The sequence below is a fragment of the Mytilus californianus genome, unplaced genomic scaffold (genome assembly GCF_021869535.1).
Source record: "Mytilus californianus isolate M0D057914Y unplaced genomic scaffold, xbMytCali1.0.p SCAF_5, whole genome shotgun sequence".
NCBI classification, from domain to species: Eukaryota; Metazoa; Mollusca; class Bivalvia; order Mytilida; family Mytilidae; genus Mytilus; species Mytilus californianus.
Genome location: NW_026262701.1, coordinates 88035885 through 88107973, shown reverse-complemented (window position 1 = coordinate 88107973; position 72089 = coordinate 88035885). Strand labels below are relative to the sequence as shown.

Genomic DNA, 72089 nt, shown 5'->3' with positions numbered 1-72089 from the left:
TCAGTGACTATGGAAACGAAGATTCGACACATACGTAAGTTCATACAAAATGTCCAAACCCCGCAGTCCCGTCATATTGAATCACATACTACAACTCACACGTTAAATCCAGAAACTATACCGTTTGTTCCAACGCACAACATAACCAACCCACACAACGCACAGTCGTTTGAAAACCCGTCTGTACAAGCCAGTCACACATTTAACACGCAACAAAGTACATTTTCGTCAACTAGTAATCAGAGTCACCGCCTACCAAAACTTTCGCTTCCAACCTTCTCAGGCAACATTTTAGAATGGCAAACTTTCTGGGACTCATATGAGTCGGCCGTACATCTTAATCTGTCACTTACAAATGTACAAAAATTTAATTACTTGAAAGCACAGCTAGAACATGAAGCACTAGGATCAATAGCAGGTTTCGCACTAACAAATGTAAACTACGATGAAGCCGTAAATTTGTTAAAAGAGAGGTTCGGTCAACAAGATAAAATCATAAATGCATACATGCAGGCATTATTAGAAATTCCTTCGCCTAGAAATCAGTTAACAAGCTTACGAAGTTTTTACGATAAAATGGAAGGTTACGTCAGGGGATTAGAAGCTTTGGGTCAAACACAGGAAACATACGGCACGTTACTTGTTCCCATTATTATGAACAAATTACCCGGGGAAGTCAGAAAACATCTCGCGCGAGAACACAGAACAAAAACTTGGGTATTACGGGACCTCCGTAAAAGCATATTAGACGAGATAGATATAATGGACGCAGGACAAGAGATAGAGTCAACACACAATTTGCCCACAACATCGTCTTTCTTTGCCGGAGCGAAATTGCCGAAGTCCAAATCTTACAAGAATATTGAGACTAGACCTTGCGTTTTCTGTCACGAAATACACGCACCTACCCATTGCAGTAAAATAACCGACACAGAATCCCGTATGAACATAGTAAAACGTGATAAGTTATGCTTTAATTGCCTTGGTAAACACAGACTAAACGAATGTAAATCTAAACACACATGTAGACATTGTAATAAGAAACACCATACAAGCTTGTGTAATGTACGTCTAACAAACAGCATAAAACCAGTCCATGAGGTAAGCCATAGAAACGGGGGTAGTAACTCAGCACATACGAATTTCCGCGCGAAAGATAATCAGAGCAGCAACCCGCAAAACCCACCATCTTCAAATTCGACAAACGTTCACCTCGTAAATGAAAGTCATACAACGGATCAAGATACTACCATTTTGTATTCACAATCGACAGAATCGCGATCAAATGTACTTTTGAAAACCGCCGTAGCACAAGTAGGGTCGAATCAGCTCTACACCGAGACAAACATTCTTTTTGACGAAGGAGCGCAAAGATCGTTTTTAACGCAGAACTTAGCGAATAAACTCAACTTACAGATAGAGGGAACAGAGATAATACATTTATCGGCATTTGGAGGTGAAGAGAAAAACGCGAGACACCTAGAAAAGACAACAATCTATCTGAAAACCGATGCAGGACACGTATTGCCAATCAAAGTACTGATAGTACCGATGATAGCCATGCCTCTACAGAATCACATACGTAATATTGATACACAAAATGGTTATTTGCGTGGTTTAAAGTTAGCGCACACGATGACACAGCAAGATTCATTCGATATATCGTTGTTAGTAGGCGCAGATCACTATTGGGACATTGTAGAAGACCATATTGTACGGGGAAACGGTCCGACCGCCGTGAAATCCAAGATCGGATATTTGCTTTCGGGACCTACATACGGTAAGAAAACTAACACGTCGAAAACTAGCATGTTTAATGTTCTAATATCACACAAAGTTGAAGAATACAATCTAGAGAGATTTTGGAATTTAGAATCAATAGGCATAAATAGTAAGGAGGTAGACGAAGACGGTGATGCATATATTAAAGCCTATCAGGACAGATCAATTGAGTTCCGAGAAAATAAATATTTCGCTAGGTTACCATGGAAACAGGATCATGATGAATTGCCTACAAATTTAGCAGTCACGAAGAGAAGGACAGAAAACGTCATTAAAAGACTTACTCAAAACCCAGATATGTTAAAGAAGTACGGGAACATCATACAAGAACAGGAACGTAGGGGATTCATAGAGAAGGTGGATGAAACAGCAGAAACTTCAGAAAAACTACACTACATTCCTCATCATCCAGTACAGAAGGAATCAAGCACTACGCCTATCAGAATTGTTTACGACTGCAGTTGTCGCCAGTCGCCTAATTCGCAAAGCTTGAATGACTGCCTCTTGGATACACCGCCGAAGCTAAACGACCTGACAAAAATTCTGATGAGATTTAGAGCCAACCCTGTCGCCATAACAACGGATATTGAGAAAGCCTTTTTACATGTAGGATTAAACGAGGATGACCGAGACGCTACGCGTTTCTTGTGGCTAAGTAACCCATCCGACCCAACAAGTTATTTACAGACTTACAGGTTCAAATCCGTCCTTTTTGGAGCGACTTGTTCACCGTTTATACTAAACGCCACAATACTGAAACATTTACAACGTTACAACAGTAAAACAGCTACATTGGTGGAAAGAGACTTGTACGTGGACAACATTCTGACAAGTTTACAGAACGAGGATGAGGCTGATACGTATTATAAAGAAGCGAGAACAATGATGAAAGACGCCGGATTCAACCTACGATCGTGGACGTCAAACAGTGAGAATATACGCAAGCTAGCCAAGACGGAAAATGTACTAGATATGGACAAAAACACAAAAGTACTTGGTATGTTATGGAATAGCAAATCCGATGATCTGATGTACCAGAAATGTGATATTCCAATACGAGATATTGAAACAAAAAGGGAGATTTTGAAACATTCGTCGAAAATATACGATCCACTTGGAATACTCAGCCCGGTAACAATAAGAGCAAAGACACTAATACAGGATCTATGGAAAAGTAGACTGGATTGGGATGAACAAGTTCCGGAAAACTTTAAGGCTACTTGGATTAATGTAGCAAGCGACTTAGAGAAAGCGACACAAATCGTCTTTCCGAGATATTATTTCTCCGGTAATTCTACTTCGGAACAACTTGAACTACACGTATTTTGCGATGCCAGTCCAAAGGCGTATGGAGCGACCGCATATCTGAACAACGGAACCGAAACTGCGTTACTGATGGCAAAAAGCAGAGTAGCGCCAGTGAAAAACCTAACATTACCGCAACTAGAACTTATGGCCGCAGTTATTGGAACTAGACTAGCGTCACATGTACAATCGACTTTCGAATGTAAAAACGTGGTTTTCTGGTCGGATAGCTTCATAGTATTGCACTGGTTAAAATCAGTGAAACCGTTAAAACGATTTATTGCGAATCGAGTGAGAGAAATAACGGAATCTACAAATCAACATGAATGGAGATATTGTCCAACAGAATGCAATCCAGCCGATCTCTTAACACGAGGAATTAACGCCGATCAATACATCGATAGTGTCATTTGGAAAAAAGGACCAAATTGGTTAACGGATCGCACAAAATGGCCAGAAATAACTCCCACAAGTAAAATGGTAATGACAATTACAGGAGAAAACGACGAAGAGGAATTTCTAAACAATGAAGTTCATACTGATCACTATGGTATTAGTAACGTTATAGACATTTCGAAATATGGGACTTTCAGGAAATTGATTCGAGTAACTGCTTACGTTCAGCGGTTCATATCTAACTGCCTATATACCAAACATCGGAGAAAAGGTGGAATTTTGACGACATATGATATAAATACCGCGGTGCGTTCATGGATATTAGATTGCCAAGAATCTTCATATTCAGCCGAAATAAAAAGTTTAAAGGACACACGAAATAAAAACACAATGAAATTTCCAAGAATAAGACAATTAGGACTCTTCATAGATGACGATGGTCTTGTGAGATGCAATGGAAGAATTCACAATGCACCGATTTCAGAGAATACCAAATTTCCGTACCTTATACCTGCGAATCATCCACTTACCAAACTGATTGTGATAGACGCACACGAACGTTCACTCCATTCTGGACTTAATGCTACGCTGACTTTTGTACGACAATCGTATTGGGTACCGACACTTCGACAATTTATTAAGAAGTTATTGAATAAGTGTGTAACTTGCCGCAAAGTTATGGGAAAATCTTACAGCAAACCGGATCCGCCACCGCTTCCGAAAATAAGAGTACAGGAAGCCTCGCCATTTACCGTCACAGGGGTCGATTATACAGGCGCTTTATACGTAAGGGATCAAGAAGGAACTTTAAAGAAAGCGTATATATGCTTATTTACGTGCGCATCGACTAGAGCAGTTCATCTCGAAGTAGTTCCAAACATGAGCGAACATTCATTTATTCAGGCATTTCGACGCTTTGTTAGCCGTAAATCTCTGCCTAAAATTCTAGTATCTGACAATGCATCTACATTCATTGCAGGATCTGAGGAAATAAAAAGATTATGTGAATCGGATATAGTAAAAGATACTTTATCAACACACGGTGTAGAGTGGAGATTCATACCGAAACGTGCACCATGGTATGGTGGATTCTGGGAGCGCTTGATTGCTCTTACGAAGACAAGTTTGAAAAAAGTGCTTGGACGATCGCAAGTTAACATGGAAACATTACAAACAATTGTTGCGGAAATAGAAACTATCTTAAACGACAGACCGCTTACTTATCCATCGTCCGATATCAAAGACTGTGAAGCTTTAACACCGTCTCATCTACTATACGGAAGGCGCATTTCAACATTACCGTACCCACAACCAGAAATCGATAACATCACCGACCCGACTTACATGGGACATTACGATCTTAATAAAAGTGTACAAAGACAAACGCAATTGATTCAACATTTCTGGAAAAGATGGAAATCCGAATACCTTACGTCGTTACGTGAATTTCATAGGACTACCGGAAAAAATGAACAATTAATAAATACAGGAGACATCGTGCAAATTCACACCGAATCTCCGCGTATAAACTGGAAAATTGGGATCGTAACCGAACTGGCGAGAGGTAACGACGGACTTATAAGATCTGCACGAATAAGGACCAACAATGGGGAAACAACTAGACCGATCGCAAAACTATATCCATTAGAAGTTACACAAACGATGACAAACAATTCTAACGTTCCAATAGATGATCAGCAGGAAAATATGGAGAACAGACCGAGACGAAAAGCAAGTCTTAAAGCCCGTGAGACCATACGGAAGTGGATACACCAATGATGTGAAAGACGACCATTAGTGATGTAATTGATAGACAATTACGCGTTTTAGTGCAAAGTTGAATTTTATTCTTATTTCATGAGTGACATTAATTGAATTTAATTGCTAAATGTAATTTCCGTTTTAAATGATTTCATGTACTCAGTATTTCAAAGAAAAACACAACGCGAGAGACAATTTCAAAGTATTATTATTTATTGATGGACAGTAATTTATCAGTGAAACGATTGATCAATGGATAATTGAGATTATTTAGAAAATTGTGATATTTTTTACTTTTTGCGGCCCCAGTATGTTGAGATTGTCGCGGGAACATAACGTCCGTACTATTGTACTTGTCCATTGTCGACGTCGTATTGTCAGTGACGTCGCCTTGGGCGGAAATACGTTAGTTGTATATAAAATGTAATGGCTGAATAGTTGTCTTTATACACATTGCCTAACTATCATCTATAATAGACCATGTTATATTCCCCTTAAAACTGTTCTGACATTTGTCTCACCGGCTACAATGAGGTTAGATATAGACCATGTAATATACTTCTTAATACTGTCCTGACATATGTCTCACCGGCTACAATGAGGTCAGATATAGACCATGAATATACGTCTTAAAACTGTCCTGACATTTGTCTCACTAGCTACAATGAGGTCAGATATAGACCATGTTATATACCTCTATAGACTGTACTGACAAATTCCTCACCAGCTACAATGAGGTTTAATATAGACCATGTTATATACCTCTAAAAACTACTGACATTTGTCTCACCGGTTACAATGAGGTCAGATAAATACCATGTTATATACCTCTTGAGACTGTACTGACAGCTGTCTCACCGGCTACAATGAGGTCAGATATATACCATGTTATATACCTCTTAAGACTGTTCTGACATTTGTCTCACATGCTACAATGAGGTTAAGTATAGACCCCTTAAGACTGTACTGACATATGTCTCACTGGCTAGAATGAAGTCAGATATAGGCCATATTTTTTATACCTCTTGAGACTGTACTGACAATTGTCTCACCGGCTACAATGAGGTCAGATATAGACCATGTTATATTCCCCTTAAAACTGTCCTAACATTTGTCTCACCAACTACAATGAGGTCAGATATATACCATGTTATATACCTCTTGAGATTGTACTGACAATTGTCTCAAAGGCTACAATGAGGTCTGAGATAGACCATGTTATATTCCCCTTTAAGACTGTACTGACATATGTCTCACCGTCTACAATGAGGTCAGATACAGACCATGTTATATACCTCTATAGACTGTACTGACATTTGTCTCACCAGCTACAATGAGGTCAGATATAGACCATGTTATATACCTCTATAGACTGTACTGACAAATTCCTCACCAGCTACAATGAGGTTTAATATAGACCATGTTATATACCTTTAAAAACTGTACTGACATTTGTCTCACCGGTTACAATAAGGTCAGTTATAGACCATGTTATATACCTCTTGAGACTGTACTGACAATTGTCTCACCGGCTACAATGAGGTCAGATAAAGACCATGTAATATTCCCAATAAAACTGTCCTGACATTTGTCTCACCAGCTACAATGAGGTCGTATATAGATCATGTTATATACCTTTATAGACTGTACTGACAAATTCCTCACCAGCTTCAATAAGGTTTAATATAGACCATGTTATATACCTCTAAAAACTGCACTGACATTTGTCTCACCGGTTACAATGAGGTCAGATATAAACCATGTTATATACCTCTTGAGATTGTACTGACAGTTGTTTCACCGACTACAATGAGGTCAGATATATACCATGTTATGTACCTCTTAAAACTGTCCTGAAATATGTCTCACCGGCTACAATGAGGTTAAGTATAGACCTCTTAAGACTGTACTGACATATGTCTCACCGGCTACAATGAGGTCAGATATAGACTATGTTATATACCCCTTAAGACTGTACTGACATATGTCTCACCGGCTAGATTGATTTAAGATATAGACCATGTTATATACCTCTTGAGACTATACTGACAATTGTTTCACCGGCTACAATGAGGTCAGATATAGACCATGTTATATTCACCTTAAAACTGTCCTGACATTTGTCTCACCAGCTACAATGAGGTCAGATATAGACCATGTTATATACCTCTATAGACTGTACTGACAAATTCTTCACCAGCTACAATGAGGTTTAATATAGACCATGTTATATACCTCTAAAAACTGTACTGACATTTGTCTCACCGGTTACAATGAGGTCAGATATAAACCATGTTATATACCCCTTGAGACTGTACTGACAGTTGTTTTACCGGCTACAAAGAGGTCAGATATATACCATGTTATATACCTCTTAAGACTGTCCTGACATATGTCTCACATGCTACAATGAGGTTAAGTATAGACCTCTTAAGACTGTACTGACATATGTCTCACTGGCTACAATGAGGTCAGATATAGACTATGTTATATACCCCTTAAGACTGTACTGACATATGTCTCACCGGCTAGAATGAGGTAAGATATAGACCATGTTATATACCTCTTGAGACTGTACTGACAATTGTCTCACCGGCTGCAATGAGGTCAGATATAGACCATGTTATATTCCCCTTAAAAGTGTTCTGACATTTGTCTCACCGTCTACAATGAGGTTAGATATAGACCATGTAATATACTTCTTAATACTGTCCTGACATATGTCTCACCGGCTACAATGAGGTCAGATATAGACCATGAATATACGTCTTAAAACTGTCCTGACATTTGTCTCACCGGCTACAATGAGGTTAGATATAGACCATGTTATATAATTCTTAAGACTGTACTGACATATGTCTCACCAGCTACAATGAGGTCAGAAACAGACCTTGTTATATACTTCTGTAGAGTTAATAACAAATTTCTCATTCGCTCCACACATTATACACCATACTCCATAAACTATCCACCCTACTCTACACCACATACAGAACAAACTTTTCATCAAACTCAATAAACTATTCATAATACTCAACATCCCATACACCATACTCCATAAACTATTCATTATACTCCACACCCCATACATCATAACTTATTTATCATACTCCAAACTCCATAGACTATTCATCATACTCCACACCCCACACATCTTCAATTATTCATCATACTCCAAACTCTATAAACTATTCATCATACTCCAAACTTCATACTCCATAAACTATTCATTATACTCTACATCCCATACATCATAAACAATATATAAAACTCCACACCCCATACACCATAAACTATTCATCATAATCCACACCAAATAAACCATACTCCATAACCTTTCTATTGGTATTACTGTATACGCTATTCACTATAATCCATACACTTTACATCATAGGCCTTTCTTCATTATCCATTGAACAGGAAGCTTACTCTATACAAATACCTCTGTTCGAAAGATCACATCCAAATTTGATCGAGTAATGTAAAATGTCAGTTTAAAATTTCTGATCACTTAAAAGTTGTTTTTCTGTTTTTTCAGCTTCCTACATTCTGTTGTGATATTCGTGTCAGTTGCTTGGCACAATTCATTTGTCATGTCATAGCTTGAATTATGTGTGGCAATATAAATCATTACTATCATTTCCTTGACCAGTACATGGATAAGATATTGAGGAGCCAATCTGGAAAGAAAGTTCTTTCATTATTTTTTAACTTTTGAAGTTAAAAATTAGAGAACAAAGTTCATTACTTCCTTTTAGTTATGATAGGCATGTTGACAATCATAATAAGCTATACACAATATGGTGAAGGTATTTGTTTTAATATCCCCATTTGAAAAGCAATACAAGAAATGACTCAAATATTTTTCAATTCTGTATGAACTATATTTTTGCAAGGTATTCAGGCATGCAGGAATTGATAACACAAAATTTGTTTTAAAGTAACAAAATCCAAATGGAAGAACTATTGAATAATTTATATTTGTGAATTTAAGTAATCCTTAAAACAAACAAAAAAGTAACAAAAACTGGATTTATAAAATACTTCTATTAGGTTAGTATGTTATGTTTTACCTGTACACTTTAAATCTTTTTTCTAATTGGTCATTCGTCATCCCAAATATCATCTCAGTTCCTCGATTTGTGTATGGATGTCTACATAAAAAAAATCTGTGCTTGATTAAGATGAATTTCCTTGTAATTGCCAATTTACAAAGTAAATATTTTGTTAATTAAAAAAATATTAATTTGTTGGTAACAGGTTATCAATCTGGATTATATGAACCTGCTACATTTATCTTAAAGTTTAAACATTATTCAAATGTATCTTTGGTAGTTTTTTGAAAAACACTTCATACCTTGAAAACGTAAAATCTAAAATTTATTCAGATCAAAAGGGACAGTGAGTCAAAAGATATAAAAAATTCACTAAAGTTTCATTCAAGTTGATTTAATAGTTTTTGAGTTATTGTCTAATATGTTGATGATGGATGGATAGATGGATGGACGGACAGATATATTGACAACAGTATGCCATAATATGTCCTATAAACTAGTGCATCCTATAAACTAATGTATTTAATTAGATAAACTCGACATAGATAAAAGACAGTTACTATAAAAGAACCATCACAAACCCAAAATGTCTGTTGTGTCTACAATCTATTAGAAGTCAAAGAAATATATATATCTTGAATAGAAGTTTCTTTCGATTATTTAACTTACTTTGGATCCCGTCCTGTAATGTATAAGAGATCTGCAGACAACTTTTTATGCACAAACTCCATCGCCTAGATAATACAAACAGCATATGATTAAACATATAGGATGGGTTTAAAATTTAATTAAGCAAAGTAATAATGCAAGTGTTCTGAGTTGTATACTTGGAATGAAAAATAAGTTCATTACTATAACATTTAATACTTATTTGTTTTATGTGTAGAGCAATAAATCAAAAGTAAATATTAACCAAAAGAAAGTCAAGGAGCAAAATGAAGACTTTTCATGATGAAATTGTAAACATAAGAGTATTTAGATAAGACATTAAGTTTCTCTTGCAGTCAGTTTGTATGCCTTATTTGATCATTTTTACTCATAATGGTTCTATACATGTATATCATAACATCCTGCCATTTATATCTATTTCTGTAGTAAGTGTACAATCAAAATGTATAAAAATAATGTACAGAATACCATAGTTCATAACGTAAAATTTCACAAACCTTAAGCTTTATCACATTCATTCCAAATCCAACTGTCACTCTTTCCCTGTTGTGCACTTTCAGTGGATTTGCAATAAACTCGTGGTGTCTTACATGTCACTAAAAGAAAAGAAATAGTGCATGTATTGAAAGATATCACTACCATAAATCCCAAGACTGTTCCATGAAGCACAGCTTGCTACAAATGCAACATGTATAACCTAAAAGAAAAGGACAATTGTTTACTCTTAAAGAAAAATATTGGTATGTACGTTCTCCTGGCTGTTGACAATTGATGTTAATTTTATACATAAAGAATAATGTCATTTTTGTTTTTGATACTGACTACATCAGAAAGAATATCAATTGGGACTTCTATGTCATCTCAATAGAATTATTGAAGATCTCAAATGACGAAAACAAAACTGATAAATAAGGTTCATAAAGTAAACATATATATTGGGATATTGGAAACACAGAAGACTTGAAATAAACCTACATGTCATTTGAGAAAATGATGCCAATAATGATCTTGAAAAAGTATATATATTTTGAATACTTTTAATTGTGGTTGAAACTGAATGAAATTATGCAACAAATTCCATGGATTTTTTCATCATGCATCAACCCTGGCTAAATTGGTTTATATACATATAATTGTAGACATGAAATAAAAGTTTTAACTTACCATGTGGTTTCTTGACAGTTAACTATTTCATACAGTTTTTCTTTACAAGCCAAGTACTGAAAACAAACATTATATCCAATATGAATTATCTTTAAAAACATTCTTTAAAATACAACGAGAGCCTTCTAAGGTGCCCAAATTCCTCACCTGGTATCGAGACTGCATTTTCTTTGTTTTATAATTTTCAAAATATATGTTAAAGATGCCCTTTTAGTGACATTAAATCCAATTAAATTGCAATTGAAAGTTTTACTCTATCTCTTTTGATTAAAGACAATGATAAGCACCATGTGACGACAGTTGCTCACTTGAGCCTTAGGTCAGGTGTGCTGGAAAGTTTATTTATCATCTTTTAAAAAGCTAATGTCATATACTAGTAAACTGGGTCAATCCGTATAAAACATAGTATTATATACTATGTACCAAGGGCTGGTCAATTGATATTTTTCTTCACAAGGAACATCTGCAATATTGTCAATTGTACATAATTTGTTGACAAAAACTACATACATGAACCTGACATGACTCCACTGACATCTTTATATCATCTAGTATGTCATCTACATAGTGACCATCTAACACATCATCGTTATCATTATGTTGAGATGGACCTACTTCTTGTGTTATTGCCACCTCTTGCATGTTATCTACAGTAAAATAATACAGATACTAAACTCAAACACACAAAACATGTTATTAATCAAAGAATGATAAATCTATGTCATTAACCCACTACATTTGTTGTTTTAATTGAATTAAATTAATTTCCATATAGAGCCATGGACAGTACAAAAACTGACGTTTCAAAAGAGGTTTCCTTGAAAATGAGTTTAGAATTACTTAGCTTCAATAAACTAAAATAAGAAATTAACCTTTCAAGATTAATGCAGGTTTAAAAAATTAATCTACTGCAGACAACACTAATTCATCTGACCCTTACCACTGCATTCAACTAGGTATTGGCCTATCTCTATCCGCAAAGTCTTCAGTTGTTTCTTTGTTGAGTTGAAGCGGAAGTCCTCTACCCCTTTCAGTATCAGCTCTGCAAACTGAGAATTACTTTTTTCATATAGTGATGGTTAATGGACAATAATTTTGCCTGCTCATACTACTTTGCAATTTAAATAACATAGTCATAGCTAGTACAATCATAATGCAGAACATATAACTGAACAATACAGAATGATATGAAAAAGGATTTGACATTAAACTTTAATACATCATACCACATTTCCACAATTTGTCATATCATATATGGTAACCATGCTTTCGTAAAAGATCCTGCAAATTGTCTTTGACTGGCATTTACTTTCATACTGGTTAACATATATTTTTTTATTGATATAAACATTTTTGAAGTAAGGGCCAGATTGGGTAAAAAGGAAAAATTCGACAACACTAATTTATACCTTTAATACAAAAACTCCACAAGAGTTGGAGTCCATCTGTTTGTGGTGTCGTTTTGATGTGATGGTCCATTCTTCACTGATAGAGGTGCCGATTCCTTTGATGTATCTGTCACTCAAAAATTGTCTATATAATATGAAATAAAAATAAATAAAAAAAAAATATGCAATTTTGACTGGAATTCTTTTTATACATTTCTCAATAGAAAGGATTATGGAAATATTGTGATTATTTATAGTTTTATTTGTGATTATTTTTAATTTTTCAGTGTATATTTGATGAACAGTAATACTTACAACCACTTTTGCAAATAAATGTCTTCTATTTCTCTGCATTCACCCATAGGATTGAGGTAAATCAGTTCTAATTTGTTTGGAAAGATGACCATTAGAGACCAATGACATCCTGCCTCATGTAAAGCTCCAATTATGATGTCATATTCCTCAATGTCAATCTGCAATACACAGAAGTAATTTAAGGGAATACATTAGCTCAGGATAAAATAAGCATGTGTGGGGACAATGCTCAAAATATAACATTCCTCTTAATAATCATACATGTCTAATTAATTATTGAATGTGACTGAGGACAATTAACAGCTTCTTTCTCTAACCCAAGAACCAAACTAGGCTGTATCCTATGAAGTCGAAGTCAAAAAGTTTAAAAAATTGTTTTACCCACCAATGTAATCCTGTATTAGTTGTTTACATGGCATAGCCAGTGATGTAAGAAAATAAAACTTCCTGGCAATAGTTCCACAGAAAAATCCACAATTAGTAACCATTCATTTTATGTTTGGTTTGTGTATTGGTTGAAGAAGACAGATCAACCCAGAGAATTTGATTAGAAATTATCCATTACTAAGAATTAAAATCATTATTGGTTTACACTAAATGCAAGTATGTGGATGACTCATGCATTTGAGAAATAATTGACAATATACCACATATTGGTAATATGCTTACCCCTTGGAGAAAACAGTGCAACGGAAATGGATCATCTAGATTAAAACCACAAAATATTGATGTCATTACTTCACAAGACAGGAAATGTACAGGTCTATTCTAAAAATAGAAAATAAAAAACTATTTAAACCATAAACAAGAAAATTTATAAAACATTAACCCAAATTTTGTAGACAGGAGAAACCAAGATAAATGATTTTCTGATATCTTGATGGATTTATGAATTCTATTCTATATTTCAATTAAATCATTTTAGAATTAGGGTTTCAAACAGTAAACAAAAGTCTAAAGTCTAATAAAATGCTTCGCTGGGGCGCAGCTTGATACGACCGCAGAGGTCGAACCCTGAACAGTTGGGGCAAGTATGGACACAACATTCAAGCTTGATACAGCTCTGAATTTGGATTGTTATTAAATATTTGACACAGCATAGGTTTCTGACACAGAAAGAATGTGGTCTAAGAACTTGATTTTTTTTAATTTACCTATTATGGTCCAGTATCCAAAATCAAAATACATGGTTAGATTCAGCATATCAAAGAACACCATATAATCAATTTTTGTTAAAATCAAACAAAGTTTAATTTTGGACCCCAACTTGGACAAACTTGAAAACTGGGCCCATAATCAAAAATCTAAACACATGTTTAGATTCAGCATATCAAAGAACCCCAAGAATTCAATTTTTGCTAAAATCAAACTAAGTTTAATTTTGGACCCTTTGGACCTTAATATAGACCAATTTAAAAAAACGGGACTTAAAATTAAAAATCTAAATACACGGTTAGATTTGGAATATCAAAGAACCCCAATAATTCAATTTTTGATGAAATCAAACAAAGTTTAATTTTGGACCCCAACTTGGACCAACTTGAAAACTGGGCTCATAATCAAAAATCTAAACACATGTTTAGATTCAGCATATCAAAGAACCCAAAGAATTCAATTTTTGTATATTAAAATCAAACTAAGTTTAATTTTGGACCCTTTGGACCTCAATGAAGACCAATTTAAAAAAACGGGACCCAAATTAAACATCTAAAAACACGGTTAGATTTGGCATATCAAAGAACCCCAATAATTCAATTTTTGATGAAATCAAACAAAGTTTAATTTTGGACCCTTTTGACCTCAATATGAACCAATTTGATAGCGGGGCCTACAATTAAAAAATCTAAATACATGGTTAGATTCAGCATATCAAAAAACCTCATATATTCAAGTTTTGTTGAAATCAAACAAAGTTTAAATACTGGACCCTATCTTGGACCAACTTGAAAACTGGGCCCATAATCAAAAATCTAAACACATGTTTAGATTCAGCATATCAAAGAACCCCAAGAATTCAATTTTTGTTAAAATCAAACTAAGTTTAATTTTGGATTCTTTGGACCTTAATGTAGACCAATTTAAAAAACAGGACCCAAAATTAAAAATCTAAATACACGGTTAGATTTGGAATATCAAAGAGCCCCAATAATTCAATTTTAGATGAAATCAAACAAAGTTTAATTATGGACCCTTTTGACCTCAATATGAACCGATTTGATAACGGGGTCCACAAATAAAAAATCTAAATACATGGTTAGATTCAGCATATCAAAGAACCCCATATATTCAATTTTTGTTAAAATCAAACAAAGTTTAATTTTGGACCCCAATTTGGACCAACTTGAAAACTGGGCCAAAAATCAAAAATCTAAATACATATTTAGATTCAGCATATCAAAGAACCTCATATATTCAATTTTTGCTAAAATCAAACAAAGTTTAATTTTGGACCCTTTGGACCTTAATGTAGACCATTTTGAAAACTGGACCCAAAATTAAAAATCTAAATACACTGTTAGATTCGGCATAACAAATAAATAAATTTGATCAAAGATTTTACAAATCTAATGCGCCATACTGTGCAATTAAAGATTATTTCTTGAAATTTTTCAATATTTAAAATTTGAAAAAAAAATAATATTTGAAGAATAATTCTTTTTAATTTCTGAAATCTGAAATGAGAAAAAATTGACCCCCAACAATTTCTTTTTATCCCCCCCCCTTTTTTTCCCCCAAAAAATTCTTTCCCTCAAGATATGGTCATAATCTCAATTCAAATTTCCAATGGAGTTGGCAACCATAATTACCCATTTAAATTTACCATAGTGCCAACTTAATCTATTTTATAATAGAATTAAAAATATAGTGTCAAATCTTTCATATGGATTTTTTTGTAAAAAAAAAATGATGCAACATTTGCAGATATTTTTACTGGTCTTCCTTTATAAATATGCATTTCTTTAAACATAATTTAAAAGCAGTGTAAGGGAAGTAACCAAAACATTGTATTTGGATTACCTCCCTTACACTGTTTTAAATTATCTTTATTGTTCATTAACCATTACTTTATACATAATTTAAAAGCAGTGTAAGGGAGATAATTTCAATGATGTATTTGATTTATCTCCCTTACACTGCTTTAAATTATGTTTTGTACTAAAGTATTTGTCCACTAGGAAAACCTTGTTTTTCCCCCTTTTTTGCCCCTAATTCCTAAACGGTTTGAGCCATAACCCCCCAAAGCAAATCCTAACCATCCCTTTGTGGTATGGAAACTTGTAGTATAATTTCAGAGAGATCCATACACCGTTCCACAGTTATTGTCTGGAAACTAGAAAATGCTTATTTTTGGCCCCTTTTTGGCCCCTAATTCCTTAACTGTTGGTACCATAACCCCTAAAATCAATCCCAACCTTCCTTTTGTGGTATTTAACCATATGGTAAAATTTCAAAAAGATCCATTCACTTAAACTAAAGTTAGAGTGCGAAAACCAATGTGTCTTCGGACGACGACGCCGGACGACGACGACGACGACGCCGGACGACGACGACGACGACGACGACGACGACGACGACACCAACGTCATACCAATATACGACCACAAAATTTTTTTGCGGTCGTATAAAAACACGTCAAATAAATAGCTGAAAATAATTGATTTAATGTAAAAGATAGAAAAAAAATACCTGATATTCTTTGCATTTCAAGGAAATGTAAGCATTTATTACCTGCAATAGAAATTATAAGACATATCAATTGAGTTCAAGTGCATTTGATACAAATTTGTCATTCTATTAATTTTTTATGCACAAAAGTAACAGTGTGTTTTAGCAAACATGAAAAATAATGTTTTTGATTGATCTGAAACCTAATGCCATTATGATGCATCTTTAAACATTCTAACATATCCAACAGAACTAATACTATGAGGGAACTATACATTATACAGCAAATAATCAACAGTGGTTGCATTATGTTAAGAGATGGAATCCAAATATCTGTGAGGGTATAACTTCTATTTTCATACATAAAACATCTTTGCATAGTTTATAGCAGCCCTTCAACTCAACTTACTTCATCTGGAAGCATGTTATCCAAATCGGTGAAACTCCGTCTGTTTATTTTATAGCCAACTACACTGATAGACATTTTTCTTTGAATTACTGTAAAATGATAAAACAAAGAAAAATATCAGATGATTCATTACAATTATTTTACATGAGAATGACTGTAATAGTATTGGATTCATTAAAAGCAATATGATACCATTGCTGTTTGAGCTAAAGGGTTGACCTATTCCTATAATAATTTTAGTCGTTTTCAATAAATGGAACAGAATCGAGTTAATTTGTTGTCATTATAGGTAACTATTAGTAAAGATATGGTCATTTAATCGGAAACAGTTAAAACAACTATGTAACCCTTACAACTCAGATGTTACCACCTTTGTATTTTGACAGAAAAAGTACAAGTCGAGTCCCATATCTTGGAAACAAAATTTCATTCATATGGTTTAATTTGATATTATATATTGCTTTTTTTCTGATGCAACAAACATTTGATTGAAATATTATCTCATGTTGATTACTTCATCTCACTGTGTTTTCAAATTGTTCCACTTGCACAACTGGATCTGCAAGTACTGATTCTTTATTACAAGAAACTAAAAGAATATATAAAAGCATCATCTTTACACTATATATGATGTAACTATAATCCTTTGAAGAAATAAGCTTTGATGACCTTAAATACCCATAAATTCACAATGGTTGATTACATATGATAAGAATCTAAAATTCATAAAAATTACATTCAACCATACAATACAGGAATACTTATGAACAATTCAGCAGATATAACGTGTGGAGGAGATATTGCACTTGAATTTTCTGAACGGGCTATGAGATGTTTATACATTTTAGTTTTCTATGTTGTACTGATCCTGTTTGATTGTATTGTCTATTTTTGTGTTTTGCATGTCCTCCAATTCTATATTTACAAAATAAAAGTAATTTTATGATAATCATGATTGAATAAAAATGCACATGTGACAGTTGGAAAATACAAATTACCCACAATAATCATGTTTTGCCACAACATATATTATCAAAGGTTAAGCTGTTTGGTTTTGGATGAAGTAAAATTTGAAAACACTTCAAAATTAAATAACTAAACAAATTCAGTGGATGTAGATAATTTGAGTTGAAAATTCGTTAGCAATTATACAATCTATAATTAAAGTATTTCTGACAAACCTACTTTCTGATGTTTGTACTCTTTTCCCTCTTCTGATCTTTTTTATTCCTTAACAAAAGTATACCAAAATAACAAATGCATTACACATGTTACAGGAGATGAGACTTTATTTCTGTTACAAGAAAAAATACAAAAGTTGAAATGAAAATATTATTATTTACTAGAATTCATTGCAGTGGATTCAACTAAATATGTATTTGTTCTCATTGCTACTTTAGTCTGAAAAATATGATTTACAGTTACTGTGATTACCCTTTTATGGGTGTTTGGTGTCTATTGTTATTAAATTGGTAATTTTTGTGCTTCTTATTAATTTTTTGAGTGCAGCCATTAGCAACTGATTTTTACAGTTTGTACTGTTACACCATTGGTAAGGAGAGGGCTGAAGTCTAACAAAAATGTTTACCCCTGCTAAATTCTTTATATGCCTGTCCAAAGTCATGAACCTGTTTTTCATCTGTTGTCTAGCATCATGTCTGTCATATTTTTTTTTATCAAAAATTTTAATTATTATCAATTAGGCTGTTAGTTTTCTCATATCAATTGTTTAACATTTTTATTGAGGGTCATTTAAAGCTGAATATACAATATGGGGTTTTCTTATTGTTGAAGGCTGTACAGTGACTTAAAATAGTTTATATGGTTGTATTTCAAATTCTGATGGATAGTTGACTCATTGACAATCATATCAGCTATCTTCTTATTTCTATAATGAAAGTAATCTGTCATGATTGGTACCAAATAGGAAAATGTGCAATAAATTTGACAAACAATATTGATTATACCATGCTATCATTGTACGATAAAACAATAAGATACCTGGATTTCTTTTACTGTTTATAAGATGAACATCTGGTGTTGTTATGGTTTCCCCTGGGGTAGATGTATCTTTAGATGACGTGAGTGGTTCCTCTGATGTTAGTATTTCCTCGGGAATTATAATTGGTATTTCAATTGGTGTTGGTGTATCAAATGTCCCTTCTACTAATAATGCTTCAACAAATTCAGATGGGCCTTTATTTACATTTTTTTTCAAATGTAGCTTTCCTCTTCTCTTCCATCTCAATGGCAGTGGATTTTTTGTTTTTCTCTTCAGAGAGGTTGGTCCCAGTTCCTTTCTTACAGGAAGACTTTCCTCCAGTGGTAGCATTTCTTTAGTCTTGCTGTACAAAGCCTGTAGGTCCACTAAGATTTCTTCAAATGATGTCTCAGAGTCAATCCCATACAAGTTGTTCTGTATGTCTTTAATTATATGAGTGCATCTGGTAATGTACGTTCCAAAATTATAGGTGTTAGCATTTACAGGTTGGCTCACAACAGGATCCACATCTATATCCTGCCCATGGAAAGGATCTAGTTCACCAGTTTCACCATCATCATTAGTTGGCCAGCTTGAATGTTCACATGGTTAAGGTTTGCTGATGCAACATTGACAATGGGGTCAAGACCAAACTGAGGACAGTCTCTGTATGGCATTGGTAAAGAATCCCATTCCCATCCTTCAAGGCTACCAAAAACAGCAAGCATATGCTTGCAGGGCCAGTGATTCTTTCCCCAATCCATACAATCACAGGAAGGTCCATCTTCATCTAGGCAAACTGTGTAAGTGCTTTCTGAGTCCACACTTCTTACCATGTGAACACCAGAAGCTTCTTCTATGATGTTTTCGCCGGGTATAGGTGTGCAGTTTGGTGGAAGCCGTTCCATACAATGCTGTACAAACAGTTTTGGTCTCTTTTGAAGATATCTTGGTACAGTATCGTGATATTTCCTGCACATTTCCAGGCTTTTGACATTATATCTTAAGGGGTATATAACATGGTCTATATCTGACCTCATTGTAGCCGGTGAGACATATGTCAGGACAGTTTTAAGGGGAATATAACATAGTCTATATCTGACCTCATTGTAGCCGGTGAGACAATTGTCAGTACGGTCTTAAGAGGTATATAACATGGTCTATATCTGACCTCATTGTAGCCGGTGAGAACAGTGTCAGTACAGTCTTAAGGGGAATATAACATAGTCTATATCTGACCTTTTGTAGCCGGTGAGACATATGTTAGTTCAGTCTATAGAGGTATATAACATGGTCTATATCTTACCTCATTGTAGCCGGTGAGACAATTTTCAGTACCGTCAACGGTCTTAAGAGGTATATAACATGGTCTATATCTGACCTCATTCAAGCCGGTCAGACAAATGTCAGTACAGTCTCAAGATGTATATAACATGGTCTATATCTGACCTCATTGCAGCTGGTGAGACAAATTTCATTACAGTCTGAAGGGGAATATAACATAGTCTATATCTGACCTCATTGTAGCTGGTAAGACAAATGTCAGTACAGTCTATAGAGGTATATAACATGGTCTATATCTTACCTCATTGTAGCCGGTGAGACAATTGTCAGTACGGTCGTAACAGGTATATAACATGGTCTATATCTTACCTCATTGTAGCCGGTGAGACAATTGTCAGTACGGTCGTAACAGGTATATAACATGGTCTATATCTTACCTCATTGTAGCCGGTGAGACAATTGTCAGTACGGTCAACGATCTTAAGAGGTATATAACATGGTCTATATCTTATCTCATTGTAGCCGGTGAGACAATTGATAGTACGGTCTTAAGAGGTATATAACATGGTTTTTATCGGACCTCATTGTAGCCAGTGAGACATATGTCAGTACAGTCTTAAGGGGTATATAACATAGTCTATATCTGACCTCATTGTAGCCGGTGAGACATATGTCAGGACAGTTTTAAGGGGAATATAATATAGTCTATATCTGACCTCATTGTAGCCGGTGAGACAATTGTCAGTACGGTCTTAAGAGGTATATAACATGGTCTATATCTGACCTCATTGTAGCCGGTGAGAACAGTGTCAGTACAGTCTTAAGGGGAATATAACATAGTCTATATCTGACCTTTCTGTAGCCGGTGAGACATATGTCAGTACATTCTATAGAGGTATATAACATGGTCTATATCTGACCTCACTGTAGCTGGTGAGACAAATGTCAGTACAGTCTATAGAGCTATATAACATGGTCTATATCTGAAATCATTGTGGCCGGTGAGACAAATGTCAGTACAGTTTTAAGAGATCTATAACTAGGTCTATATCTGACCTCATTTTGGCCGGTGAGACAAATGTCAGTACAGTCTATAGAGGTATATAACATGGTCTATATCTGTCCTCATTGTAGCCGGTGAGACAAATGTCAGTACAGTCTCAAGAGGTATATAACATGGTCTATATCTGACCTCATTGTAGCTGGTGAGACAAATGTCAGTACGGTCTATAGAGGTATATAACATGTTCTATATCTGACATCATTGTAGCTGGTGAGACAAATGTCAGTACAGTCTATAGAGGTATATAACATGTTCTATATCTGACCTCATTGTAGCTGGTGAGACAAATGTTAGTACAGTCTATAGAGGTATATAACATGGTCTATATCTGTCCTCATTGTAGCCGGTGAGACAAATGTCAGTACAGTCTCAAGAGGTATATAACATGGTCTATATCTGACCTCATTGTAGCTGGTGAGACAAATGTCAGTACAGTCTATAGAGGTATATAACATGGTCTGTATCTGACTTCATTGTAGACGGTGAGACATATGTCAGTACAGTTTTGAGGGGAATATAACATTGTCTATATCTGACCTCATTGTGGCCGGTGAGACAATTGTCAGTACAGTCTCAAGAGGTATATAACATGGTATATATCAGACCTCATTGTAGCCGGTTAGACAAATGTCAGTACAGTCTCAAGATGTATATAACATGGTCTATATCTGACCTCATTGCAGCTGGTGAGACAAATGTCACTACAGTCTTAAGAAGAATATAACATAGTTTATATCAGACCTCATTGTAGCTGTTGAGACAAATGTCAGTACAGTCTTAAGGGGAATATAACATGGTCTATAGTTGACCTCGTTTTAGCCGGTGAGACATATGTCAGTACAGTTTAAAGAGGTATATAACATGGTCTATATCTTACCTCATTGTAGCCGGTGAGACAATTGTCAGTACAGTCTTAACAGGTATATAACATGGTCTATATCTGACCTCATTGTAGCTGGTTAGACAAATGTCAGTACAGTCTTGAGGGTTATATAACATGGTCTATATCTGACCTCATTGTAGCCGGTGAGACAAATGTCAGTACAGTCTCAAGAGGTATATAACATGGTCTATATCTGACCTCATTGTAGCTGGTGAGACAAAAGTCAGTACAGTCTTAAGAGGTATATAACATGGTCTTTATCTGACCTCATTGTAGCTGGTGGGACAAATGTTAGTACAGTCTATAGAGGTATATAACATGGTCTATATCTGTCGTCATTGTAGCCGGTGAGACAAATGTCAGTACAGTCTCAAGAGGTATATAACATGGTCTATATCTGACCTCATTGTAGCTGGTGAGACAAATGTCAGTACAGTCTATAGAGGTATATAACATGGTCTGTATCTGACCTCATTGTAGACGGTGAGACATATGTCAGTACAGTCTTGAGGGGAATATAACATGGTCTATATCTGACCTCATTGTGGCCGGTCAGACAATTGTCAGTACAGTCTCAAGAGGTATATAACATGGTATATATCAGACCTCATTGTAGCCGGTTAGACAAATGTCAGTACAGTCTCAAGATGTATATAACATGGTCTATATCTGACCTCATTGCAGCTGGTGAGACAAATGTCAGTACAGTCTTAAGGGGAATATAACATGGTCTATAGCTGACCTCATTTTAGCCGGTGAGACATATGTCAGTACAGTTTAAAGAGGTATATAACATGGTCTATATCTTACCTCATTGTAGCCGGTGAGACAATTGTCAGAACGGTCTTAACAGGTATATAACATGGTCTATATCTGACCTCATTGTAGCTGGTGAGACAAATGTCAGTACAGTCTTGAGCGGTATATAACATGGTCTATATCTGACTTCATTGTAGCTGGTGAGACAAATGTCAGTACAGTCTATAGAGGTATATAACATGGTCTGTATCTGACCTCATTGTAGACGGTGAGACATATGTCAGTACAGTCTTGAGGGGAATATAACATGGTCTATATCTGACCTCATTGTGGCCGGTGAGACAATTGTCAGTACAGTCTCAAGAGGTATATAACATGGTCTATATCTGACCTCATTGTAGCTGGTGAGACAAATGTCAATACAGTCTATAAAGGTATATAACATGGTCTGTATCTGACCTCATTGTAGCCGGTGAGACATATGTCAGGACAGTTTAAAGAGGTATATAACATGGTATATATCTGACCTCATTTAAGCTGGTGAGACAAATGTCAGTTCAGTCTTAAGAGGTATACAACATGGTCTATATCTGACCTCATTGTAGCCGGTGAGACAAATGTCAATACGGTCTTCAGAGGTATATAACATGGTCTATATCTGACCTCATTGTAGCCGGTGAGACAAATGTCAGTACAGTCTTCAGAGGTATATAACATGGTCTATATCTGACCTCATTGTAGCCGGTGAGACAAATGTCAATACGGTCTTAAGAGGTATATAACATGGTCTATATCTGACCTCATTGTAGCCGGTGAGACAATTGTCAGTACGGTCTTAAGAGGTATATAACATGGTCTATATCTGACCTCATTGTAGCCGGTGAGAACAGTGTCAGTACAGTCTTAAGGGGAATATAACATAGTCTATATCTGACCTTTTGTAGCCGGTGAGACATATGTTAGTTCAGTCTATAGAGGTATATAACATGGTCTATATCTTACCTCATTGTAGCCGGTGAGACAATTTTCAGTACCGTCAACGGTCTTAAGAGGTATATAACATGGTCTATATCTGACCTCATTCAAGCCGGTCAGACAAATGTCAGTACAGTCTCAAGATGTATATAACATGGTCTATATCTGACCTCATTGCAGCTGGTGAGACAAATTTCATTACAGTCTGAAGGGGAATATAACATAGTCTATATCTGACCTCATTGTAGCTGGTAAGACAAATGTCAGTACAGTCTATAGAGGTATATAACATGGTCTATATCTTACCTCATTGTAGCCGGTGAGACAATTGTCAGTACGGTCGTAACAGGTATATAACATGGTCTATATCTTACCTCATTGTAGCCGGTGAGACAATTGTCAGTACGGTCGTAACAGGTATATAACATGGTCTATATCTTACCTCATTGTAGCCGGTGAGACAATTGTCAGTACGGTCAACGATCTTAAGAGGTATATAACATGGTCTATATCTTATCTCATTGTAGCCGGTGAGACAATTGATAGTACGGTCTTAAGAGGTATATAACATGGTTTTTATCGGACCTCATTGTAGCCAGTGAGACATATGTCAGTACAGTCTTAAGGGGTATATAACATAGTCTATATCTGACCTCATTGTAGCCGGTGAGACATATGTCAGGACAGTTTTAAGGGGAATATAATATAGTCTATATCTGACCTCATTGTAGCCGGTGAGACAATTGTCAGTACGGTCTTAAGAGGTATATAACATGGTCTATATCTGACCTCATTGTAGCCGGTGAGAACAGTGTCAGTACAGTCTTAAGGGGAATATAACATAGTCTATATCTGACCTTTCTGTAGCCGGTGAGACATATGTCAGTACATTCTATAGAGGTATATAACATGGTCTATATCTGACCTCACTGTAGCTGGTGAGACAAATGTCAGTACAGTCTATAGAGCTATATAACATGGTCTATATCTGAAATCATTGTGGCCGGTGAGACAAATGTCAGTACAGTTTTAAGAGATCTATAACTAGGTCTATATCTGACCTCATTTTGGCCGGTGAGACAAATGTCAGTACAGTCTATAGAGGTATATAACATGGTCTATATCTGTCCTCATTGTAGCCGGTGAGACAAATGTCAGTACAGTCTCAAGAGGTATATAACATGGTCTATATCTGACCTCATTGTAGCTGGTGAGACAAATGTCAGTACGGTCTATAGAGGTATATAACATGTTCTATATCTGACATCATTGTAGCTGGTGAGACAAATGTCAGTACAGTCTATAGAGGTATATAACATGTTCTATATCTGACCTCATTGTAGCTGGTGAGACAAATGTTAGTACAGTCTATAGAGGTATATAACATGGTCTATATCTGTCCTCATTGTAGCCGGTGAGACAAATGTCAGTACAGTCTCAAGAGGTATATAACATGGTCTATATCTGACCTCATTGTAGCTGGTGAGACAAATGTCAGTACAGTCTATAGAGGTATATAACATGGTCTGTATCTGACTTCATTGTAGACGGTGAGACATATGTCAGTACAGTTTTGAGGGGAATATAACATTGTCTATATCTGACCTCATTGTGGCCGGTGAGACAATTGTCAGTACAGTCTCAAGAGGTATATAACATGGTATATATCAGACCTCATTGTAGCCGGTTAGACAAATGTCAGTACAGTCTCAAGATGTATATAACATGGTCTATATCTGACCTCATTGCAGCTGGTGAGACAAATGTCACTACAGTCTTAAGAAGAATATAACATAGTTTATATCAGACCTCATTGTAGCTGTTGAGACAAATGTCAGTACAGTCTTAAGGGGAATATAACATGGTCTATAGTTGACCTCGTTTTAGCCGGTGAGACATATGTCAGTACAGTTTAAAGAGGTATATAACATGGTCTATATCTTACCTCATTGTAGCCGGTGAGACAATTGTCAGTACAGTCTTAACAGGTATATAACATGGTCTATATCTGACCTCATTGTAGCTGGTTAGACAAATGTCAGTACAGTCTTGAGGGTTATATAACATGGTCTATATCTGACCTCATTGTAGCCGGTGAGACAAATGTCAGTACAGTCTCAAGAGGTATATAACATGGTCTATATCTGACCTCATTGTAGCTGGTGAGACAAAAGTCAGTACAGTCTTAAGAGGTATATAACATGGTCTTTATCTGACCTCATTGTAGCTGGTGGGACAAATGTTAGTACAGTCTATAGAGGTATATAACATGGTCTATATCTGTCGTCATTGTAGCCGGTGAGACAAATGTCAGTACAGTCTCAAGAGGTATATAACATGGTCTATATCTGACCTCATTGTAGCTGGTGAGACAAATGTCAGTACAGTCTATAGAGGTATATAACATGGTCTGTATCTGACCTCATTGTAGACGGTGAGACATATGTCAGTACAGTCTTGAGGGGAATATAACATGGTCTATATCTGACCTCATTGTGGCCGGTCAGACAATTGTCAGTACAGTCTCAAGAGGTATATAACATGGTATATATCAGACCTCATTGTAGCCGGTTAGACAAATGTCAGTACAGTCTCAAGATGTATATAACATGGTCTATATCTGACCTCATTGCAGCTGGTGAGACAAATGTCAGTACAGTCTTAAGGGGAATATAACATGGTCTATAGCTGACCTCATTTTAGCCGGTGAGACATATGTCAGTACAGTTTAAAGAGGTATATAACATGGTCTATATCTTACCTCATTGTAGCCGGTGAGACAATTGTCAGAACGGTCTTAACAGGTATATAACATGGTCTATATCTGACCTCATTGTAGCTGGTGAGACAAATGTCAGTACAGTCTTGAGCGGTATATAACATGGTCTATATCTGACTTCATTGTAGCTGGTGAGACAAATGTCAGTACAGTCTATAGAGGTATATAACATGGTCTGTATCTGACCTCATTGTAGACGGTGAGACATATGTCAGTACAGTCTTGAGGGGAATATAACATGGTCTATATCTGACCTCATTGTGGCCGGTGAGACAATTGTCAGTACAGTCTCAAGAGGTATATAACATGGTCTATATCTGACCTCATTGTAGCTGGTGAGACAAATGTCAATACAGTCTATAAAGGTATATAACATGGTCTGTATCTGACCTCATTGTAGCCGGTGAGACATATGTCAGGACAGTTTAAAGAGGTATATAACATGGTATATATCTGACCTCATTTAAGCTGGTGAGACAAATGTCAGTTCAGTCTTAAGAGGTATACAACATGGTCTATATCTGACCTCATTGTAGCCGGTGAGACAAATGTCAATACGGTCTTCAGAGGTATATAACATGGTCTATATCTGACCTCATTGTAGCCGGTGAGACAAATGTCAGTACAGTCTTCAGAGGTATATAACATGGTCTATATCTGACCTCATTGTAGCCGGTGAGACAAATGTCAATACGGTCTTAAGAGGTATATAACATGTTCTATATCTGACCTCATTGTAGCTGGTGAGACAAATGTCAGTACAGTCTTAAGAGGTATATAATATGGTCTATATCTGACCTCATTTTGGCCGGTGAGACAAATGTCAGTACAGTCTATAGAGGTATATAACATGGTCTATATCTGTCCTCATTGTAGCCGGTGAGACAAATGTCAGTACAGTCTCAAGAGGTATATAACATGGTCTATATCTGACCTCATTGTAGCTGGTGAGACAAATGTCAGTACGGTCTATAGAGGTATATAACATGTTCTATATCTGACATCATTGTAGCTGGTGAGACAAATGTCAGTACAGTCTATAGAGGTATATAACATGTTCTATATCTGACCTCATTGTAGCTGGTGAGACAAATGTTAGTACAGTCTATAGAGGTATATAACATGGTCTATATCTGTCCTCATTGTAGCCGGTGAGAAAAATGTCAGTACAGTCTCAAGAGGTATATAACATGGTCTATATCTGACCTCATTGTAGCTGGTGAGACAAATGTCAGTACAGTCTATAGAGGTATATAACATGGTCTGTATCTGACTTCATTGTAGACGGTGAGACATATGTCAGTACAGTTTTGAGGGGAATATAACATTGTCTATATCTGACCTCATTGTGGCCGGTGAGACAATTGTCAGTACAGTCTCAAGAGGTATATAACATGGTATATATCAGACCTCATTGTAGCCGGTTAGACAAATGTCAGTACAGTCTCAAGATGTATATAACATGGTCTATATCTGACCTCATTGCAGCTGGTGAGACAAATGTCACTACAGTCTTAAGAAGAATATAACATAGTTTATATCTGACCTCATTGTAGCTGTTGAGACAAATGTCAGTACAGTCTTAAGGGGAATATAACATGGTCTATAGTTGACCTCGTTTTAGCCGGTGAGACATATGTCAGTACAGTTTAAAGAGGTATATAACATGGTCTATATCTTACCTCATTGTAGCCGGTGAGACAATTGTCAGTACAGTCTTAACAGGTATATAACATGGTCTATATCTGACCTCATTGTAGCTGGTTAGACAAATGTCAGTACAGTCTTGAGGGTTATATAACATGGTCTATATCTGACCTCATTGTAGCTGGTGAGACAAAAGTCAGTACAGTCTTAAGAGGTATATAACATGGTCTTTATCTGACCTCATTGTAGCTGGTGGGACAAATGTTAGTACAGTCTATAGAGGTATATAACATGGTCTATATCTGTCGTCATTGTAGCCGGTGAGACAAATGTCAGTACAGTCTCAAGAGGTATATAACATGGTCTATATCTGACCTCATTGTAGCTGGTGAGACAAATGTCAGTACAGTCTATAGAGGTATATAACATGGTCTGTATCTGACCTCATTGTAGACGGTGAGACATATGTCAGTACAGTCTTGAGGGGAATATAACATGGTCTATATCTGACCTCATTGTGGCCGGTCAGACAATTGTCAGTACAGTCTCAAGAGGTATATAACATGGTATATATCAGACCTCATTGTAGCCGGTTAGACAAATGTCAGTACAGTCTCAAGATGTATATAACATGGTCTATATCTGACCTCATTGCAGCTGGTGAGACAAATGTCAGTATAGTCTTAAGGGGAATATAACATGGTCTATAGCTGACCTCATTTTAGCCGGTGAGACATATGTCAGTACAGTTTAAAGAGGTATATAACATGGTCTATATCTTACCTCATTGTAGCCGGTGAGACAATTGTCAGTACGGTCTTAACAGGTATATAACATGGTCTATATCTGACCTCATTGTAGCTGGTGAGACAAATGTCAGTACAGTCTTGAGCGGTATATAACATGGTCTATATCTGACTTCATTGTAGCTGGTGAGACAAATGTCAGTACAGTCTATAGAGGTATATAACATGGTCTGTATCTGACCTCATTGTAGACGGTGAGACATATGTCAGTACAGTCTTGAGGGGAATATAACATGGTCTATATCTGACCTCATTGTGGCCGGTGAGACAATTGTCAGTACAGTCTCAAGAGGTATATAACATGGTCTATATCTGACCTCATTGTAGCTGGTGAGACAAATGTCAATACAGTCTATAAAGGTATATAACATGGTCTGTATCTGACCTCATTGTAGCCGGTGAGACATATGTCAGGACAGTTTAAAGAGGTATATAACATGGTATATATCTGACCTCATTTAAGCTGGTGAGACAAATGTCAGTTCAGTCTTAAGAGGTATACAACATGGTCTATATCTGACCTCATTGTAGCCGGTGAGACAAATGTCAATACGGTCTTCAGAGGTATATAACATGGTCTATATCTGACCTCATTGTAGCCGGTGAGACAAATGTCAGTACAGTCTTCAGAGGTATATAACATGGTCTATATCTGACCTCATTGTAGCCGGTGAGACAAATGTCAATACGGTCTTAAGAGGTATATAACATGTTCTATATCTGACCTCATTGTAGCTGGTGAGACAAATGTCAGTACAGTCTTAAGAGGTATATAATATGGTCTATATCTGACCTCATTGTAGCTGGTGGGACAAATGTTAGTACAGTCTATAGAGGTATATAACATGGTCTATATCTGTCCTCATTGTAGCCGGTGAGACAAATGTCAGTACAGTCTCAAGAGGTATATAACATGGTCTATATCTGACCTCATTGTAGCTGGTGAGACAAATGTCAGTACGGTCTATAGAGGTATATAACATGTTCTATATCTGACCTCATTGTAGCTGGTGAGACAAATGTCAGTACAGTCTTAAGAGGTATATAACATGGTCTATATCTGACCTCATTGTAGCTGGTGAGACAAATGTTAGTACAGTCTATAGAGGTATATAACATGGTCTATATCTGTCCTCATTGTAGCCGGTGAGACAAATGTCAGTACAGTCTCAAGAGGTATATAACATGGTCTATATCAGACCTCATTGTAGCTGGTGAGACAAATGTCAGTACAGTCTATAGAGGTATATAACATGGTCTGTATCTGACCTCATTGTAGACGGTGAGACATATGTCAGTACAGTCTTGAGGGGAATATAACATGGTCTATATCTGACCTCATTGTGACCGGTGAGACAATTGTCAGTACAGTCTCAAGAGGTATATAACATGGTATATATCAGACCTCATTGTAGCCGGTTAGACAAATGTCAGTACAGTCTCAAGATGTATATTACATGGTCTATATCTGACCTCATTGTAGCCGGTGAGACAAATGTCAGTACAGTCTTAAGAGGTATATAACATGGTCTATATCTGACCTCATTGTAGCCGGTGAGACAAATGTCAATACGGTCTTAAGAGGTATATAACATGTTCTATATCTGACCTCATTGTAGCTGGTGAGACAAATGTCAGTACAGTCTTAAGAGGTATATAATATGGTCTATATCCGACCTCATTGTAGCTGGTACAAATGTTAGTACAGTCTATAGAGGTATATAACGTGGTCTATATCTGTCCTCATTGTAGCCGGTGAGACAAATGTCAGTACAGTCTCAAGAGGTATATAACATGGTCTATATCTGACCTCATTGTAGCTGGTGAGACAAATGTCAGTACGGTCTATAGAGGTATATAACATGGTATATATCTGACCTCATTGTAGCTTGTGAGACAAATATCAGGACAGTTTTGAGGGGAATGTAACATGGTCTATATCTGACCTCATTGTAGCCGGTGAGACAAATGTCAGTACAGTCTCAAGAGGTATATAACATGGTATATATCTGACCTCATTGTAGCCGGTGAGACATATGTCAGTTCAGTCTTAAGAGGTATATAACATGGTCTATATCTGACCTCATTGTAGCTGGTGAGGCAAATGTCAGTACAGTCTATAGAGGTATATAACATGGTCTGTATCTGACCTCATTGTAGACGGTGAGACATATGTCAGTACAGTCTTGAGGGGAATATAACATGGTCTATATCTGACCTCATTGTGGCCGGTGAGACATATGTCAGTACAGTCTTGAGGGGAATATAACATGGTCTATATCTGACCTCATTGTGGCCGGTGAGACAATTGTCAGTACAGTCTCAAGAGGTATATAACATGGTATATATCAGACCTCATTGTAGCCGGTTAGACAAATGTCAGTACAGTCTTAAGGGGAATATAACATGGTCTATAGCTGACCTCATTTTAGCCGGTGAGACATATGTCAGTACAGTTTAAAGAGATATATAACATGGTCTATATCTTACTTCATTGTAGCCAGTGAGACAATTGTCAGTATGGTCTTAACAGGTATATAACATGGTCTATATCTGACCTCATTGTAGCTGGTGAGACAAATGTCAGTACAGTCTTGAGGGGTATATAACATGGTCTATATCTAACCTCATTGTAGCCTGTGAGACAAATGTCAGTACAGTCTCAAGAGGTATATAACATGGTCTATATCTGACCTCATTGTAGCTGGTGAGACAAATGTCAGTACAGTCTATAGAGGTATATAACATGGTCTGTATCTGACCTCATTGTAGACGGTGAGACATATGTCAGTACAGTCTTGAGGGGAATATAACATGGTCTATATCTGACCTCATTGTAGCTGGTGAGACAAATATCAGGACAGTTTTAAGGGGAATGTAACATGGTCTATATCTGACCTCATTGTAGCCGGTGAGACAAATGTCAGTACAGTCTCAAGAGGTATATAACATGGTATATATCTGACCTCATTGTAGCCAGTGAGACATATGTCAGTTCAGTCTTAAGAGGTATATAACATAGTCTATATCTTTCCTCATTATACATGTAGGTGGTTACGCAAGGAATTTAAATTGATTATTTAAAAGAAATGACATTACAAATAAATCTTGCACAGTTTTGTCTTGGATTTATATGTCGATTATTATCTACTTGCCTCTCCTGTTAAATGGTTTTCATACTGGTCATCACTCGGAAAGAAAATATAAAATCTGCCTTCCTTCTCCAAATTTTCTCTGTGTTTAATTTTCTTAACCATTTCTCTTCTCTGCCACTCAGATACCATTCCTTCAACCTTTGTTATAACAAAGTGGTCATTAATGTCTCTTACTTTCATTAAAATGCCTGTGGCTCTGCTTTAAATATTATTCTATTTTCTGTTGGAATATTTTGTGAAGTTATGGTTATAATCCTTTTATTGAGTATACATGTACTAATCTGAGACAGTTGAACTACTGGTCAAGGCTAGGTTATAAGAATGTGAGGATTGGCAAGTCTTAGAAAGGTAAACATATTAGATTTTCAGTGTTAAATTAGTACCACATAAAAAGATGAGGTAGTTTCTGTTAGTCAATAATCATAAGTATCCTCTTGGTATTTTTTTTTCAGAATCAACTTATTAAAGTTACTAAGATATCTTAAACCATAGAATTTAATGATATAAATGTTTTCTATTCTGCCTCATGGCTTATTACAATTTAGTTACTTTCTATGTTTTTGGGTATTTAAAATGGTTCCTTACTTTGAACTGAGGGAACTTGACAACAACTTTAACTTTGATGAAAGCAGGACAATCCATCTTTTTTGTATTCTGGATCATACGCTTCCTTTTTCGGCTTCCATAGCTGTGGTCCTCATTCTGTAAGAAATATCCAAATCTGAGTTTTCATTTATAAGCTAGTGTCTTCTAATTTTCTGTTTCTTGAGAAGAATGTGTTTTACCTGTTCAGTCACTATAAAGTGTTACAATTCATATATAGATGCAACACATAAATAGTAACCGTAAAGGTGCTGCAATTGTTACTGTCTGAGTAGTCTACAAATACAAAAGAAAAATATCCAAAGGACCACAAGAGCTATGGTTCTACAGCTAGCATGAAATATATATATATATACTGAAACAAAATAAGAATAAAACAAAACTCATTTGATTATTCTAGTAGGACTACCATTTAAAAATTTGGAAATACATGTAAGTGGTATGATGGTCAATGTATTATGAGATGACTATTTACATATACACATTCCCCTTTTTCAATCTGAACTTGACTTACCTGTAGCATGTGTAGGATACAATACATGTATTTTACATTGTTTTAGAAACAGAAGTTATGAATTGTATACAAGAGTTATCAATTTTCTTTGTGCAAGGAAACACCATGTTTAGCTAAATGGTACATGTATAAATTTTAAATGATATTTATAATGCAGCCTTTATCAATGAAACATGAACTTTAATTTGTAGTTTTAATTCAATGCAAAAAAAGTAGTTCAAATGTTATTTGCTTTATTTTCAAACTAATTAAAATTTTCATATTTGTCAATTCACCGATATTCTTCAATTCAGTGATTTCACCAATAAAAAGAATAAAGATTTATAATGTTCTTCATACCATCCCACTTTATCATAGTCATGACAGTAAAACATAAGGTTTTCAAAAACAAATCCTTTATTCTATATACCGGTAAATATATTAAAGCAACAGGCATGATAGGTGAAGTAAGACAGTTATCAAAATTCTGCAGACTAAATGACTATATACGATCAGGTTTGATCCTGTTTCAATTAAAAAATGTGAAAAAAAATAATTACATACATGTACATGTATAAAATGAAATTACAAAATCATTTGAAGTCTTCATCTTATTTATATATATACCTGAGACAGATTAGAATTTACTTGAAGTCCATTCTTTCCTTTGTGGTTTTGTCCATGGTGGCATTCAAAATCCTCATGACCAACAATAATAAATGGCACACCATCATATGGAATAGATAATCCATCCTCCCATGCCTTTGACCAATAAATACGTTTTTTATCATCTACTATTTCCTCTGTTAAAGAGATAATATTTGGCTGGGGAATACATGTATATAATTGGCACCGCATCTTCTTATATCTATATACTATTACAGTGATGTTGCTAATAGAACCTGTCTGGTGAGTCAAGCCTTTTTTTAACAGATTTTTTATGTCTGATATTATGTTCTGCTGTTAAACCATGGCCACTGTCCCAGGTTAGTGGTAGCGTGTCCCAATAACAAACATGTTTAACCCGGTAACATTCTGTATGTGCAAGTCACAAGTCAGAAGCCCGAAAATGATCAACAGTTGTTGGTTGCTCTGCTAAATTGTGTTTAAATGATGACTAAATTGTGGTCTTCATTTATTTTTGCCCACTTTTACTTTCGCAACAAACACATTCACACCCTTTTTAAACATGGTGTTAAAGGTTTTGTAATGAATAATTTTTAATTGTGTTTGCTATAAATGAAGATGATAAGGTAACAACTGTATTGTATTGAATTGACTGATATAGACAATAGGATACTAGATACATGTATGTACACAACAATGGATGATTTCAAGGGTTTAACTGAGTGGACAGTATCAAATGTAATTCAGGTGTTTGACACCATGATTTGTCCGATGACGTAATTTGAACTGATTAACCTTGGGTCAACCGGTGCAACTTATATAAACAAAACCTTGAGATCGGTTTATTTTGAGGTGATTTGCAAGTAAGTAACTAATTTTTTTATTGAAATAAGGTCCAGACGTCGACATTGCCATTGGACTATTATAGTCCAGATAATCAATGATCATGCCATCTGCTGTGGGTATTTTTCGATTTTGACTTTTTTTTATCCCATATTGACACAGGAAGGGTCAAAGCAAAAATTTAAAATAGCCTTCCTAGACGTCATAATTATTTGGACTATTGGACTGATTAACCATGGGTCAACCGGTGCAACTATCAGACTCAGTATCATCAAATGACAATTACAAATGAACACATACATGTGTTTTAATAGGGAGCTACCATTTAATCCTGACTTTTTTTCTAATTTGGTCCTAGCCCCCACCCCCAAAGAAATCAAATGGTAGCTCCCTTACACTATTGAACGAAATTAATCAACAACAATGCACGACAATAGACAATACACCTTATCGCTATTTAGTCCAATCCGGAAAAAACAGTCATTTAGACAACTTCCTGTTTGGGTCAACAGGCCGCAAACAAAGGTCATCAGTAACGAGCTGAGGGAGGGAAAAATTTAGAAAGCGATCAATAGGAAACTTTGATAGATTATGATCCACTTTTTCCAAACTCAAATTATAGTCAAAAAATATTGTGTTTGAAGTATTTACGATGTTTTAAACAGGTCTCATTAAAAAGTATCATGCATGGTGCATTGTTTAAACAGGGTCCCAGATAGCGTCAACTGGTTAACTGGCCACCCGCTGATTGATACTTCGACACAAACAACGGGTCAGTGGTAAATTGATATCGGCTGATTAGACCATCGCATTGGTCAATTGATTTTTCAGTGACTCTAGAGATATTCCGATACGCAGTGTCCTAGATAAACATGGCGGACTTTGAAAAGAAAATTAGACTCGTGAATGAAATAAAGTTAGTTTTGACAACCATTAACAAATTAAGGGGCACTGAATTTAGAATTTTGAAACCAGCTCAGTTTCTGTGTATCAGAGAAGCGTTGATTCGGGACACATTAGCCGTTCTACCAACAGGATATGGAAAATCATTAATATTTGAGACACTGCCGTATTTCAGAAATTCATCTATTCTGGTAATTTCTCCGCTGAATTCTATCATAGAGGAACAGTTAGTACGCTATGGAGATAAAGCTGTACATTTGAACTCAGATATTGTACGTTGCTTAAAAACTGGTGTATTATCTGAGGACTGTCAAGCTGACATTGAAAAATTGAAAAGTTGCAATTTTTCATACATCTTGGGTCACCCAGAACAATTTATTGATAAAGCCGTGTTTGGACTTTTTAAGTCAGAGAAATGGCAGAGTAAAATCTCACATATAGTTGTGGATGAAGCACACTGTGTAGTTCAATGGGGTCATGGATTCAGGGAAAAATTCACTGAACTTGTAAAACTGAGGTCAATGTTTCCAAATGCAAGAATGTTGGCTTTGACTGCAACTGCTACAACCAAAATGCAAAATGAAATAAGAAAACAGCTTGGAATGAAGAGCGCATTGACTGTCCAATCATCAATGGACCGACCAAACATAAAATTGACATTGGTCAAAAGACCAGCTGGATGTGGTGGAAAAAACACTGTCCAGGAATCATATGATTTTATCTATCAACCATTAGTTGATGAACTACGGGCAGACAAGTCAAGTTTTGAAAGGACAATAGTTTATTCGAAAATAAATTGGTGTGGCTATGGTTATGAGGAAGTGGTCAGGCCATTGAAAAATGGAGACAAAGAGGACAATATTGAGAAATGTGTTGCCCAGTTTCACAGCCCATGTACATCAGAGGTAAATGTCTTATAACTTTCTTTGGTGTCATTAAAGAAACTATTCAAATTCAAAAGAAATTAAAGGTTTCTGTCCCATATCATCAAAATAAGAAATTATAAAACATTTAAATTGCTAAAAATATATTTCTTTTCCAGGCTCCATTTATGCATGTACATGTATGTTCAGCTGGGTCTGTCCAGTCATCCACTGTATCACACCATTAATTTTAAAACGAGATTTTAAATCAAATATGACAAATCAAAATTACTTTCAAAGCCGAACCGTAACAGTATAATTCTATATAGCTATATATATATATATACTTCCATGTACATTGAGATTTAAAATGAACGACAGCTCTGTCAAGCCTGTCTGTATGATGTACCACACCATCAACAATTTTGAAACTGAACCAGATCATTTACAACAAACATGTTACAGTACTGTTACTCATTTAGTCTGAGATTAAGAGTTGTCACTTCAGCAATCATACTATTTTTTTTGTTTTTATATTGTAAATACAGGTATATTGCATCGGTCTGACAATGTACATGTACCCATAATTTTTTTTTGTGTTATTAAAGTATGATAAATTTTCAAATATTTCTATTTTTTCAATTTTCTAGATGAAGAGCAAAGTTTTGAGTGACATGGCAAGTCCTGGAAGTGACCTTAAACTGCTTTTTGCAACGGAAGCATTTAGTATGGGTACAGATTCACCAAATGTTAGAAGGGTTATTCATGCTGGAGTTCCAAAAACACTAGAAAGTATATGTTTCAAATACAATTGCAAATTAAGTAGTCTATAATAAGATATAAAATTTCACTGATCACTCGAGATGAATTTCATTGAAAATTGGATTTTGTCCTCTAACTATATGCTTTCAGATATCACACCGAACAAAAAAAAAAGACTCATTTTCGACCTGTACACTTGACAAGTTTACGATAAAAATGAAAACAAACAGACAAGTTACTTGCATATTATAGTTTTTTAATATATATACATGAATGTATTTCAAAACATCATAATTCAGTGGTACAAAAAAAGCAATAAATAATATGCATATATATATATATATACAATGTCTATACATATGTACAATTAAATTCATCAATTTATACACACACAAAAAAACAAGTTAAATACTGTAATACAGTATTGGAATGTCCATTTATCAAGTTTTGTATAAATTTATCGTTTTATACAAAAATCTACCAGTAAAAACCCTTGATAACGTTTCAAAATTTGGAATGTTCTTAATTTAAATTAACCTATATATATGTACATGTATGTTATACATGTGTTTTTACATGTATGCAAACATAAACAATGATAGATAACAATTAACATGTTAATTTATTTTCATTTCAGTATACATACAAGAAATAGGCAGAGCTGGAAGAGATGGTAAATCATCAACAGCTATTTTGTACTATAACAAATCTGATATTTCACAAGCTGTTCCTGGTATGACAGATGGAATGAGAGATTATTGCAATTCAAAAACTTGTCGACGTGCCTATTTATGTGAACATTTTGGTTGTGAATTCAGTGAAATGAATTTCAAGCATGAATGTTGTGATTTATGTGAAATGGAATGCACATGTAATCAGTGTTCTGAAACAAAAAGTGAAATTCCAAGTGAAATGGAACAAACAGACAATATCATTGATGTGCCACAATCTGCTACTGATGTTGGTTTAAAAAGTTCAATATTAGCAACTGTTATCGACTATTTTGAATCAGAAAACGAATGTCTTAACATGCCAAATGCAGCAATTTATACAGGTCTCACCAAAGAGCTTGCAAATTTGATATCTGAGAACTATCAAGCCTACCTTTCTGGTACCATTATACTAGAACAATATCCTAAAATTGGTCCAGAAATTGCAGAAAACATTTCAATCATTGTTCAAAGTATTGTGCTAAACAATTCATATTATTAAAATCTTAATTAATCATCATTATTTATTATTGTATTTTTGCAGACCAGCAGTTGTATAGATATGGTTTTAGGCTTAACCAAATTGATTGGTACTTTTTTAATTCATGCACTAATGCTGGGCAAAAAAAACCGTTAAGGTGATCAAAAGTATCTTTTCTGCATTTAAAAAGGAAAGGTCAAGTCATAGTATAAAGAATGGAACTGGGGAATGTGTCAAAGAGACATCAACCTAACCAAAATATACAAAGTCAACCAAATGCTATCAATGTGACTTAAGTTTATTCTTATGAATCTTGTGTCATACAATGTAAAATGCATGTTTAAAGACTTTGAAAGTGATGCCGCGATGTCTTGATCTTTATTCCATACAAATATAGGAGCCAAAAAAAATATTTGAATTGTAATTGAAAGTATAGCATATATATATAGCTGCAGTGCGGAAACATGCCCCCAAACACCACACTGAGGAATAAACCTTATTTATTAAGATAACTTTTTAGAAAAAAATGATTTGAAAAAGAGAGGATCTTGGATAAACAAAACAAATTTTATCACATTTTAAAAAACATATAGATCGATTCTTTATATCTATATATATATATATATATATACATTACATGCATATTGGTAACACATTAAATAAAATGCTCCACTGGGATGCAGCTTGATACGACCGCAGAGGTCAAGTATGGACACAACATTCAAGCTTCATACAGCACTGAATTTGGATTGTAATTAAATATTTGACACAGCATAGGTTTCTGATACAGAATGAATGTGGTCTAAGAACTTAAAATTTTTTAATTTACCTATTCAAACCATATCATTATTATTTGCTTTTATATATAAATCAGAAATAACTAATTTAAAATGGAAAATTTTAAAGAAAAAAAAAGGAAACCCCCCCCCCTTATTTTTTTGAACCCCCTTATGATTCATCACCCCCAAACTCAATCCCAGCCTTCCCTTTGTGGTATGGTACCTTGCAGTACAATTTCAGAGAGATCCATACACTTGAACACAAGTTATTGTCTGGAAACTAGAAAAATGCTTGTTTTTTGGCCCCAAATTCCTCAACGTTTAGGGCAATTACCCCCAAACTCAAACCCATCTTTTTCTTTGTGATATGGAACCTTGCAGTACAATTTCATAAAGATCCATACACTTACACAAAAGTTAGTGTCCTGAAACTAGAAAAATGCTTGTTTTTTTGCCCTTTTATGGCCCCTAATTCCTAACATTTTGAGGCAATTACCCCCAAAATCAATCCCAGCCTTCCCTTTGTGGTATGGCACCTTGCAGTACAATTTCAGAGAGATCCATACACTTGAACACAAGTTATTGTCTGGAAACTAGAAAAATGCTTATTTTTGGCCCCTTATTCCTAAACGTTTTGGGCAATTACCCCGAACTCAATTCCAGCTTTCCCTTTATGATATGGAACCTTGTAGTAAAATTTCATAAAGATCCATACACTTACACACAAGTTATTGACATGAGACTAGAAAAATGCTTGTTTTTTGCCCCTTTTTGGCCCCTAATTTCAAAAATTTGGAAGCAATTACCCCCAAAATCAATCCCAGCATTCCCTTTGTGATATGGAACCTTCTGGTACAATGTCAGAGAGATCCATACACTTACACACAAGTTATTGTCATGAAACTAGAAAAATGCTTGTTTTTTTGCCCCTTTTTGCCCCCTAATTCCTAACATTTTGAGGCAATTACCCCCAAAATCAATCCCAGCATTCCCTTTGTGACATGGAACCTTGTGGTACAATGTCAGAGAGATCCATACACTAACACACAAGTTATGTCTGGAAGTTGCAAAAATGCTTATTTTTGGCCCCTAACTCCTTAACTGTTGGTACCATAACCCCCAAAATCAATCCCCACCTTCCTTTTGTGGTATTGAACCTTATGGTAAAATTTCATAGAGATCCATTCACTTAAACTAAAGTTAGAGTGCAAAAACCAATGTGTCTTCGGACGACGACGCCAACATCATACCAATATACGATTTTGCAGTCGTATAAAAATGTTAAAGTAAGCATGATGAGTAGAGAATTAATTTCCGAGTTCAGTAGCATGTTTGTATACATTGCTTTCTATCCAAGAATGAAAATGATGCACATCCAAGAGCTTGTCCATTCTACTAGATATTGTTTTAAATGAGTCATGAGATCTGCCTGCTGTAAAAGTGAAAGGATTTACATTTTGCAGGTCGAATATTATGTCCAATTCATCCTTGATGGCATCAATGTTGGAATGTTTTTTACAACGGATGATTACTCCTGAAGTTTTGTCAAAATTTTCAGCTATATCCTTTATTGCTGGAAGAGCACTTGTTCTTGTCGTTATGTTTTTATCGGTCTTATTTGAAAACATGTGTTTAATGTTACGTTTTACGGACTTCACAATGTATTCCATTTGTAAATCACATGGTATATGGCTGTCTATTTTCCCTTTAGTGTTCACGAAGAGTCCATAAAACTCTTCATGTGCCTCCTGCTCTGACAATATGCACAACTGATGAACCAATAATCTTAAAATTTCATAGGCATACTTGGACAAGTTGTTGTTTGCCTTGAAATGTATCATGCAAACTTTCAATAGTCGTAGACCACGATCCCTATCTGGCAGTTTGCAAAGATCCAGTATTGCCTTGAACTGTAACCCAAGTTCAAGACATAAATGTCCATAATTTTTCACTTTCGTCTTCTTGTGGTGTTTGTGATTTCTGTGCCTTTTTAATTACATAGGACCGTCTCTTTCCATTACTTAGTTGAATTGGAATGACAACACCATCAACTGAAATGATAAAATTATTTGTAAAATACATTTGAAATTTATTAAAGGGGCATGTTCACCTATTTGACACAAATTCTCATATTAGATTTATAACAATCATATACACAATGTTATACATTTATCCAAATTATAAAAAGTGTAAAATAATCAATTTACATTGAATTTTTTTTTTCTCTTCCTATTTTGAGTTTTTATTATCTTCACAAAATTGCAATTGAATGAGAATAAACATGATAAATTGATTTTAATAAATCATAATTCCTATTCAGAATATTGTTTTTATTCAACATTCAATTATTTTTTTTTAATTTCTTAAAATATTTGTTCCTGTATTAACCATGTTAACCTTTTGCCCATTTTGTTTACTGATCAATTAAATATTAAAATTATATCAGAATTTCACTATAAGAAGCTACAAAATATATAATGTACCACTGATTTCAAGACTTCAAATAAAACCTTAAATGCTCAAATTAAGAAGTAAGGAAACAAACTCCATTTCTCGATTTCTGTAAACTTTTTCATGTTTTTATGTATATTAATGATTTAACATACCTTCAACATTATCCTCTTGGTTTTGTTTGTTCTCTTTATCCCACACATAGATTTCAACAATTTTTTGGAACATATCCATCACCCATTCCTTCTTTTGGTCCTCTGTACAAACATTGTCAGGTAATACATTTTTTCTTGGTGCAGAAAACACACTTTCCATATCAAAAAAATGGGTAATGGCCTCAACAATATATGCATCTGTGAATAACACAATAAAGTCCTTATCTGCATCAAAATGCTCATTAACATTTGGGTTCAAACTCGTTCTTAGAACCCTATTTGCTTCACATTTTAGGGTGCCTTGTTCCTGCAGTCCTTCTTCACTATACAAACGTTTGAACATCAATTTTACATAGTTCATTTGCATGTGAAACAATTCGAAAGTTATTGGAGATAAATGTTCGAATCTATTGGATGGTGTGGCAGCTCCTGATCTGTTTGTGTAGATAAGATTGAAACAACAGCAGGGGTCCAGTTTAGTCAACTGGATGAAAAAGTTGTGTAATTTTAGAACTTATCCGGAATGGAATAAATAGCGATTAGGTGTATGATAGATGGTCGCATTATTTAACTTTTTAGATGTACGTAAACTTACCACTTGGAAAAGTTTTAGAGCTATATCTGCGTTTGTTTTCAGATCGCTGACTTACAAAGGCAGAAGTGTTGCTGTTTTCGTGTAAATCAATACTTTCTGTCACTTTATAATAATCGGAAACAAACATTTCTACTTGTTTCTTTCTTGCATGGCAGTCGCTTCCGGTACAACCCGTGTAAATTATCGTATCCATATACCAAAGAAGAGAAGACTCCTTATCCGATCCGTTCATACAAAATACGTTACATGCATACCTCATCCTAGCCGGTGGAAAAAGGTGGCACGGTAGTATTTCCTGGTCCATAAGGGATAATGATAGCCTTTTTAGAATTTTCACCACTTTTTAACACTGCTAAAAATTCTACATTCACAGTTATTTGAAGTACTTTCATTTTACTATTCAGAAATGAATTTGAATATATGTATCATGACCGTTTACTTTTTTTGCTATCTTTAAGAACCTAAGGCCACTAGTGCTTTTAGGTCTTTTATCGTGCAGTGAATACAAAATTTAAAAAAATTCTCAAAAATTCATTTTCATCTGTATGTAAAATTATTTCATATTTTTCTACACCTGATTCATCCCTCAGTTTAAGAAAGTAACAACCTAAATTCTGGAATGCAAATACTACCGTGCTACCAAAAAGCCTCAACCTTGAAAAATACTACAATAATTTCTAGATCTAGGGCGGTTCGGATAGGAAAATATGGACTATCAAACACAAAAAAGGCCTATAAAACATGCTAAAAACAATCTAAATGATCATATAACGCCACTTGGAAGGCTATATTATTCTTCAACTATCTAAAAATCAATTTTATTGTACAAAAACTTTCATATTTAAAAAATTCACCATGGCCATAATGCGAAACTAAACTTCTAACTGTGTATTGCTACCTTAGCCTGGCATCCTGGCCGAGAACTCGGACTTTGAAACACCAAGAAAATCGTCCGCCGTGTGTTGTGTTTGTGGAGAAAAGCCAAGAGAAAAAAGAAATGTCGCCGGGAAAAACCGATCTGGTAAAAACGTTTCAGAACTTTTGTTAAAATATGGTGAGCTGAATGTATTAGAAGGGGTAATGTGTAGAATGAAACTTTTGAAGATAGACCAGCTAATTATTGATTTCAGACATAAATGCAAGACATCAAAACATGGAATTAAGAGATGCCTAAATACATTACCCTTGAAAGATGTAACAAATAACATTACTTTTTTAAGTCCAATGATGTCAGACAGTGGAATTTTCATGTCACCAATACATTAATGAACAATTCAATATCAACATCAATACCAATTTTGCCAATGACACCAGTACCGTCTCCATCAATAAATACAGTAGTAAAATCAGAGTGTTTCCCTAAACCTAAACAAGTGAAGAGATCGTTAAATGATAGTGGGTTTAACGACAATTCAACAGAACATAGCTACAGCAAGCCTCTAAAGAATGATGATGTCAAGGTAATTATTATGTCCATGTTATTTTGTACATAATTTTTTAACATGTGCATGAATAGTTGGCACATTTGCACATCCGCATCTCAGTAGAAATAAAACTAATCTAATTTTGTTCACATATTATTCATGTTATATATACATTTATATACATATAAATAAGAAGATGTGGTATGAGTGCCAATGAGACAACTCTCCATCCAAGTCACAATGTATTTAAAGTTAACAATTATAGGTCAATATATGTCAATCATGAATGTATATTATTCTTAGATGAATATTTAACATGTTTAAAAGAGGACGTACATGTATGTTCTCAAATCACATTTCTAGATATCTTTTTTTAAAGGACCAGTTAAGACTCATTTTGTTGTAGAGTGGGTGACGCATATTCGCCGCAAAATTCATTCATTTCCACCTACATCCAACCTACATTTGAATATTTTAAACTTTTTATGTAGGTTTCAGAAAGTTTACTATATGAAAAAAATGTTTGATAAAGGAATTCTCTTCAAAATATTGTTTAAATGTTTTAAAATGAACGCAAACTCAAGAGGAAATCAAGTTGTTCTTGTACCACGGGGGACACATTTTCGCCGCAATGTATGATATGACCATCCTCATTATCCTTGTATATTATAAAAACAATTGTTTGCAATTACATGAATTAGCTTGTGAGATCATTCCTATACGATTTTCCTAGCAAATATTTACTTTATGACTGCGCATGCATGCCATATAAATCTTACATAATTGCCAAAATCGTTCAAAAACACCTGCATATTTCTTTATATGTGAGAATAACATTGGAAATGGGGTAAAAAGGAATATCAACAGTTCGCACATTATAAACAGCATTTAGAATCTTGGGTAAAAGCACACGAAATGTACAGAAAAAATTGCAAAAACTGCGAAAATGTGTCCACGGCGAATATGCGCCACCCACTCTACATGCACATGTACAAAATGTATACATGTATATGATAATTCCAAAAATGTAATCCCGCATTAATCATGTTTATATATACATGTATAAATATACCAAAAAAATGTTTCCAATATTGCACTGTTACATGTACATGTATACCTGGGAACAGTCAATATATTAAGTTTATACTGTACTATGTACAATTATGTACCTAAAATGTATGATGCTATATCATTCCAGCTGTCTCGTATAAAATATACATGCAGTATTTTCTTGGGATAATATTTGTTAAGAATTTAAAGACAAACTGCCAGTATTGTCAAAAATGATTGAATTGACACTAAATATACATCAAAAGAAAGTTGTGCCTCACATAGGAATGATATATGCAATTCTTGCACAGACACATCACCAGAAGTTGAGTTTGGTTCAACGTATGACATCACTGTGTTTGCTTGACAACATTGCTGATCAAAAGGTAAATTATTCATGTCTTCATATTTTCACACTTGTATTTATATAATTATAATTATCATTTTTTTCAGCTGACAGCAGTTTTCTTTATCTTCTTTTACAAATATTGATATATAAATAACAGCAAGTGGAGCAACTATGGCCTTCAACAATGCACTAACTTGATGCACTGCTGCATACATTTGTAAGAAGCAAAGAAATGATACTAATATAAGCTATAGATGTAAAAGTTAAACAAGAAAAATAATGACCCCATATTCATGATATTTAATTAATTTAAACATTTTATTAGAAAATGAAATGGATTGAAATTTGAATAGCAGGCTAAAGCCGATGGCTATATCCATTCTCTAACTCAATATTTATGTACTGGAATGCACAATTCAATTAAAAGTTATAGTATGATTTACTGCAACTAAGGGCAATCAATGAATTACAGGCTATAGTATGTATAAACAAATATGAAATAAATGGAAATGGGCCTTAATGTGAAATGCGTCAAAGAGACAACAACCAGACCAAATAGCATAAAACAGCCCCAAGCTAGGCCACCTGGCATTATTAAACATGTTTGCATCATATTTGCACACAAAAAAATTTCAACAAATTTTTTTTCATAAAAACATTTTAGTAATAGAAGAGTATTTTTTTTATGGTCCTATATCATGTATATGTTTATTATTTCTATAGAACTTAGAAACAATATGTAAGTATAATATAGTTTGTTGTTGTGACAATCACAATGTGTACCTGTCTTATCAATGTATTATGTGTATTTTTCTCTTAGAATAGTGCTATTTCTTCCTATTTCATGTATTTCTCTTTGTGGCTATTGGGAACTTAGACTTTAATTTTTATACGCCCGTCAAATTTTTGACGGGACGTATTATGTTATACAAATGTCCTGCGTCCGTCCGTCTGTCTGTCCGTCTGTCCGTCTGTCTGTCCGTCTGTCTGTCCGGCGTAAACATGTCGCACCGTAACTTGAGAATGACTTATCCAAATTTCATGAAACTTAACATAGTTGTTTCTTATGATGGTCAAACGATCTGTATACTTTTTGGTGAAAATAAGATTAAAACTTTTTGAGTTACGGGACTTAGTAACTAAAACAGGTGTGTGTTTTTTTTTCACATGTCGCGCCGTATCTCAAAAACAATTTATGATTATTGCTTAAAACTTTACACACTTCTTAGTTATATTAATCTTAAGATCTGTATACTTTTTGGTGATGATTCAAAATTTTATTTTTGAGTTATTGAGTATTTTGTTAAAAAAGGGGGAGAGGTTTTTCACATGTTGCGCCATATCTCAAAAACAGTTTATGATTATTGCTTATAACTTTACACACTTCTTAGTTATATTAACCTTAAGATCTGTATACTTTTTGGTGATGATTCAAAATTTTATTTTTGAGTTATTGAGTATTTTGTAAAAAAAGGGAGAGGGGTTTTTCACGTCGCGCCATATCTCAAAAATGATTTATGATTATTGCTTAAAATTTTACACACTTCTTAGTTATATTAATCTAAAGATCTGTATACTTTTTGGTTTTGATTCAAAATTTTTTTTTTGAGATATTGATTTTTTTTTTTTAAAAGGGGTGTTTTCACATGTTGCGCCGTATCTCAAAAACGATTTATGATTATTGCTTAAAATTTTACACACTTCTTAGTTATATTAATCTAAAGATCTGTATACTTTTTGGTTTTGATTCAAAATTTTATTTTAGAGATATTGAGTTTTTTGTAAAAAAAAAAGGGTTTTTTTCGCATGTCACGCCGTATGTCAGAAACTATTTATGCTTATTGCATAAAAATTCACACACAAGACGACGGGCGTATCATGCGCTCATGGCGCAGCTGTTTATTTTAGCTTAGTCTACATTGTATAATTATATAATAAGTTTATATGTACATGTATGTGTATAATGTAGCTTGTTTTTTTGCCCCTTTTTGCCCCCTAATTCCTAACATTTTGAGGCAATTACCCCCAAAATCAATCCCAGCATTCCCTTTGTGACATGGAACCTTGTGGTACAATGTCAGAGAGATCCATACACTAACACACAAGTTATGTCTGGAAGTTGCAAAAATGCTTATTTTTGGCCCCTAACTCCTTAACTGTTGGTACCATAACCCCCAAAATCAATCCCCACCTTCCTTTTGTGGTATTGAACCTTATGGTAAAATTTCATAGAGATCCATTCACTTAAACTAAAGTTAGAGTGCAAAAACCAATGTGTCTTCGGACGACGACGCCAACATCATACCAATATACGATTTTGCAGTCGTATAAAAATGTTAAAGTAAGCATGATGAGTAGAGAATTAATTTCCGAGTTCAGTAGCATGTTTGTATACATTGCTTTCTATCCAAGAATGAAAATGATGCACATCCAAGAGCTTGTCCATTCTACTAGATATTGTTTTAAATGAGTCATGAGATCTGCCTGCTGTAAAAGTGAAAGGATTTACATTTTGCAGGTCGAATATTATGTCCAATTCATCCTTGATGGCATCAATGTTGGAATGTTTTTTACAACGGATGATTACTCCTGAAGTTTTGTCAAAATTTTCAGCTATATCCTTTATTGCTGGAAGAGCACTTGTTCTTGTCGTTATGTTTTTATCGGTCTTATTTGAAAACATGTGTTTAATGTTACGTTTTACGGACTTCACAATGTATTCCATTTGTAAATCACATGGTATATGGCTGTCTATTTTCCCTTTAGTGTTCACGAAGAGTCCATAAAACTCTTCATGTGCCTCCTGCTCTGACAATATGCACAACTGATGAACCAATAATCTTAAAATTTCATAGGCATACTTGGACAAGTTGTTGTTTGCCTTGAAATGTATCATGCAAACTTTCAATAGTCGTAGACCACGATCCCTATCTGGCAGTTTGCAAAGATCCAGTATTGCCTTGAACTGTAACCCAAGTTCAAGACATAAATGTCCATAATTTTTCACTTTCGTCTTCTTGTGGTGTTTGTGATTTCTGTGCCTTTTTAATTACATAGGACCGTCTCTTTCCATTACTTAGTTGAATTGGAATGACAACACCATCAACTGAAATGATAAAATTATTTGTAAAATACATTTGAAATTTATTAAAGGGGCATGTTCACCTATTTGACACAAATTCTCATATTAGATTTATAACAATCATATACACAATGTTATACATTTATCCAAATTATAAAAAGTGTAAAATAATCAATTTACATTGAATTTTTTTTTTCTCTTCCTATTTTGAGTTTTTATTATCTTCACAAAATTGCAATTGAATGAGAATAAACATGATAAATTGATTTTAATAAATCATAATTCCTATTCAGAATATTGTTTTTATTCAACATTCAATTATTTTTTTTTAATTTCTTAAAATATTTGTTCCTGTATTAACCATGTTAACCTTTTGCCCATTTTGTTTACTGATCAATTAAATATTAAAATTATATCAGAATTTCACTATAAGAAGCTACAAAATATATAATGTACCACTGATTTCAAGACTTCAAATAAAACCTTAAATGCTCAAATTAAGAAGTAAGGAAACAAACTCCATTTCTCGATTTCTGTAAACTTTTTCATGTTTTTATGTATATTAATGATTTAACATACCTTCAACATTATCCTCTTGGTTTTGTTTGTTCTCTTTATCCCACACATAGATTTCAACAATTTTTTGGAACATATCCATCACCCATTCCTTCTTTTGGTCCTCTGTACAAACATTGTCAGGTAATACATTTTTTCTTGGTGCAGAAAACACACTTTCCATATCAAAAAAATGGGTAATGGCCTCAACAATATATGCATCTGTGAATAACACAATAAAGTCCTTATCTGCATCAAAATGCTCATTAACATTTGGGTTCAAACTCGTTCTTAGAACCCTATTTGCTTCACATTTTAGGGTGCCTTGTTCCTGCAGTCCTTCTTCACTATACAAACGTTTGAACATCAATTTTACATAGTTCATTTGCATGTGAAACAATTCGAAAGTTATTGGAGATAAATGTTCGAATCTATTGGATGGTGTGGCAGCTCCTGATCTGTTTGTGTAGATAAGATTGAAACAACAGCAGGGGTCCAGTTTAGTCAACTGGATGAAAAAGTTGTGTAATTTTAGAACTTATCCGGAATGGAATAAATAGCGATTAGGTGTATGATAGATGGTCGCATTATTTAACTTTTTAGATGTACGTAAACTTACCACTTGGAAAAGTTTTAGAGCTATATCTGCGTTTGTTTTCAGATCGCTGACTTACAAAGGCAGAAGTGTTGCTGTTTTCGTGTAAATCAATACTTTCTGTCACTTTATAATAATCGGAAACAAACATTTCTACTTGTTTCTTTCTTGCATGGCAGTCGCTTCCGGTACAACCCGTGTAAATTATCGTATCCATATACCAAAGAAGAGAAGACTCCTTATCCGATCCGTTCATACAAAATACGTTACATGCATACCTCATCCTAGCCGGTGGAAAAAGGTGGCACGGTAGTATTTCCTGGTCCATAAGGGATAATGATAGCCTTTTTAGAATTTTCACCACTTTTTAACACTGCTAAAAATTCTACATTCACAGTTATTTGAAGTACTTTCATTTTACTATTCAGAAATGAATTTGAATATATGTATCATGACCGTTTACTTTTTTTGCTATCTTTAAGAACCTAAGGCCACTAGTGCTTTTAGGTCTTTTATCGTGCAGTGAATACAAAATTTAAAAAAATTCTCAAAAATTCATTTTCATCTGTATGTAAAATTATTTCATATTTTTCTACACCTGATTCATCCCTCAGTTTAAGAAAGTAACAACCTAAATTCTGGAATGCAAATACTACCGTGCTACCAAAAAGCCTCAACCTTGAAAAATACTACAATAATTTCTAGATCTAGGGCGGTTCGGATAGGAAAATATGGACTATCAAACACAAAAAAGGCCTATAAAACATGCTAAAAACAATCTAAATGATCATATAACGCCACTTGGAAGGCTATATTATTCTTCAACTATCTAAAAATCAATTTTATTGTACAAAAACTTTCATATTTAAAAAATTCACCATGGCCATAATGCGAAACTAAACTTCTAACTGTGTATTGCTACCTTAGCCTGGCATCCTGGCCGAGAACTCGGACTTTGAAACACCAAGAAAATCGTCCGCCGTGTGTTGTGTTTGTGGAGAAAAGCCAAGAGAAAAAAGAAATGTCGCCGGGAAAAACCGATCTGGTAAAAACGTTTCAGAACTTTTGTTAAAATATGGTGAGCTGAATGTATTAGAAGGGGTAATGTGTAGAATGAAACTTTTGAAGATAGACCAGCTAATTATTGATTTCAGACATAAATGCAAGACATCAAAACATGGAATTAAGAGATGCCTAAATACATTACCCTTGAAAGATGTAACAAATAACATTACTTTTTTAAGTCCAATGATGTCAGACAGTGGAATTTTCATGTCACCAATACATTAATGAACAATTCAATATCAACATCAATACCAATTTTGCCAATGACACCAGTACCGTCTCCATCAATAAATACAGTAGTAAAATCAGAGTGTTTCCCTAAACCTAAACAAGTGAAGAGATCGTTAAATGATAGTGGGTTTAACGACAATTCAACAGAACATAGCTACAGCAAGCCTCTAAAGAATGATGATGTCAAGGTAATTATTATGTCCATGTTATTTTGTACATAATTTTTTAACATGTGCATGAATAGTTGGCACATTTGCACATCCGCATCTCAGTAGAAATAAAACTAATCTAATTTTGTTCACATATTATTCATGTTATATATACATTTATATACATATAAATAAGAAGATGTGGTATGAGTGCCAATGAGACAACTCTCCATCCAAGTCACAATGTATTTAAAGTTAACAATTATAGGTCAATATATGTCAATCATGAATGTATATTATTCTTAGATGAATATTTAACATGTTTAAAAGAGGACGTACATGTATGTTCTCAAATCACATTTCTAGATATCTTTTTTTAAAGGACCAGTTAAGACTCATTTTGTTGTAGAGTGGGTGACGCATATTCGCCGCAAAATTCATTCATTTCCACCTACATCCAACCTACATTTGAATATTTTAAACTTTTTATGTAGGTTTCAGAAAGTTTACTATATGAAAAAAATGTTTGATAAAGGAATTCTCTTCAAAATATTGTTTAAATGTTTTAAAATGAACGCAAACTCAAGAGGAAATCAAGTTGTTCTTGTACCACGGGGGACACATTTTCGCCGCAATGTATGATATGACCATCCTCATTATCCTTGTATATTATAAAAACAATTGTTTGCAATTACATGAATTAGCTTGTGAGATCATTCCTATACGATTTTCCTAGCAAATATTTACTTTATGACTGCGCATGCATGCCATATAAATCTTACATAATTGCCAAAATCGTTCAAAAACACCTGCATATTTCTTTATATGTGAGAATAACATTGGAAATGGGGTAAAAAGGAATATCAACAGTTCGCACATTATAAACAGCATTTAGAATCTTGGGTAAAAGCACACGAAATGTACAGAAAAAATTGCAAAAACTGCGAAAATGTGTCCACGGCGAATATGCGCCACCCACTCTACATGCACATGTACAAAATGTATACATGTATATGATAATTCCAAAAATGTAATCCCGCATTAATCATGTTTATATATACATGTATAAATATACCAAAAAAATGTTTCCAATATTGCACTGTTACATGTACATGTATACCTGGGAACAGTCAATATATTAAGTTTATACTGTACTATGTACAATTATGTACCTAAAATGTATGATGCTATATCATTCCAGCTGTCTCGTATAAAATATACATGTAGTATATTTTGAAATCACTAATATTAATAATAAGATATTTTATTTTGAAATAGAATTGATATCATTATTATTTTGTAGGTTCAAAAAACATCAACACCTTTAGTAAAGCAATCAGTGAAAACATGTCCAAAAGCCAAGCCTGTTTTGTCTCAGTCTGAAAAGAACAATATTCTCCACTTGTTGAATTCAGGAGGTTATATCAGTCATATAGCAGATGTGCTTCTAAAAAACCAGCATTTTGTTGACTATTCCATCAAGTATCATGCAAAGGAAAGTTCAGATACATTGAAATCCATGAACAATCATAAGCATGGATTTATTAGTCAACTAATGAAGAAATCATACAGTGACATGTCAGTATTTTCTTGGGATAATATTTGTTAAGAATTTAAAGACAAACTGCCAGTATTGTCAAAAATGATTGAATTGACACTAAATATACATCAAAAGAAAGTTGTGCCTCACATAGGAATGATATATGCAATTCTTGCACAGACACATCACCAGAAGTTGAGTTTGGTTCAACGTATGACATCACTGTGTTTGCTTGACAACATTGCTGATCAAAAGGTAAATTATTCATGTCTTCATATTTTCACACTTGTATTTATATAATTATAATTATCATTTTTTTCAGCTGACAGCAGTTTTCTTTATCTTCTTTTACAAATATTGATAAATAAATAACAGCAAGTGGAGCAACTATGGCCTTCAACAATGCACTAACTTGATGCACTGCTGCATACATTTGTAAGAAGCAAAGAAATGATACTAATATAAGCTATAGATGTAAAAGTTAAACAAGAAAAATAATGACCCCATATTCATGATATTTAATTAATTTAAACATTTTATTAGAAAATGAAATGGATTGAAATTTGAATAGCAGGCTAAAGCCGATGGCTATATCCATTCTCTAACTCAATATTTATGTACTGGAATGCACAATTCAATTAAAAGTTATAGTATGATTTACTGCAACTAAGGGCAATCAATGAATTACAGGCTATAGTATGTATAAACAAATATGAAATAAATGGAAATGGGCCTTAATGTGAAATGCGTCAAAGAGACAACAACCAGACCAAATAGCATAAAACAGCCCCAAGCTAGGCCACCTGGCATTATTAAACATGTTTGCATCATATTTGCACACAAAAAAATTTCAACAAATTTTTTTTCATAAAAACATTTTAGTAATAGAAGAGTATTTTTTTTATGGTCCTATATCATGTATATGTTTATTATTTCTATAGAACTTAGAAACAATATGTAAGTATAATATAGTTTGTTGTTGTGACAATCACAATGTGTACCTGTCTTATCAATGTATTATGTGTATTTTTCTCTTAGAATAGTGCTATTTCTTCCTATTTCATGTATTTCTCTTTGTGGCTATTGGGAACTTAGACTTTAATTTTTATAACCCGTCAAATTTTTGACGGGACGTATTATGTTATACAAATGTCCTGCGTCCGTCCGTCTGTCTGTCCGTCTGTCCGTCTGTCTGTCCGTCTGTCTGTCCGGCGTAAACATGTCGCACCGTAACTTGAGAATGACTCATCCAAATTTCATGAAACTTAACATAGTTGTTTCTTATGATGGTCAAACGATCTGTATACTTTTTGGTGAAAATAAGATTAAAACTTTTTGAGTTACGGGACTTAGTAACTAAAACAGGTGTGTGTTTTTTTTTCACATGTCGCGCCGTATCTCAAAAACAATTTATGATTATTGCTTAAAACTTTACACACTTCTTAGTTATATTAATCTTAAGATCTGTATACTTTTTGGTGATGATTCAAAATTTTATTTTTGAGTTATTGAGTATTTTGTTAAAAAAGGGGGAGAGGTTTTTCACATGTTGCGCCATATCTCAAAAACAGTTTATGATTATTGCTTATAACTTTACACACTTCTTAGTTATATTAACCTTAAGATCTGTATACTTTTTGGTGATGATTCAAAATTTTATTTTTGAGTTATTGAGTATTTTGTAAAAAAAGGGAGAGGGGTTTTTCACGTCGCGCCATATCTCAAAAATGATTTATGATTATTGCTTAAAATTTTACACACTTCTTAGTTATATTAATCTAAAGATCTGTATACTTTTTGGTTTTGATTCAAAATTTTTTTTTTGAGATATTGATTTTTTTTTTTTAAAAGGGGTGTTTTCACATGTTGCGCCGTATCTCAAAAACGATTTATGATTATTGCTTAAAATTTTACACACTTCTTAGTTATATTAATCTAAAGATCTGTATACTTTTTGGTTTTGATTCAAAATTTTATTTTAGAGATATTGAGTTTTTTGTAAAAAAAAAAGGGTTTTTTTCGCATGTCACGCCGTATGTCAGAAACTATTTATGCTTATTGCATAAAAATTCACACACAAGACGACGGGCGTATCATGCGCTCATGGCGCAGCTGTTTATTTTAGCTTAGTCTACATTGTATAATTATATAATAAGTTTATATGTACATGTATGTGTATAATGTAGCATATATATCCTAGCTTAGTGCTTACTATTTTTCCCTAGATGGCTTTTGTGTTTATATAATATCTACAGTCCAGGGCAATACAATGTACTTATATATATCATGTTTATTTACCTGAAGATAAAATAATTTTATTCAGAATGCTGAGATACATGTACATGTTTTCCCTTAAACTTATCCCAAACAAGGATTTAAGATTTACAGAATACATTTTATAAGTAACTACTGTATATACATTTGTACATGTACATGTACAAAAAAATGTATATGTAAATCAATTTTTGGATTAACAACAATTAGTATTTCTTTTGACAAACTTTTTTTCTTTATATTAAATGTACGTGCTGCATATGTACTGCATGATTTGCAAATTTTGGAAGGTCAAAACATGTTTCATACTTGGTCTGTTTAATATCTTCTAATTTATTGTACTTCCACTTATAATTAACTAAACATTAACAGAATGATTTAAATAAAACAAACTTTAATAAAAAAAATCTATAGCAAGTTTACAATGTCGCCTACACATTTATACCAACATGACCAACAACTATAATCACTTGTATAAGTATTGCCGCTGACAAATATAACTTTGCTTTTATGAGCTTATACATGTTTGTTGTGGCATAATAGTGTACTACAAATTCCTATATATATATATAGATATAATATGCATGATTACAATTAAGGTGAATAAGGGAGGATTCAGGAAATATAAAACATAGTACATCAAGAGGTGGTATCACTCTCACTTTTCGTGCTTTGCAGAAGAATTCATATTTTTTTTTCATAGCAAAACAACATCAAATTCAAATTAATGATTAATAAAAAATTTATAACATTTTATTTTCATTCAACTAAAATGACAACCACATTACAATGGTAAATGATTCATTTAAAATGAAATATATATTATTTGAATTTGCATTTGACTAATAGTATACATGTTATAAGTTTGAATGCCCATTCAGGATCTGTACATCATCTCTCTTTTAATTTTCAAAGTTTTAACATTATTTAGGGGAAAGCTAATTAAATTACTGGTAAATACATCTGTATTTGGGTGTATATTTTATAAATAGATTTAATATTGCAGTCCTAATGATGCAAATTAAGAAAAACAAACATTTTTAAATTCTGATAATGAAAGAAATTTCTGTATACATGTACATGTATTTATTGAAATAAAATTATTATTTCAGATCTATGACCGTCTTCATCCCCTTGGCTTGTGCATGAGCTACGAACAGTCCCATAATTTACTGCAAGAAATCGGACAAACCTACACAAACCAGATGTCAACAGCTATGAAAGAAGGAAAACGTTTACGTTTAGTTGGTGACAATGTAAATTATGCAGTTGGCATTCGAGAGTAAAGAAAGGAAAGCTCTGGAAAAACCAAATTATTACACCACGCCTTTGCTAGTGTAGCTCTGATGAATGACAGCATGGACTGATCTTAAACTTGACGATTTAAAGTAAATGAAGAAGAGTACAAAAACATCCAACTAGACTATACAAAACATATTGTGAAAGCAGCCATTAAACATGTTCCATTCTTCAAAATCCTTGATGATGTGTTTGATGAGTCCAGCAAAACTAATGAAGAACAGTATAAAAAAACTTTAGTAATTCCTTTAGAAACTGTGCTGAAAAATGAGCAATATTATGCTGATGTTGTGGACATCATGGAACAACATGAAAATATAATTGAGAAAACTTTCCAAGATGCTGGAGTTACACTTACAGATAAAACCAAAATCCATACAGGAGGTGACCAATTAACGAGAGAGAGATATTCAGGCGCTAAAGTTTTAAGGGCAGCAGAAGCAAATGTAAAGCATTGTTTTGGACATTTAGGACCAATCACCTTTGAAATGTTCCATCTTGTGATGAACTTTCTGCAAGTTTTCTTTGATTTGCTTTATAAAGACAAAAGTGCAGGTGACATTGGAACTCTGAAATGTGAGATAAATCGGATAATGAGAACTCAAGTTAACTCTGATGTAAAAAATGCATATGATGCAGACAAAGACTTTGCACTATCCTTCATCGAGGCGTACATTGTGGAACTTGTGACAGAGTTTTTATACGCCCGTCAAATTTTTGACGGGACGTATTATGTTATACAAATATCCGGCGTCCGTCCGTCCGTCTGTCTGTCCGGCGTAAACATGTCGCACCGTAACTTGAGAATGACTCATCCAAAGTTCATGAAACTTAAGATAGTTGTTTCTTATGATGGTCAAACGATATGTATACTTTTTGGTGAAAATAAGATTAAAACTTTTTGAGTTACGGGACTTAGTAACTAAAACAGGTGTGTGTTTTTTTTCACATGTCGCACCGTATCTCAAAAACAATTTATGATTATTGCTTAAAACTTTACACACTTCTTAGTTATATTAATCTTAAGATCTGTATACTTTTTGGTGATGATTCAAAATTTTATTTTTGAGTTATTGAGTATTTTGTAAAAAAAGGGGGAGGGGTTTTTCACATGTCGCGCCATATCTCAAAAATGATTTATGATTATTGCTTAAAATTTTACACACTTCTTAGTTATATTAATCTAAAGATCTGTATACTTTTTGGTTTTGATTCAAAATTTTTTTTTTGAGATATTGATTTTTTTTTTTAAAAGGGGTGTTTTCACATGTCGCGCCATATCTCAAAAACGATTTATGATTATTGCTTAAAATTTAACACACTTCTTAGTTATATTAATCTAAAGATCTGTATACTTTTTGGTTTTGATTCAAAATTTTATTTTAGAGATATTGAGTTTTTTGTAAAAAAAAAAAAGGGGGGGTTTTCGCATGTCACGCCGTATGTCAGAAACTATTTATGCTTATTGCATAAAAATTCACACACAAGACGACGGGCGTATCCTGTGCTCATGGCGCAGCTGTTTATTTGGATTAGATGACCACCTTTCACAGCCAACAAAGAATATTCCACCAGAATTCACTACCAAAGAAGAAAAGAAACAATGGACTGTTGACACTTTTGGAAAGATGGTTGATGAATTTGTATGGCCCAAGCATAAACCAAAAAATCAAGTTGCTGACGAATCTGTTGGTAAGTTATTTCTTTGTACATGTATGACTAAATTTAATAGAACCCATACATGAAATAAGGTACATGTATATTTTGATGACCACATCTTTTTTCAACAGCAGTGTAAATATGTAAATTTGATACTTTCAAGTTAAAAATTTAATATAAGCATATCATACTCATTGTTCAAATTATTAATACTTTCTTAATTTTTATATATTTTGACTACATGTTAGCATTGGTTAGGAATACTCTTACAAATGTGTGCATAATTTTTTAAACATGATCATTGTCAATGATTGTCAGATGTAAACATAAGAAGATATGATATGATTGCCAATGAGAAAAATGGTATGATTTGCCAATGAGAAAAATGGTATGATTGCCAATGAGAAAACTTTCTCCATCCAAGAGCTAAAGTATTAAAAATAAACGTTACAGCCTTCAATAGGGAGCCTTGACTCAATTAGCAATGTGCATGAATAAATATATATAATTAATTCTTGTAATTAAAACTGTTAACTTCAGTTTGGTTGAACATTATATATAATCCTATTGAACTGGGCTCTAGCATTACAAGCAAACATGTATATAAATATATCACTTTAAAGAGAAAGAAAGTATGGAGAAAAGGAAAGATGTGAATAAATCAATAAATAATTTTATTTTTTTTTGCAGTGGTGGATGGACAATTCATGAATTTGAAAGTGCGGCTTGCTAATGGAAAAGAAGTTCATTTAAGTCCACGACTGCCAGAAAAGAACAAAGAAACACCACCTGAAACAGATAAAGTGATGAACTATGGTCAGATGGTTCTAGAACTGGGATTGCTATTCAAAGAATTGCTAGATGTTTGCAAGTCCCCTGACCAGAAGAAATTGTTGCGATTGTTGAAGCACAGCATGACTGTTTTTAAAGCAAAATCAAACAATAGCAAGTATGCTTTCGAAATACACCGATTTTTAATTCAACAAATCAGCACATTGTCAGAGAAAGAAGCTGCAGAGGTTGTACAAGGAATGTTTGTCAATACAACAGGAAAACCTGATGGACATATACCGGCCGATCTGCAGATGGAATATGTTGTTAAAACAATAAAAAAACACATTAAACATAAGCTTTGTCAGGTGTAAGAGATATTGCTGAACATTTTGACAGTATTACCGGTGTTATTGTAAGAAGCAAGAAGCATAAACATAAAGATGCTGCAGGTGATGAGCTTCATATGATGATTGGTGATCTAAGGAAATTGAGACCATTTAAATTTGAAGCCGAAAGATACCATTCAGCATTCCCAGATATAAATAAATCTGCTGTTGATAACTTGCTAAGAAGTGATTACCATAGTTGGATCACTACGCGTATCGTAACAAATGCAAATGATCTTGGTGACTAATATAAGTTGTGTTGTACCAAAATTCTAGAAAAATAAACTTGTTTGCTGTTCACACAGTTCAATAGATAAAGTCAGTAGTAGTGCTTTAACATGTTTTAAAGAGATTCATGCAGCACTTTTTATACGACCGCAAAAAAATTTTTGTGGTCGTATATTGGTATGACGTTGGCGTCGTCGTCGTCGTCGTCTGGCATCGTCCGGCGTCGTCCTAAGACACATTGGTTTTCGCACTCTAACTTTAGTTTAAGTGAATGGATCTCTATGAAATTTTACCACAAGGTTTAATACCACAAAAGGAAGGTTGGGATTGATTTTGGGGGTTATGGTACCAACAGTAAAGGAATTAGGGGCCAAAAAGGGGCCAAAAATAAGCATTTTTGTAACTTCCAGACATAACTTGTGTGTAAGTGTATGGATCTCTCTGACATTGTACCACAAGGTTCCATATCACAAAAGGAATGCTGGGATTGATTTTGGGGGTAATTGCCTCAAAATTTTAGGAATTAGGGGACAAAAAAGGGACAAAAAACAAGCATTTTTCTAGTTTCATGACAATAACTTGTGTGTAAGTGTATGGATCTTTCTGAAATTGTACTACAAGATTCCATATCAGAAAGGGAAAGCTGGAATTGAGTTTGGGGGTAATTGCCGAAACGTTTAGGAATTGGGGGCCAAAAAGGGGCCAAAAATAAGCATTTTTCTAGTTTCCAGACAATAACATGTGTTCAAGTGTATGGATCTCTCTGAAATTGTACTGCAAGGTACCATACCACAAAGGGAAGGCTGGGATTGATGATGGGGGTAATTACCTCAATATTTTAGGAATTAGGGGCCAAAAAGGGGCAAAAAACAAGCATTTTTCTAGTTTCAGGACAATAACTTGTGTTTAAGTGTATGGATCTTTCTGAAATTGTACTACAAGGTTCCATATCACAAAGGGAAAGCTGGGTTTGAGTTTGGGGGTAATTGCCCTAGACGTTTAGGAATTTGGGGCCAAAAAGGGGAAAAAAACACATTTTTCTAGTTTCCAGACAATAACTTGTGTTCAAGTGTATGGATCTCTCTGAAATTGTAATGCAAAGTACCATGCCACAAAGGGAAGGCTGGGATTGAGTTTGGGGGTGATGAATCATAAGGGGGTTCAAAAAATTTGGGGGGGGGGGGATTTTTTTTTTTTCCTTTTTTTTCTTTTTTTCCTTTTTTTTTCCTTTTAAAATTTTCCATTTTAAGTTGGTTATTTCTGATTTATATTTAAAAGCAAATAATAATGATATGGTAGGAGATACACACCAAACAGGATGTGTAAATTATTGTGCAATAGCAAGAAATTTTCAATCGCACAGTATTGCACAATAGCAAGAAATCTTCAATTGCACAGTATTGCACAATAGCAAGAAATCTTCAATTGCACAGTATTGCGCAATAGCAAGAAATATCCAATAGCACAATATTGCGCAATAGCAAGAAATTGTCAATTGTACAGTATTGCGCAATAGCAAGAAATATTTAATTGCACAGTATTGTGCAAAAGAAGATACTTCGTATAAATTGCTTATTTCTTGACCAATTTCAATGGGGTTTTATTCTTGAATTCTTGGGGTTCTTTAATATGCTGAATCTAACCGTGTATTAAGTTTTTTGGATTTTGGGCCCCGTTTTTAAATTGGTCCACATTGAGGTCCAAAGGGTCCAAAATTAAACTTTGTTTGATTTCATCAAAAATTGAATTATTGGGGTTCTTTGATATGCCGAATCTAACCGTGTATTTAGATTCTTAATTTTTGGTTCCGTTTTCAAATTGGTCTACATTAAGGTCCAAAGGGTCCTAAATTAAACTTAGTTTGATTTTAACAAAAATTGAATTCTTAGGGTTCTTTGATATGCTGAATCTAAATATGTATTTAGATTTTTGATTATGGGCCCAGTTTTCAAGTTGGTCCAAATCGGGGTCCAAAATTAAACTTTGTTTGATTTCAACAAAAATTGAATATATGGGGTTCTTTGATATGCTGAATCTAACCATGTATTTAGATTTTTGATTTTTGGGCCCCGTTATCAACTTTGTCCACATTGAGGTCAAAAGGGTCCAAAATTTAACTTTGTTTGATTTCATCAAAAATTGAATTCTTGGGGTTCTTTGATATGCTGAATCTAACCATGTATTTAGATTTTGGATATTGGACCATAATAGGTGAATGTCCAATTTAAAATTTTTAAGTTCTTAGACCACATTCATTCTGTGTCAGAAACCTATGCTGTGTCAAATATTTAATCACAATCCAAATGCAAAGCTGTATCAAGCTTGAATGTTGTGTCCATACTTGCCCCAACTGTTCAGGGTTCGACCTCTGCGGTCGTATCAAGCTGCGCCCTGCGGAGCATTTTATTCTTTATGTATTCTGTTTATGGTTTTTTTTTATGCGATTCATTAACAGTGAAAATGCCTATCTGATACTGTGGCTGTAAGATAAAATCTATCTACATGTAAATGACCACAAAGTGTTTTTTTTTACAATATGATTTTAATCCTGTAAATAGTGCTAATTCAACTTGGTGTCATGTTTAAACAAAATTGTGTGACATGTATTTGGTTGTTTATGTAAATTTGATCATGTATATAATACATGTACGTATATGTAGTGCTACAGAAAGCTCTTCTTGCAATTTCTTTATAACATTCTTGAAACAGTTTCAATTCAATTTCAAGTTCATTTAGATAGTGCTAATGTCAAATCTTGTTTAAAGGTTATTTTCTTATATCACGCATTTGGTTATTTCAACACTGTAATTTCAATCTTGTAAATAGTGTTCTTGCTTGTCTACAAAAATGTGTAATATATTGTTTTGAGAAGACATCTTGTAAATAGTGCTCTAGCTAGTCTATAAAAATGTGTAATATATTGTTTTGAGAAGACATCTTGTAAATAGTGCTCTTGCTAGTATACAAAAATGTGTTATATATTGTTTTTAGAAGACAACCTATTTGCAAATTTTTGGTTAAATTTACAATGTGTGGGTAAATAGTTCCTTCATGCATGACATACAATGTACATGTATGATATTATGTGTTGAGACAAAAGCTTTTTTCGTCTGTTTTTACAAGTTGAAGTCTGATATGTAAATAGTGCTTATCTCAAAAGTGAAAAAAGTTACAAGTATTTAGCGCAATGATAAAAGGTTATATTTTACAATTGTTTTTTTAGATGTACATGTATATATTTTAGCATATGTTATAATGTTCTCCTTGTGGTTTTATATATAGTTTCTTTAAATGCAGCCTTTTTAGATTTTTGTTTTCTATTGTTAAGTTTTATGTACAGAAATAAATAAAAGACAATTCAACTTAAAATTTCAACTTTCAAAAAGGTTTAAATATAATCATGACACTATACAAGTGTATATGTATAGTGACAATTAATTCTGTTATAAATATGCTAACAGACTTGAATTATCTAGGAACAGTTTGCCATTGAAATGATTTTTCAGATATCTTAATTTATTGTGTAACTCTGTTTGTTTATGTTTGTAATTATGAAAACACTTATTTTGATGTTGTTACACTGAATTCAGCTCTTATGCATTAGATAAAGATTTAAAAAATTTCAATTTGTTTAGTCTTGTATTGAATTGTGGCTCATAAGCAGTATGATTGCCAATGAGACCTAAAAGACAAAGATGTACACATCATCATCTCAAGTCACCAAACAGATGTGTTGTGAAGTCCACCTTCAATGAGCAAAAGTTTACTGTATTGTAAAACATATATAAAGAAGCAATATATATGCGAATGAAACTACCAGCAAATTATGCCTGTTTAGTTTGCCCACATGGTTTTAAAAGTCTAGAGTTATATTTTCATTTAATTTTGTTCCATGAAAATAAGGTTGAGGTCAAATGAAACCTACCAGACAAATATATACACCTTACAATCATTCCATCAACCAAATATAGTTCACCATCTAAAAAACAAACTAAACAAGAAAAAGTAATCTTTGATCAATGAACCATGAAAATGAGGTCAATATCAGACAATTACTGACAGATAAACATGTTGATTGTTGGTGTGCTTTGTAGGTATTTTTTTCATTCCTCATTTTGTATATAGATTAGAACATTGGTTTTCCTGTTTAATTGTTTAACACTGTTCATCTTGGTGCTCTTTATAGCTTGCTGTTTGGTGAGAGCATAGGCTTCATGTTGAAGGTTGTACTTTGACCTATAATTGCTAACTTTAAATACACACATGTGACTTGGATGGAGAGTTGTGTCATTGGCAATCATACCACATCATCTTATTTATATTGTACACAACAAACATTCCATACATCAAATACAATTGACTTAATGCTTATAGTATTTAAAAACCAGACCAAACAAGAAAAAATAACTTTGATCAGGTCAGGTGACACACGCCAGTTGAAAATGTACACCTGACAATCATTGAGATGTTCCAAACACCAAATATAGTAGACATAATGCTTTCTGCAACATACATCATATGCTAGACAAAAACACCATGAGAAAAAAAACCAGACAACAAATTACAAAACACTACTTTAAACAGTCACATGCAGGATTGACTGAAAACATTTTGAAAAAAGAGAACACCAACAGCAAAACATTTGCTTGATACACATTATTTTCTGTTGATAAAACTTTAAGGTCTCAGGCATCTACAATGCATACGTTTGGTCTTAGATGGAGAGCTGTCTCATTGGAAATCATACCACATCTTCTTATGTTTATATCTACCCATTAAAGTATACAAAAAAGCATAATCACTGAGCATAAATTTATTATTCACAATAAATGATCATTCTCAAAACAATGAATCATTACAATTCAACAATATACAATTTTTTTATATAACATATTTATACATGTAACAAGTAACGAACAGGATAATAATTGCAATATGTTCAAAACCATTAACATGTGCTGGACATGTAGAACTGTGTGTACAAGAATGCAGTTCTTGCCGAGGCACTTATTATCCATATTCTGAACATGGTTCACTATCAGAGCAATATTTTCTGCGAAGCTGATGCTTAAATGTTGGTTTATACTTAAGACTTGGTCTTTAGTTTTAATTTCATGGAAGCTGTTGATAACATTGTTCAATAAATCAGATGAGAGTCCAGTCTTTGGTATGTTTATTGGGAAACCTGTAGCTTCATTTTCTGCATCAAAGTACTGCTGGAGCATTGTTATTAATATCTTCTTCTTATTCATAGCGAGCCTTGGCTTCTTTGGTTTTTTGGCATCATAGTCATTTGTGTCGTCTGAATGCAGTGGTTCTTTGCATAACTCACACATACATGTTAGTTCACAATTATCACAACAGTTATGATGAAGAACTGTTCGGTCAAAATGTACACCAAAGAAATCACTTAGAAATTTCCACCTACACTCAGAAGTCATTATAAAATCTTTCATTTTTGGTTCAAGTGGCATATTGTTACCAATATCATAATTGTTGAAGTACATAATGGCAGAAGAATCTGTACCATTTCGTCCCGCTCTTCCAACCTCTTGCATATAGGCTGAAAGAAAAATAACACATGATAAATATACATACAATATAAAGATATGTACATGTATATACTATACATCTATAATTGACCATATGTTATTGAATAAATATTTGAATGAAAAAATCTTAAATATTTATACAGGATATATGCATTCAGTACCTTACAAATATACATTTTTTGTACATGTTAAGTTCTTTTAGTTCAGTATTTATGTCTGAAATGCTTAAAACATAAACAACTTTGTATTAGTTTTTTTTTCTTTTTCTCTCTAATAAAAACATAATACATGTACTGGAAAATGTGTACTTTCTTTATAATAACAGCAGTGAGTTCTAACTTCTCATCTATAAGTTTACGGAAACTATTGATTGATAGAATGGTTATTAATGTCCAGTAGCAAATATTACATGCATACCAGGACGGGAATATGTTTACGTGTTGTGAAAATGAAGTATTCGTGTTGTCAAGACCTAAATACTTGGTCAATTTTGAACTAGTTCACAAGGTAACAGTCATTATTCCCGGATCGATACGAGTTGAAGAGTCTTCGTTCTAGTAAGATATGTGCTTTGGGGGCGAAGCGAAAAATAATATTTTTCAAGTTTTTTTATTAACCCTAAAGGAATTATGGTTTTTCTTTTGCTCTCAAGGCGAGTATACGTTATGGTGGTTGTACCGACAACTATGTAGCTGGTTTTTTTCTAAACAATGTCCGTAATATAAAAAGTTCCGCCATGTTTACACCAATTGTATGTATTTATCCTACACATACATGTCTTACGGGATTAAAAATTTCGCTGCATGTGTATTCCTCTTGCTCTTATTCTTTGTGTAGTTTTTGAAATGCATACTTAAAAAGACTAATTCCTATAAGTTAACTTTGTCCTCCTCTCTCTCTGTGTTTTATTTTTGGTGAAAATGACGTGGATGCACGTGCTGTCATGGCTCCGGGTAGCTACGCCCTGGGTGTAGTTCATGGCTCTAGGTGTTTTTCATTTCTTGTTTTGTATATAGACTTGACGTTGATTTTCATGTCTGAAATGTTTTACACTGGTCATTTTGGGACACTTTATACATTTGTTATAGCTTGCTGTTTGGTGTTAGCCATGTGTTCTGTGTTTAAGGCTGTACTGTGATCTGTATAACAGTTATAACTACATTGTGACTTGGATAGAGGGTTGTCTCATTGGAACTCATACCACATCTTCATATTTATATACAGTTTACAAATGTACAACAAAGTTGCATAAGTACAAATGTACTTGTGAATTAAACAACAGAATTGAGGATCAACTTACTTTCCAATGAATTAGGTACACCAAAATGAATTATTCTCCTTATATCTGGTGCATCAGTTCCCATGCTATATGCTTCTGTAGCAAACAAAAGTCTAAGAGAGTCACTTGACATCTGCTGGACAACATGTTGCTTCAACTGAAAAAGACATGAACAATACTACTGTATAAACATTTTACAATAAATCTTCATTTTAATTAGTCTTCAATTAAAAATATATTGAATTAAACTATTACTTTTATTAATATTCATGAATAAGCAAAACATCTCTGTGATGTGATATTTTTTTTTGATACAATGTAATGAAGAATGAATACCCTTCAGCTTTTCATTTTAAGAATAAAGTAAAATTTTATGGTTGGAAAGTTATCTCATTGCAAACATGCCACACTTACATGTTGTAGCTTCTTCTAAAAAATTTCTTTTAATCATTAATATATAGTTTTTCATTGTAGTTTTCTAGTACTTATAATTATTTCATCATGTACATGTACATAGTAATAAGCTTTCAATTTTTTCAGTGAAGTGCACTTTAGAATGAGGGTTGACACATAGTTTATAATTTTTTTTATTTAACTGATTTTCAGGAAATGAGTTTAAGTATGCTAGAAAATGCACATTATAATCGGCATTGGTAGATATGTTCCTCAAACCAAAACACATATACTTTTAAACCATGTACATGTATTACAATTTACTAGTCTACATGTATATACACACATTAAAACATTATATTCTTACCTGTTCTGTTCAAGTGTTGATGGAGCATGGTACTGACTGACAAATGTCTTCATCAACAGGCGTGCCATCATTTTCAGGAAGCATTGCTAACTGGTATCCTGCTGCACACAATTTCAGTTTGGAATATATGACTGTCTTTGGAAAACGGTCTTGGTTTTCTTTCAACTAGTTGATAATAGGCATGAGAACAGATCCATTAGAGTCTGTCGAATTCTGTACTGGTCTTTTCTTGCAGGTTAGCTTAATATTGTCACGTACAATCGCAGTGCTTATAATTTTCAGGTTCTTGAGATGTAGTGTTTTCTTAATTGCCTCACAAGTCTGTTTTGTTGCTGTCCCAGTTAACGCTAGCACCTTTGCATATGGGAATGTTGATCGCAGCATTGAGAGTTTTTTATAATCTTTGCGAAAGTCTGCTCCCCATTTCCTTGATTTCTCTACACAATGAGCCTCGTCTATTACAATAGAGGTGGACGTTTCCTGCCATGCTGCATTACTAAAAATGTCAATAATAACTTTATTCAGGAAATGTTCTGGATGTCCAATCACAAATTTAAATTTAGCACTGGCGAATTTGCACAAGTCACAGTCTAAAGACATAGTAGAACAAGAATGATTCTCGGGTCAGGCGGGAATAGCGATAAGGTGTATTCCGGCGAGACACAAATGGCCATACTGCCATATCTATTTAATTGTTCTGTGATGATTGAGTTTAAAGGATTATAAGGGGACGAAGTCCCCTATTACGGTAGAAAAATCAATTAAAAAAAAAAAAAGTCGGGAAAATTTCCGTTTCTTTTTTGAACAGATTTTGAAGTTAACGGTAGAAAAATCAATAAAAAATCAATAAAAAAAAAATAAAAAAATTCGGGAAAATTTCAACAATTTTTTTTTTAACAATTATTTGATATGAAAAAAACGTTACCTGATGATAGCGTTTCTTTGTTTACATTGAATATGACGTCATAACTTAAATAACGTCACAACTAAAATGCCTAACAACAGAACCAAAATCGGAAACGTTACGGTATTTCCGTTTCTTTTTTAACAGATTTTGAAGTTAAAATATGTTTGAATTAAAAAAAAAAAATTCATACAGACTTCGTCCCCTTTCACAGGTAATGCCTGCCTCATATTAAGGGGACGAAGTCCCCGATAACGGTAGAAAAATCAATAAAAAAAAAAAAAATCGGGAAATTTTCATTCTACTAATGCTAATGAACTCAAAATCGTTAACTTTTTTATTTTCAGACTTTTTTATTTTCCCGCATTTGCGCAGAAATCTACTTCCTTTTTCCGGTCTCGTTTGCATGAGTCTTTGAGTAAAAGATAATATGAGGAAGGCGCTACCTTGAATGCCAGCTTACCAAAACTATGTCCTACATATTGATTGATTGTTGGTTTGCTTAACGCCCAGTGGCAAATATTTCATGCATGTTCAGGACGAATGTCCTACATATAGTTTTTGTCTAAAATAAAATAATAAGTTTAGATGGAAAATGTTTAGGGAAAGATCATTGAACTTCAAAAGGCAGAAGGAGGTATGGTATTTTTTTTTGGGGTGACGCAGGAAGCATCAAAGCAAAAATTTAAAATAGCCTTCCTGGACGTCATAATTATTTGGACTAGTATTTTTCTTTAAAAATTGATGACAAAAATACTCTGTTTAAGCAGAGGACAAAAAAAAATATTCTGAGTCCAGATTTTCCCCATACCTTCTAGTGTTATATTTTGACTAAATAATGTTGATTGATAGCATTGAAGTGCTTCACGTGTAAAAAATCTGACTCAAACAAAAAACCTTACCCCCCTTTGAAGCTAAATGGTTGCTCCCTTATTGTTTTCTGCTGAAAATGAATTTATTGGTGATTTATATAAATGACAATGCTTACATTCATTATCTTGTGCATTTTCATATCCATTTTTCTTTCTTTGCAAATTTTATAAAATTTAAAACAGTTAGACATTTGTTTAATTTCAAAACTATGAATACTCTACAGTTATACAATCCATAACTTTATTAAATTAATTTTTTGTTGATTTTCATGAAAAGGTGGAGGATTTGGAATATCTTTTTCATCAATATCATTATCTAAAAGTTGTAGCGGTTTTTTTTTATTTAGTATTGCAAACAACGCTTTCTGTTTGTTGAATTATTTTTACTTTCTAAATTAGCTGGTTGTTCATATTGTATTCCCAGTTTCCTGCATCTCATATATATGTGATCAGCAAGAGGATCATTCTGATTGTTAAAAGAAGAGTTTGAATTTACAGTGAGCCTGCTTAGAATAATGTTTTGATCTGGTTTTTCATTTTCATCTAAGCATATAAGGAACCATAAATAGGATTGTTAAGTTGATAATCTAAAGATTTTGCTATTTTCTAGGATGCTATTTAAAATTTGAGGGGAGAAAACTGCTCAGCAGTATAAATGTATTCCTGATCATCTTCTTTTTGTGGGTTTCTACATCAATTTCATGTACTAATTCAGAGTCGGTTTTATGTCATTTCTTGCATAATTTGTTTTATTAGCTTACTTTTCAAGTTTTTATACGACGGCAATATAAAATTGAGAATCGAAATGGGGAATATGTCAAAAATTTGCTTTCGAGTAATGCTATCATGTCGCTGTTGCTGTCCGAAGACACATTTGGTTTCCGGACAATAACTTTAGTTTAAGTAAATGGATCTCTATGACAATGTATGAAATTGTACCAGAAGGTTCAATACACAAAAGGAATGTTAGAATTGATTTTGGGGTTTATGGTACCAACAGTTTAGGAGTCAGTGGTCAAAAACAACATTTTTGGGTTGTTTTTTTTCCATAATTTTTGGGTTTTTTCTCCAAAAATTTACCATTTTTACATTGATTATTTCTCATTTATATATAAATGCAACAAATACTGATATGGGAGGTGATACACACGAAACAGTGTGTGTAAATCATTTTATCGGTAATTTGTGCATTTTTCCTTTGATGTGTATACTCCTTGTCCTTGATAATGTTGACGTCATTATCAGTGGACTGGTCATGATAAAGAAAATATACTGGGTTAGTTCGCAATTGACATGCACAAGTGCACCGCAAAAGGATCTTCTTTCCCTTTAATTCACAAAATTGCACATGATTTTTTTCACAGAAACGCACACGTTATTTCATGAATGAAACACTTGTCATTGTTTGAAACTTTCACAGTAATCAGCTGGTAATAAAACGTTAGTTTAGCCTTTTTGAACGATTCACTGATTGTGTGAAAATTTGAACAGAAAATGTACGATAAACCTGACAAAATTGCGGAATTATTGATAGCTTTCCTTACTATTCACAAGGACATATCACTAACATATCATCCATGCTATTCCGATTTGAGTTTTTATTCCTCCATAGTCTGGCATGGCTGGTGCTGTTCCAAGTTGTCTTCTTTTGCTGCATGTTTCTTGAGAAGTATTTGTTTGACCTGGTCAGTCACTATAAAGTGTTACAATTCATATTAAGACGCAACACATAAATAGTGACCAAAAAGGTACCGCTTTCACATGCATGACATGAGAGAATCTAGAAAAAAAATTAAATGTACACATTTTCAACATTTTTGTGGGACTATCATATAAAATTAAGGAGATATGTAGTTGGAAACTGCTGCTGAATAAAAATGTTTGGGCTCACCTGATACCTGTTTTCAAATCAGTCCATATTAAAGTTTGAAGGGTCCAAAATTAAAATATGTTTGATTTCAACTGACATAAAATTTTTGGTGTTTTTTATATGCTAAATCTACATCTGTGGTTGTATCAGGCTGTGCTTGGCGAAGCATTTTATTGCTGTTTTGTTTGTACTTTATTTTATTTTGGTCATGAAAATTAACTTGTAGTTGTGAAGTTGCTAACATTTTTAAAAGATGATAATTAGATAACTTCGCATGGTGACGACACTGATGTTTTCGTAGATTTACTTTTTCCCAGGAATGCTTCATCTGTTGATACATGTATATTCTCACTGTGAACGATTTGTGTCTCAAAAAAAACTTGTAAGATTTCTGCAGTTATTTTTGTTGAATACATACATACACATAGGGTGAAAATTGGGTACTTGGTGCAATTTGGGTACTGTGACGTTATAGCCATAATTGTTTATTGCTATAATAGGTTGAAATGTGCACCTGATAAAAGTATTCGGTAAAGTGAAAATGCTTTGATCAGGTTTAAACTGACGCATAAAATATACTGGTGACTGCGGGAGGCAAATATTTATATTGCCTCCAAATAATGTGTCTGCAGCTTTAATTTCAAAGGATGTATGTAGCCCACATACTTCCAAGTAACATGCTCAAGACCTATCAAAAGTCATGGTATTATCATGGGTTATCATAACTCCATTGTAATTCCCATAAAATCCAATTTTGGACAATATGGGAGCATACAATATATACCTAAATGTATCACTCAGACTCAAGTCTCCTTTTACTATGATTAAACTTAGAGAGTGAAAAAACAAACAGTCTCCATCTCCTGAGACTGTTTAAGGTAGATATGTGTCATAATTAATGACAAGATTTGTTGAGAGTTTGTCAAAGGAAGTACAGTGACAGTCTCCAAATTAGAAGATTGTGAATTTGAATATATATATTTTTTTTTAAACTTTTGTTAAGTTTTGAATTACACCTGCATTTGTCTGTTAGCTAGGAATAACAGTGACCACATTCCACAGTATAACCAACTTCATTATCACTGTAACTTGATATGGGAAATTCTGTAGCAGATTTTACTACCTTCACCTCCGCCTCCGGCTACGGTTCTCCCAAAATTTATTGCTTGCAGAGGGTTTTTCTGTGTTCCCATGGCTGGACGGAACTTTTACACTCAAATGTTATCATTGATTATGATATTGTGACTTTTAAATGAAGTACCTGTGGTAATTTAGGAGATTTGTCACTGATAATGGAAAGATGAAGCAGACGACGAAACATGGCGTAAGATGTTGTTGTCCAAACTTCGGTTATTTCCGTGGTACAATAAAATTTAAATAAACTGCACAAGTTACTAAAACTTCTAAATTCTTGTTTTTGTAAACAAATAAGAATTCATGTCACATTTAACGTCGAATTTATTCCGTTTTGTCCCGTTTTTTCAAGATCGCGATTAAACGAGAATCTGGCAGCCATTAAAAATATAAGGGTTAAACTAATGTCCTGAAATTGTCCTTACGGATATTCCAATGCTAATTTCGTTTTCATTATTTGAAGAATTGACCTTATATTTGGAGCCAAGCAAGAATACAATGTTTATTTAATAAATATAATGAAAAAAAAGGAAACAAATATTTTTAAGAGT

General features: G+C 33.9%; 2 protein-coding genes and 2 long non-coding RNA genes across 5 annotated transcripts; 2 read left to right on the top strand and 2 right to left on the bottom strand.

Moving 5' to 3' along the window:
• Positions 1-6082: 6082 nt before the first annotated feature.
• LOC127701749 (uncharacterized) lies at positions 6083-8772 on the bottom strand. The gene is made up of 3 exons (XR_007982202.1): positions 8011-8772; positions 7346-7411; positions 6083-6336 (listed from the first exon to the last, which is right to left on the bottom strand). It is a non-coding gene; the product is annotated as an uncharacterized LOC127701749 (long non-coding RNA).
• Positions 8773-35683: 26911 nt separating this feature from the next.
• On the top strand, positions 35684-38721 carry LOC127701682 (putative ATP-dependent DNA helicase Q1). Its single transcript, XM_052205679.1, has 3 exons — positions 35684-36616; positions 37225-37366; positions 37974-38721. The coding sequence occupies exons 1-3, from the start codon at positions 36233-36235 to the stop codon at positions 38546-38548; spliced, it is 1101 nt and encodes a 366-aa protein (XP_052061639.1). The 5' UTR covers positions 35684-36232; the 3' UTR covers positions 38549-38721.
• Positions 38722-40843: 2122 nt separating this feature from the next.
• On the bottom strand, positions 40844-49419 carry LOC127701700 (uncharacterized). Of its 2 annotated transcripts, none has more exons than XM_052205702.1 (2): positions 48992-49419; positions 40844-41357 (listed from the first exon to the last, which is right to left on the bottom strand). In XM_052205702.1, the coding sequence occupies exons 1-2, from the start codon at positions 49356-49358 to the stop codon at positions 41230-41232; spliced, it is 495 nt and encodes a 164-aa protein (XP_052061662.1). In that variant the 5' UTR covers positions 49359-49419; the 3' UTR covers positions 40844-41229. The 2 variants fall into 2 exon arrangements, with proteins under 2 accessions (XP_052061662.1, XP_052061661.1); XM_052205701.1 differs by lacking the exon at positions 48992-49419 and adding an exon at positions 41913-42342.
• Positions 45185-58901, top strand: LOC127701739 (uncharacterized). The gene is made up of 4 exons (XR_007982190.1): positions 45185-45367; positions 46054-46069; positions 55934-57812; positions 58470-58901. It is a non-coding gene; the product is annotated as an uncharacterized LOC127701739 (long non-coding RNA).
• The last annotated feature ends 13188 nt before the right edge of the window (positions 58902-72089 follow it).

Bases quoted from the DNA above. Each gene is read 5' to 3' on its own strand.
- LOC127701682 (XM_052205679.1), top strand. From the start codon at position 36,233: ATGTTTCCAAATGCAAGAATGTTGGCTTTGACTGCAACTGCTACAACC. The intron at 36,617-37,224 runs GTAAATGTCTTA...TCAATTTTCTAG, and splicing joins ACAGCCCATGTACATCAGAG to ATGAAGAGCAAAGTTTTGAG. The intron at 37,367-37,973 runs GTATATGTTTCA...TTTTCATTTCAG, and splicing joins AGTTCCAAAAACACTAGAAA to TATACATACAAGAAATAGGC.
- LOC127701700 (XM_052205702.1), bottom strand. From the start codon at position 49,358: ATGCAAATGAACTATGTAAAATTGATGTTCAAACGTTTGTATAGTGAA. The intron at 41,358-48,991 runs GTATGTTAAATC...TTATCATTTCAG, and splicing joins CCAAGAGGATAATGTTGAAG to TTGATGGTGTTGTCATTCCA.